This window comes from Lissotriton helveticus, chromosome 3_2 (assembly GCF_964261635.1).
Source record: "Lissotriton helveticus chromosome 3_2, aLisHel1.1, whole genome shotgun sequence".
NCBI lineage: Eukaryota > Metazoa > Chordata > Amphibia > Caudata > Salamandridae > Lissotriton > Lissotriton helveticus.
Window position 1 is genome coordinate 347721372 of NC_136062.1, and position 72089 is coordinate 347793460.

The window sequence follows — 72089 nt, forward strand, 5'->3', positions numbered from 1 at the left end:
GCTCCCCATCGAGAAGAGGGTCACCTTTAACTCCTCACCCACGCCTACAAATCCCTTAACAACATCGGACCCAAATACCTCAATGAGAGAGTATCCTTCCACATACCCAAGAGGAGCCTCCGCTCTGCCGACCCTGCCCTGGCAGAGGCCCCCCGCATCTGCAGAAAGAGAACAGGTGGGAGAGCCTTCTCCTACATCACAGCCAAGACCTGGAATAAGCTCCCTGTGAACATCAGATGCTCCCCAACCCTGCACACGTTCAGGAAGGAACTCAAGACCTGGCCCTTCCCCTGATTATTAGCTGCCCCCCGCCCCCGGCGCCTTGAGAACCTCATGGGTGAGTAGCGTGCTTTGTAAACCCCTGATTGATTTATTGATTGTATCATTGAAAAGCAGGGTGCACTACCCTTTCTTGTCTTTGCATCAGCCTTATATACCAAATAGAGCTCTGAGACCTGCAGACGCCAGTTTGGCAGCGGTATCTTGCTTTGATTTGACTAAAAACGGAGGTTGCTCCCTTCATGTGATAGCACTGGTATTATTGAACAATTTTCCTATATTTCTTTGGAAAACATCCAACCATCTGTGCTTTAGAAATCAGATGAAGACTTGGCTGTTTGCTGCAGAGTTATTCTATCTGTGTTTGGATGTTACAGTTGGTAGCAGATCAGTGCTTGGAAACCCTTTTTGGGGACAGCCATGCAATTTACAAGTTTTAATAACCTACAAAAGGCACAGTGGTTATCTCTCTGTACTACACCCAGTCAAAGTCAAAAGTTGAGGCTGGCCACGATGAAGCAACGGTCGAATTTAGGGACTTCATTCATCCAGGTGAAAAGTTTATCTTCGTACACTATTTGTCTAATCTAGCATGGTGTCCTTTTTGTGTGGTGTTTGAACTTTATTACTGTTTCAAGTGTTTACTTTACACACTGCCTCTTTGTTAAGCCTTACTGATCGGTGCCATGCAGCCAGAGAGTTAAGCACAGATTAATTTGGTAGACATCCATTTCAACGCGGTCTTTACACAGCGATACGTTTACAACGTGGTCATTACAACGCAAGTCTTTACAATGACTTGCGCTGGCAGGCGCTATACACTAATGAATAGTATGATTTACTATTCCAACACCTACCCTACTGTTACGTAGGCTGGAGTTGGAATAGTAAATCATACTATTCCTTAGTCCAGCGCCTCTAGTGCAAGTCGTTGTAACGACTTGCGTTGTAATGACCACGCTGTAAACGTATCGGAGTGTAAAGACCGCATGGTAACATCAATCATTCCTTAATATTGGGTTGGCTTGTGCCTCCCTTTGACAAGGATTGTGGTTGGTGCTTGACCGGGGCTCACACTCCAGTCAACCGACAACCCAATTTCTTACACCAGGAGTGCCATTACCAGTCACATTACACTGAAAACTGCCAGAAAAGTGCATTTGATTTAGGCAGAAAGGATAGGGTGCATCTATTCGTGGTCTTGGCATCCGTCTCTAGTTTGAAATTGAGGTCCTCATCGGTAGTGTGGGGTCGTCGTCGGTGGCAGTGCATTTGATGGTTTCCATGAAGATGATGGCTATGCCCCCTCGGTGTTTATCACTGCGTTTTCGGTAAATCAACTTGTAGCTATTAAGTATTGCTGTTGTGATGTGGAGTAGGGGTTGGCCACATTTCAGTGATGAAGGACATGTCGTGGCGACAGAGGTGATGGTGTCTCGGATTTCCATGGGGTGCTTTCCTCTGGGGAAAAATACCCAAAAATACAAAGGCAAAATGAAAAATACAAAGCCAGGCACATGTTTTGCATAGAAAAGAAAGGATTCAGATGACTCCTGGGGAGAACAGTTAAATGGTACAATTCACGAATTGTGGGTTAAAAGCGACTGACTGCATAACTCCTCTCATTCTTCTTTTAAGGCTTCCGTTAAAATGTAATTGTTATCCGTTTCACGAGCTCAGGACTATGCTGATTTTCTACTAAGAAAGCATACTAACCATATTAAATCATATAATTCACTGGCAAAGCAACATTATCTTGTTGAACCAATTATTTGCTTTAATAGACTGAGAATAATTGGCATGCATTTCTTGCTTTTTTCTATCTATGAATCCACCCACCCCTACAGTTCATGCACAAAACCTCAGCATCATTCTCGACTCCTCCCTCTACATGAACTGCCAGATCAATGCTGTCGCTTCCAGCAGTTTTAACTTAACTGCCAGCGCATCCTCCACAAGACCTTCAAATGGATTCCCCCGTCTGCAGAAGGAACATCACCCATGAGCTCATAACCAGCAGACTGGACTAGACTACAGCAACACCCTATACGCCGGAATAAACAGAACAATTCTACACTAACTCCAAACTATTCTGAATGCCGCAGCCAGACTCGTCCTCAGGAACATGTGACGCAACACCTTCGAGACCTCCACTGGCTCCTCATCGAGAAGAGGGTCACCTTTAACTCCTCACCCACGCCTACAAATCCCTTAACAACATCGGACCCAAATACCTCAATGAGAGAGTATCCTTCCACATACCCAAGAGGAGCCTCCGCTCTGCCGACCCTGCCCTGGCAGAGGCCCCCCGCATCTGCAGAAAGAGAACAGGTGGGAGAGCCTTCTCCTACATCACAGCCAAGACCTGGAATAAGCTCCCTGTGAACATCAGATGCTCCCCAACCCTGCACACGTTCAGGAAGGAACTCAAGACCTGGCTCTTCCCCTGATTATTAGCTGCCCCCCGCCCCCGGCGCCTTGAGAACCTCATGGGTGAGTAGCGTGCTTTGTAAACCCCTGATTGATTTATTGATTGTATCATTGAAAAGCAGGGTGCACTACCCTTTCTTGTCTTTGCATCAGCCTTATATACCAAATAGAGCTCTGAGACCTGCAGACGCCAGTTTGGCAGCGGTATCTTGCTTTGATTTGACTAAAAACGGAGGTTGCTCCCTTCATGTGATAGCACTGGTATTATTGAACAATTTTCCTATATTTCTTTGGAAAACATCCAACCATCTGTGCTTTAGAAATCAGATGAAGACTTGGCTGTTTGCTGCAGAGTTATTCTATCTGTGTTTGGATGTTACAGTTGGTAGCAGATCAGTGCTTGGAAACCCTTTTTGGGGACAGCCATGCAATTTACAAGTTTTAATAACCTACAAAAGGCACAGTGGTTATCTCTCCGTACTACACCCAGTCAAAGTCAAAAGTTGAGGCTGGCCACGATGAAGCAACGGTCGAATTTAGGGACTTCATTCATCCAGGTGAAAAGTTTATCTTCGTACACTATTTGTCTAATCTAGCATGGTGTCCTTTTTGTGTGGTGTTTGAACTTTATTACTGTTTCAAGTGTTTACTTTACACACTGCCTCTTTGTTAAGCCTTACTGATCGGTGCCATGCAGCCAGAGAGTTAAGCACAGATTAATTTGGTAGACATCCATTTCAACGCGGTCTTTACACAGCGATACGTTTACAACGTGGTCATTACAACGCAAGTCTTTACAATGACTTGCGCTGGCAGGCGCTATACACTAATGAATAGTATGATTTACTATTCCAACACCTACCCTACTGTTACGTAGGCTGGAGTTGGAATAGTAAATCATACTATTCCTTAGTCCAGCGCCTCTAGTGCAAGTCGTTGTAACGACTTGCGTTGTAATGACCACGCTGTAAACGTATCGGAGTGTAAAGACCGCATGGTAACATCAATCATTCCTTAATATTGGGTTGGCTTGTGCCTCCCTTTGACAAGGATTGTGGTTGGTGCTTGACCGGGGCTCACACTCCAGTCAACCGACAACCCAATTTCTTACACCAGGAGTGCCATTACCAGTCACATTACACTGAAAACTGCCAGAAAAGTGCATTTGATTTAGGCAGAAAGGATAGGGTGCATCTATTCGTGGTCTTGGCATCCGTCTCTAGTTTGAAATTGAGGTCCTCATCGGTAGTGTGGGGTCGTCGTCGGTGGCAGTGCATTTGATGGTTTCCATGAAGATGATGGCTATGCCCCCTCGGTGTTTTTCACTGCGTTTTCGGTAAATCAACTTGTAGCTATTAAGTATTGCTGTTGTGATGTGGAGTAGGGGTTGGCCACATTTCAGTGATGAAGGACATGTCGTGGCGACAGAGGTGATGGTGTCTCGGATTTCCATGGGGTGCTTTCCTCTGGGGAAAAATACCCAAAAATACAAAGGCAAAATGAAAAATACAAAGCCAGGCACATGTTTTGCATAGAAAAGAAAGGATTCAGATGACTCCTGGGGAGAACAGTTAAATGGTACAATTCACGAATTGTGGGTTAAAAGCGACTGACTGCATAACTCCTCTCATTCTTCTTTTAAGGCTTCCGTTAAAATGTAATTGTTATCCGTTTCACGAGCTCAGGACTATGCTGATTTTCTACTAAGAAAGCATACTAACCATATTAAATCATATAATTCACTGGCAAAGCAACATTATCTTGTTGAACCAATTATTTGCTTTAATAGACTGAGAATAATTGGCATGCATTTCTTGCTTTTTTCTATCTATGAATTCGGAATTCAAAGTAGTTGGAAAAAACTTTAAGATTATTCAAGCGAATCCAAGTTATGAAAATACAAAACCGAGCATGTTTGCTGCTGCAGCTTTAATAAGAAAAAGACGAACATTATGACAGCACTTTATGTATAATGAGATCAAAACCTGTAATGATTCTGTTAAAAATTGCTTGAATAACTGTAAGAAACATATGTTAAACTGCGGAGGAACATTTCTTAATTTAGCGTTTAAGAAACTGACAGCAAATACAGTTCAGTGATAATGGGTGATGTGTAACATGACTGCTTTTTAATCTTTTAATTTTAACCCGTAATGACACTTTTAAAGTTGTAAGATGAATGAGTTATATTAAGTTTCCAGATAAACTTCAAAATCAACTCTTTTCAGAGCTAACTGCTGGATTGGGTGTAGTTGGACTCCAAGGTTTAACTGCATTTTTTCCACTGGAGATTTAGTGAATTTGAATACAAAAATCAGAGTAAACCAGCCATAAGCCTGCTAATCCCACACAGGTGGGAAAATGCACTTTGAAATGAAGAGAGTAAAAAAAAACATTTCAAACTGCTTAACACCATAAATGCACCCGGACCGAGTGCAGAAGACAAGCCAAACCCCACAAGCCCCACGGAGGACCAGCAAGGAACCCGGGGGCATATTATCAAGGTGGTTGATAAGAGATTATCGCCGCTTTAGCGGCTGTTTTTGGCCGCTAAGCGGCAATAATTTTATCGCCCTATTAGCAAGCTGACGCTAACAACAGTTAGTGACAGCTTGTAGGTGACAGCGAGCGGTTTGGGGCCCGCTTTGCATGTCAGCGATATTTATCACTAATGACATGCAAAGTGGGCATACCCAACTTGTTAGAGACTGAAAGCAGTCGCTAACATCGCTATCGCCTATTATCAACGCAGGCGTAGCGATGGAAATATTCACGATAAGCGCAAATATCTCCAAAATCTAATGCCTGCTCAGACCAGTTCTTAGCCTGTATATCCAATGAGAAGTGAATATTCAGGCTAAGACACTGTAAGCGATAATGCCTGAATATCGCTGGATTACCAGCGATATTCACGCATTTCGCCTCTATCGCCGGAAATGTTATTGCTTTAGAGATAAACGTTGCTAATAGCACGTTATCTCTGCGATAAAATACGGCGATGCACGTCGATAATTTGTTTTTTTTGCTAAGCTTATTTAGCGATAAATATTGCTAGTTGTTGGTAATATGCCCGCCAGTGCTCAGGGTAGGTCAAGGACAAGAGGAAGAGGAAGACGGGGTTCAGTCCATGGGAAGACCGGACCATCATCACGGAGGTCACAGGACACTACCAACAACTGTTCTGCACCTCCACTGCGGCACTGAAAACTCAAACTGAAATATGGCAGGCCATCGTCAACAACGTCAATGCAGTCAGAGTGGCGAGGATGACACCGGAGGCGGTCAAGAGGCACTGGCATGAAGTGCACAGTCAAACCAAGGAGAAGCTCGCTGCAAACAGGAAGGCAGCACGGGAGACTGAAGGTGGGAGTCCTGCAACACAGGAGGTGACTGATGAGCAGGAGGAAATGGTGGTTAAAGTCAGCAGTGTGGAGACTTTGGCAGGAATTAGGGGTTCTGGACACAGCACAATACGAGCTGACCCAACAGCAACAGGGTGAGTAACAACCTGGGACAGGAGGTGCGGGGGAGATGGACACAATGGCACACATGCACAGTTATGTATAGCACACTGCACCCCCACAATGATCATGGAAGATATCACTGAGAGCCTTGACACACTGCAGCACACATAGGAACACCAAGTTGGCCCCTGTCCACTATGTGCACAGAGGGGCCCCCTCCAGATCCCCAACATCACAATGCAGCACACACATAGCAATCACAGAACAACACAAGCACCACAGTACGCAACACACAACAGGTCCCGTACGTGCATAGTAACGGTCCACTCATACCTGGAATTGCCTAACACTGTGTGATGACAAAGCAAGGGTACTACAAAACATCCGTCATGTAATCGGACAAATACACTGACTGCCATCCAATAACCAGCTACCCAAAAACAGCCACAATGTATATTGGCATGCAGTCAGAACGTATACTGGCAAATCTCCAACATACACGTACGACTCTGTAACCCTGCTTCTCCCCTTAAACATTGCAGAGGGAGAACCAACACCTCCTGCAGAGCAGACCAGACACATCTAAAGTGATGATGAAGAAGACCCCCTGCTCATCTGCACCAACACTCTCCAACGGATCGTAGATAGCCTTCGCACCCCATCCCCAGCAGCAGGGCATTCCAGCTGCCCCGAGGTGAGCCCACCACCTGCACACACCACACAGCAGGAAACACACACCACCACGGCTGTCTCCCAGCACCCCTGACCAATTCATGGAGTTCCAACAACGTATGTGGCGTTGCCAGGTGGATTTGGCTGACAAGCTACGGGTGGGGTTCAAACTCGTGGCAGCCAAACTCAATGCCATACGTGGGTGTCTGAGTCCCAACAGGGACCACGTACAGTCCCTATCGGACACTCTCTGTATGCATCAGGCACCAGCACAGACCTTGGCATCCCTTGCTGGGGCAATGAACATCATACAAGAGCGATGTGGTCAGACAGGCACTAGCGATCAGAGCACAGGGTTGGCACAGATGCAGAGGGCAATGGAGACCATGGAGAAGATGCAGGTTGGAAGTCTGTCTGCCATGGCTTGATACCAGCAAGTAGTAACTGGGAACCTCAATGCCCTACAGTACTTCATCTTGCCATTGCTGCCACTGAGTCGGTCCCAGATGACTGCACTGGGAACTTCGACACACACAGCTCCATGCCCTGATAAGTCTGTGGCACACAGTGATGCTGCCCCATCACCTTCGCAGTCTGTTGTGTCAGTGGCACACAGTGATGCAGTCATCACCCCGTACACAGACACACACCAGACACAGAACCTGTATCAGAGGAGTAAGAAGGGATGGGGATTTACTGTGTGGGGAGATGGCAGTAACATCCATCACTGCCATGTGCCCTGTCCCTGCCTGGTGATCAACTATGCAGTATGCCCTCGGAAACACCTCCTACTGACCCCCAGGAACACTCTGCGACATTCACTCGGACCCAGATACAGACAGCCATTTCACCACTGCTGAGCAATTACACAGCAATCCTGCTGCGGAATGCACTCTCCTACTTCCTAATCACTGCTCAATCCCTAAAGGACTGTGTTTGGCCAACCACTGGGCTTCCATGTGATGTGGGCTTGGATGGCCATGTACAGCACCAGCTCTGTCTATCACCTGAATGTGAATAAAACATTCTGAATCACACAGATGTGTCATTACTAAGTTCTCTCATGTATGGGAGTATGGCTGTATGTGGACACAATGATTGCACATGAAGGTACTCCATGGTTACTTACGTCTATGCACATGTATGTCCCTGAGACAAATGGCAAATTGGATGACTTTGAAGGTGAGTACTAGCAATGTCCCCATTGCACATCATCAATAATCTGACTACCCCCCCACTATAGCCCCACGTCCATTTGTTGAATGGGGCTGTGGGTAGGAGTGACCAGATCTGTAGTGGCCCAGGAGTGCTGCCCTACATCACATGTTCCAACAGCACTGCATGTCACAAACCCACTTACACACATCTGTGTGGCCACATTCCGTTATGATGTATGACAGTGCTCGACATGGTCAGGAGTTGCACACCATACTCACATTGTTATAGTCACATAAGTGCACATGTCGGCCAACACCTATCCCATGACTATGTCTGCCTCACAGAGGTTGAACTTGCAAAAGGGACACACCACCATTGCACATGCGTCAATCAGTTCCTCCCTGTGTAGGGATGATGCTCACAATCAAATGAACACATTACACACTTAGACACCAGTGGGGTGACATAGACTTTATTGGTTGTGCGTGTCAGTACAGACGAGGCAACAACCACAACAGGCAGGGACATGCTAACGACACTTGCACGCAGCATGGGTACATGTCGAGGTTCAGACATTGTTTTTTATTCTTTTTAAATGGACGAAGATCATCATGGATATCAACGCTCCCAGTCCACCTTGCCCTGCTGGATGAGTCATGTGTTTTTTGGCATCTGCCCATTGTCCCGTGTGAGGGGGCATGACTCATTGCCCATGGGATCTGCATGGTGCTCTGCCACTGTGGTGCGCTTTTTGTCTGCTCTGCTGACAGTGCTCAGGTGAAAGGGTCCGATGTGTTCACATGTCGTGCCACAGTGCTGTGTGTGTGCTGTCCCCAGCAGTGTGTCCGCATTGGCAACATTGCCAAACGACGCTGTGTTGCTATGACCATGGAACTACCTCACCTTGCACAGGTGTCTGTACACATGCGTTGTTACAAGCACATATATCTAGGGATCAGACAAAGGCAGACGTGTCCTCTGTTGTGGTGGCACATGTGAGCAATCCCCATTTAGCAACATGTCGTTGGGACCTGTGTTGTGTGTGACAGTCGGATGTGGCTGCAGGAACGTAGTTACTCGTCCATGAATGCCCGCACAGCTTCATATGCAATGTGTTCCAATAGTACGTCGTTGTCGTGTACAAGGAATACCAGGGTGAGCCAATCCATTAACTAGTCTGGGCAAGTGTGCTCAGCACATGCCGTTTCACAAATCCACAATACAGCCCAAAAAGATAGCGCCTCGATGTGGTCACAGCACACTAGAAATTGTGCCATCTCCCATGGACAACTACCAATGCATGCGCAGTATGTCAAGGCATCCCATGCTTGGCTGTCTCGGTTACACTCCTGTTCGTGTTCCAACAGGTGACGCACACTAAGGTCATACTCCAATTCATATACGGTTGTTTTGGATAGGCAGATTTCCATGGGACACTCAAATGTGCATGTTCAGCAGTGGAACCAGGGCTGAAGGCAGGTGATGTAGGCAATACAGAAGCAGGAGAACTGATCCACAGGACTGCCAGTGGCACTGTGCCCAGTAAATACAGCATGCGTGCACTGTAGTGTCCCACGTGATGGAGTTGTGTATGTGCCCGGTATGGCCTGATATTGCCTTGGTGCGTCTCGCAGAACCCGTACTCTTCTGTGCTGTGGCAGTTGTGTGGAGGATATGTCATAGCCCTGAGCAATGTTTTGACTGTGTGTGCAACGTTGGGCAGCATGGGGTGCTGTTTCCGTGTTAGTCAAGGCCAACCCATGCGGTGGTACCTCAGGAAGGGACTTCGGTGTGTTGGATGTGGATATGTCAGATAGTTCTTTTGCGCAATGCGTGGTGTGGGAGTCATATGATTCTGCCATGGCATCCCCCTCCGGGTGTTCCACCCGCGTTATGGACCAAGGTCAGAAGTGCAGGTGTTCTCCCGCCTTCTGTGGCTGCAATTGGGACACAGCCTTGGGCTCATGGTGTACGGATGGCCATGAACACACATGTTGGCATGTGGTGCCAGGTACCCTGCAAGGCCTAGCGCTGCTTGTGCAAATTCACTCCATCTCTCTCTCTCCCTCACTCTCTCCCTCTCTTTCCTTTATTGAGCGCATGGCACACCTTCTGTTGTATTTTATCTTGCAGGCTGTGTCCTATGGATTTTCCAGTGTGGACCCGCTAGGACTCATCTGAACGGCTGTTTGTTATTTTTGTTTATATGGTGTTTTGTGTTGGTGATTGCAATGCTGTATCACTGGTTCTCCATTTTATTGCCAGGCATGTATGTTGATATTCCTGCTTGGGCGACCTGAGGCAACATATTTGTTTTTTGATTCACGATGTTGGTGTGTAGTTTCTTGGTCCGGGTTTTGGGGTGGGTCCATGGGGGGGATGTTGCGGGCATAGGTGTGGTGTCAGTGGGTGTTGTGGCCCTATTGGGTGTCCGTGCTGCATGTACAGTTGCTCCATGGCATCTGTTTGTCTTCAGTTGTGGCTGTGGGCTGTGCTACCTTTTGTGGTGCAAACTGTGGTCTGACTTTGCCCCAGGTCAGAGTAAGTGTAAAATTCCTGCTGCTAATGCGCTTTATCGTGTGTTTTGTGTTCTTATCGCCGATCTGCCTGGTCATTGTGATTGTAGAGGTGTGGTGTTGTCAACGGTTTTGTCACGGGAACGCCTACTCTGCCTCTCATTAGCGATAGTTGCGGGGTCCTCTGCGGGTATGTTTTTTGCGGCTTCTATCGCAGGAAAAGTGGTGCTGTGAGCTGTTACCGCCAGCTTGTGAATGGTGGGCTAAATTTATCACAACTTTGGCTGCAATAAAGTGCAGTAAATTCTGAAATAGCTCCTTGTAAATATGCCCCTCTGTATTTCTTTTATTTCAACATTTGCTGGTTTTGGACGCTTTACATACCATGTGGTGGTCTCAATATACTGTAAATCTCACACCCAGGAGAAATGATTCTTCTCGATAAACTCAGATATTTGAAATCGGTTCACAACAGAAAAGATAATACATAAGCATTTTTCAGAATTTTAGTTTGTTCTATTTGATTGCAACTTAAAAAGAGATAAGTCTCAGGTGATTTATTACATTATGGTGCGGCATACATATTCTCGCTAACTGCACTTTGTGTATGTGAGGACATCAGGTGTAAATGGGAAAAAATAAACATATTCAAACAGAGGCATGAAAATGGGTACTTAAATAAGCCACATGACTGTTGATGCACACTGTGCGATTCTGATCTAAAATGCATAATACACACATCCCTGCAATATATTGAACTCAAATATCCATCACTTTTATTACATCAGCTTAACGTGTTCTTACTCTCACAAGTAAAGTCCCTCTTCCATTAAAATTGAGCTGCCTTTCATTTTTTTCGTTGATGCCAGCTAGTTTAGTAGGGTTTACTTTGCGAGGATTCAAAAAATACACAGTGGGGTCTGTACAAATTGACCTGAATTTGAGTTTGGTGAGTTCAATACCTTGTCCGCCAATCCCTTAGTCTATCCACATTATTTTTGAGTTTGGTAGACTGTAAGTTTTCCACAGGCAGTGCCCAACTCAGTCAGTGGCGCTGCTATATTTGAAAAGGCGTGAGGCACATACAAAATTACAAGAAACCTTTTAAAAATAAAACTTACCTTGATCTGCAATACACGTTTGACTGAAAACACTCCCAAAGTTCCTCCTGCCTCGTGCTGCTTTTAGGACAGAACCATCGATGCCAATCCAAGTACTGCTCTATTGCTGCTTACAATATTACACAGCATAAGAGCAGTGTTAGGATTGGCTGGAGAAGGGAAACACAGTGCTCCGTCAGACGCCTAATGGGCTGTGCATCTGCTTTTCAGCTGTCTTTCAGCTTTTGATTGCAGACGGCTGAACTGTGCATGTCAGGCTGGCCACAGCGAAAACGCAGGCCACTCTGACATGGCGGTTCATTAGACACACCCTAAGGCCTTCCACTGAACTGTGGTGATGCAGTAGGGAGGTCAGGGGGTCAACGCCCCTGTCTCTATGGACGAACCACCCCTGAACTTGCTCCTCTATTGGAAACGTATTCTGATGGCCCAACAGAGTGGGATGTTGGGGTAAGGACAAAGTACTGTCTGCCCTGTTTTGACTTGATAGTTTGTGTTTTTTTTCCTGTCCACCGCTGCCAGGCAAACCTTTGTGAGGAATTAACCCAGGGCAAACTCTGAATTAAGCAAATGTTGTATAGGTTTGTAAGCTTGGCAGGACACAATAGTCAGACATGTATGTAATTCAGTTTTTGTGATGCTTTATTAAGGTAGGTTCTCAGCAAAACTAAGGATTTCTTCTTTTTTCCGGGTTGTTGCCCCGAAGGACCACCCTTGAAATAAAGAGAAGTGGCACGGGTAAGTGCTTTGGTCACACTTGTACTGCAAAGGAGGGATGTGAGGGAGAGCAGCACTCCGGTTTAAGCCCATCACCATGTGCTCCTACATTCGTAGTTACTTCACTATTTAGGGAATTACCTGCAAGCGAACAGCAGCAAAGAATTAAAAAAACAGAACCCTTTGTCCTAAAAAGTAAGACAAAGACAACTTTCTTAGTCTGTCAATCTTCAGACTCTGTATGGTGTACTACAGTCTGGTCTAGTCTTTTACGGAGCCAACATACAGTCTACACCCCGTTCCTTAGATGAGGCCCCCTGTTTGACCACCACTCCACCCACCAACTCTTTGGAGGTGTGCTCTGACCCCTACAAGCCACTCTTCTCCAAGAGCATGGCAGGGCGGCTCATGGGGGCAGTGGCCCCCTGGCATACTCGGGGTCTTCTCAAGTCTCGCGGGGCCTCCACTCTGGTAAGATCGTGGTTCTACCTTCTGAGTACAGGAATGTTTCATGTCGGTCTTTTGAAACTGACGTTGTGTCTCCACTGCTTCCTACTGCGTCACCAGCTTCTCTATCCTTATGTTTGACCAGGCTGAGCCTGTCTCCCCCCTTAATACTCCCTAGGAGTGAATGCTGCTCGCACAGGAGGTTAAGTGATCGTGGAGTTCTGGCTATTTAAAGGGCCCGCAGTCTTGAAAGAGCAAACCCTCCTAGTCTGGATACAAGGGCAGTTCCAGTTAACTACTACTCCCTCCCGGGACAGGCTGGAACAGAGAAGACAGTCGGCAACTCTTTATCCATCCCTTCCCTGCTTGTTTCTGGGCCCCATCCTGCAAAACAAGGCTGTGAATATTTTCATCCAGTTCAGAAATGGTTGCATAATACAGCAGCATTGAATTTTATTGACATGATAGATTTTAACTTCTTAGAATAATCAAGAGGTTTGTAGCGTGAGATGTTTTAAGAGAATTTGGACTGTGCAGCAAAATGGCTTTGAGTCCTGTTTTCTAAATGCTGATTACTGGTTGCACTACATTCGCACTTTTAGGGCATAACAGATTGTTTCAGTGTGAATCCTTCTTAGTGGTGGAGACCGGAAAGTGTAATAAGCGACATGAAGGGCCCCCAACATCACACAGTGACCACTCTTGCAGATTTCTATGGCCTGACCAGCACACTTAAATAAAGTTGGTATTGCCCATGGCTTTAATTGAAGTGATCTACTGAGCTGCTACTGACAAAATGTATATACCAGTCTACTCTTGTTATATGGCTGTTAGGGTCATTCTCAACATTACTAAGTTAGCATGCGCTCTGCTACCACGATGCTTCTTTTGCACATGTTACTGCATGACTTTATTTTGCAAGACTCTGTTTGTGCCTTTAACATGAGAACTGTCTGCTTTCTGCATTCTCTGCTGTTCCTGGAGTTTAGTCTGAACACTATGTGCAAGGTTGATAAACATGCCCCTTGTTATCCTGTTCTGGTTAGTCCCTAGCACCTAGACAAAACATGCTAAACACAGCTGCACTGCTGGAAACTCGTGCTTTGATATTACGGGGATGCATGTTGTTCACACACACTTGGGTATGGGGTCTGCTGACAAAGCCCAGAGATCTTCCTTTACATAATCACCTTCAACATACCAAGAGGAGGGTGGTTAGGTCTTATAGTCCTTTTTCCAGTGTCTGTATTTAATGACAACCCCCTTTGTATTCTATGTAACAATGCCAACTGTTTTAGGTTTTTGCAATTTGCTGCTGGTAGTGGCTTGTATACTGCATTGTAGGGCAAAATAGTTAAAATAAACATTTTGAACTATACAGTGACTCTGACAATCCTTATTGTGGAAAAGTATGAGTGAGTGAGCTAAAGGGTATGTCTTTCCCCCGCGATTTCTGAGAGAGTCGGGAGTTATATATTCTGGGTTGTCTAATCATTTGTAGCTTCGAGATTATGTAGGAGAACAAATGAGACACTACAGCTAGTCGGTTTGGGGATTTTGGGTACTAAGGTGGTAGGAAGGTACAACTCCTATACACCGAGGTCCTGTTTTCCTGTGCATACTTCTGTGTATGTGCAGAATCTCTGCAACACTCTAAAGAGATGAAAAATAATCACTACTAAAGTCCATTGGATCATGGGGTTGGGTACTAAATTCCGCTCTGTGCTTAGATGGTGCCAGGGCCAACCAATTGTTGCCTATGTTGAAGAGGGCCTTTGTTTTTCGTCTGTGCTCTTGAAAGCTGAATGTAGCTAAGGGTCCATGGATCTGCTAGCCTCTTTCTCTCAAAAAGGGCTATGCAGAATCACCTAGTGAGCACTATTGCTTGCATGTGTCCTTGTTAGCAATAGCCATGAAGCTGCATTTTTTCGACCCTATGCTAGTGAGGCATGATAATACACCAATATTATGTATCTTTAAACTGTTGAAGCATGTAGTAACAAAAACCCAGCAAAAATGTTTCAAGATTTAGGCTATGAAAATCTATTGAACAAGTTATCATATTTACCATTTTTCTCTTGATATTGGTAGGAATACCCATTACATGGATGGGTAAGCTGTCATGCTCTGCACTGAGTATTTGTTTTTGAGCTTTCCATTAACATTAACATGCCAACAAACGTCACTACAAATATTTGAGCAAAAAAGGTTGATAATAGAGTTCTGCTCAGGAAATGCAAACCACTACAACATCAACCTATGCAGTAAATAACAATAACCATGCCTCCAAGCACAGATACACACACATGTGCACAATCACACATGTATGCACAGACACACACATGTGTCACACACTCTGGAATAAGTGTCAATCAGTCCAGCATGCAACACCACCTGATGTTCCAGTAGCAAGAAAGCAACACTTACTGCAGCACATAGTGCACACCCTTGGTAACAGGCAAAAATTGGACTTGAATGCCATCTTACAAAAGAAAATGTAATTGCACTTTTAGGATGCAAATTTAGATATCATTTGATTGATATTAACAGAAAATTCCTTGGTATCTTCCTAATATTCCTTTTGGGTATACATTCATATGCACCCTTCCTTAGCAGTCCCTTTAAAAAGTATCCTTTGCAAAATACTTGTAAACTCGCAATTCCACAGGGTTGATAATGTATCCACCTTCAGTGTTCCTATAGACTTTGGCAGATTGAGGTAAGAGTGTTTTAACCACAGACCCCAGCACTGTCTGAATGATCAGTAAAGCAATAACCTGATGAGCTATTTACAGCACGACATCTTGTTTTCATTGCTGAATGAATGTTCACAGACTGAAATTGTAATTCCTTTAAAGTTATAGAATAAGTGGAATGCTGTATAGCCATGTTCTTTATTAATTGATCTGTGATAGTAATTATTTGTTACTTTGTTCCTCTTGCAAGTGTTTAGAAGGCAGAACTGTGGCACTATAATGTTACTGCAAATATCAAAGTTAGTCTACATTTTTTGTGATTCTTGCTATATAATCACTTTCCAATGCCTTTCACCCCTTCTTGCACGCAAAACACCTCCACGTGCGTTGTTCCTAGATACCTTTATAATAATTCATACATATCACATATGAAGGGAGAATAATGCCTTAGTGAAAATTGAAATTGAATGCAAGGCACAGGGTTTTACTGACCCATGTCCTTTGAAAGTCTTCCAAAATCCCTCCATAGCCCAAGCGAATACATTTAAAAATTGGCTCCCACTGAATTATTCCCAAATAAAAAACACAGAACACTTGCTACAATCATTCCCATCTACTTATTTCCTATCTCAGCCTTCAAAATGACCTAGCTCCATGCAACATAATGGCCAACAGATTTAATGTATAATCAGCATGTAGCTAAATATTCACTCTTACTTCTGTAATGGTTTGTTAAGACAGCGTTATTTCTGCAGGAATATGTCTGTGCCGAGAAGAGGCTATTAGTGGCAGCAAAACAGAGTGGAAATATACCTATCCCTGAAATGTATATTCCATTGGATACTTAAAAGAGATTCTGAGCATAGCGATTCGAGCATATTTGACAACTTTCATTATTATCCAAGTGATGGGGAATATTACATTTCTTTTCAATTTTCATATCTCAATATTCCAGTTTAGTGACTGGCATAAACGCGGAGCGATTACATCTAGGCCCATTGTGCGGCATCCATCATAGTCCTATTCTGAATCAGGAATACGGTAAGCACAACTTCAATATGGAAAATGACTGAATTCAATAGGCTAATTGTTTATTACAGTACACCTTCCACCAGCCCTAGGACAATTTGGTACAACGAAATTGCTTATTTGATTTTATTATATAAAGCCATCGCCTTGCTTTGCTTCTCTTCAAATTACCATTTACTGGCTACACGGGTCATTAGCAGAATGTAAACAGAACATAACAGTTGCCTCAGGCACCGAGTACATCTGTACAAAACGGAGAAATACAAACACGGATTATAACTGAAAAGTAATGGAAATATATTCAGAAAGATAACTTTTTGGGCCAAAGTATCTCATTGTTTCCTTGATTTATGTAACTTTTAGAAGAAAACTTTCTGTTAACAAAAGGTGAACAAATTGCACATGTAGTTTAATGGAATTTATATCTGAAGTACTGGTCGCTTCTCAAATACTTTAACGGGGGGAGCTCTACTGGGAGCGGGGACACTCACAGTGTGCAGCCGAGAAAGCCCGAAGGCGCTCTGCTCATTCTGCCTCCGCCTGCCCTGATTGTTTGGCCGCCAGTGATTGTGCCACGCCACTGCCGGACTCCATCTCTCGGCAGCACTCGCGGCGCGCATGCCGCCACCGCGATCCTTAACGCCAGGAGGTGCTAAAAGGGAGGAGTAAGCTCCCGCGTCGCGGGACGTGCGCGAGAGGCGCCGGGCATAGCTCAGGCCAAGGGCGCGCCCGTCTGTGCCCATCAGGGCCAGGAAGTGGCAGAGCAGGGCCACCCCCCTAGGATGTAATTTTTCGGGACACATTTTATGCGGCACGCGTATGTTATGTTATATTAGTATGTATTTGTAGAGCGCATGTTCACCCTGGGGTTTCTTGGCGCTGTGTACCGCTGGGGAACCCGTCATGGCTTTCCCTGTGAGATGGTCCCTATTGGGCATCCCCAAGGTGAAGCCAGGCATCCCCGGCAGCGAGGGGGCCGTTGTGGAGATTAAGCAAGCTATTGCCCAGAGTTGCAGCGTGGGACCCATGGTTAGAGAGGCATCGAGCCCGCTGACATTGGTCCCGTACCCTGCCACGTCGAGAATTGAACCCTGGTCCCGGGCCGACCTCTGCTTCTGGGTCTGCCGCCTCTAACCGGTGAGCCACACTTCTCCACACTTCTCCGTAAGAACATTACTGACTCAAACACTGTGTTACCGTTCTAATGACACTGCAGATCCTGTGAATATCTGTAAATTGTGTTTTTAATTTGTAAGCTACCATATTGTCAAGGACCAAAGAAGGAATTAGACTGCCTTATATCGCAATATCCTTTCTGGGGGATGATTACTGGAAATTCCATAGTACAGCCCTCGAGTCACATATTTCCATTCTTTATTGTAACATGTCTATTTTCCATTATTCAGAGGAACTTAAAGAAGAACAGTAGCAAGTTCCCGTGACCATACTTAGATTCCAGAGCTCCCCTGTATTATCACCCCTGGTCGATTGGTTCTTTACCTATTCTATAGGATTTACCTTGGTACACTTATTAGTCTTTGGTACTGGTGGAATTACTGGCAGTATAACTAAGAACTATGGAGAAACGTAAGAGTACAGTAGGCACTTTAGATGCTTTTCTACCTAGAGCTGAGTCGCTTCTTACCCATGAGATCCAGCTAACAGAACAGTGCCTCTCACTCGACTCTACTCAGTTCCCATTGACCAGGGAAGAATCCAATATTCCCCTAACACCCATAATTACCATCCAATGTACTGATAGCAACTTCTCTGTGGCTAAACAACCCTTAAACCCATCGAATCAAGAAAGGGATGCTGACAACAGCTTATCTTTAGGGACCAGACCTAGAACCCGAACTAAACAAACTAAAACGACCAAAGGGAATTTAGTTAGGACTAGGCAGAAGGGTGCAAAGGGGGGCATGGACTGTAGGAATATAGGAAGCCCTGGTCCCAGTCCTCAAGTACTTGTCCAAGTAGATACACAAACAGATGTAACTTCAAAATCTTTTAGTACTCAGGTAGAACAGATATTTCCAATCCCATTGAGTCTGCCTTAGGAACTCGGGTAGCCTTTGAAAATGTTGTTAGAGGTATACTTGAATCAAAGATCAAGTTATGTTTTTTTTACTTCGGACTGTACTATTACTATTCCAACCTTCACAGTGAGATTTGGGACGCACATTACATTTTTTAGACAGTAACAGTAAACTTGATTGATCCAGACCTCAACTGAGATCAACAAATACAAAATTTAGAATAATTTTAAATACTCATAAAAATGCTTAGTTAAAACACTTTTGCTTTTTTAGGCTCACTACGAAATGGTCAGTGACGATATTCAACCACCAACTCAACCAACATTAGAATGAATTTGGTAAAATAAAATACTCGAATTGTACTTTTTACTTAAAACAGCTTCAAAAAGCTTTTTGAAAACTTAAACAGATTATGACAGACATTTTCATTAACCGGAAAGTTACACAATGTAATTAAATCTTGAGCAGAGAAAGCGTTATACTTTAATTGAATTGGGATTATATAACGTCGTCGGGCCTTAACGAAGCTCTCATTAGGACAGATTAATAAAACGTAGAAACAAGTCTTGTTGGCCACCTTTGCAGAGTTCACATAAACCTTTAGGGTTATTAGTACCATCCCAGCTAGCAAAAAAAGTGGCTAGAGGGAGTATACCCAAGCATAAAAGTAAAATACACCGCCTTACGCCGTGCTCTAGTTGAAAACACAAGTAAGGGACAGAAGTTTTGAATTCTTTTTGTTCAGCAAACCATTTATAATGCTTCAATTGACAGCAGTGATCTTAATCAGATTCAAAACTGATTCTAGGTGCCAAATGTTTTAAAAACAATTTCAGGTGTGCTGGGGACCACTCCTGTAAAAGTGCAACCGTGCATGGTGAGACCTCCAAGGCCTGTACCATATTCTTATTAAAAGTATATCCAGATGATTACTCTCTAAAAATCTCCAATTTTAACAAATATCGTAAGGTACCTGGGGCTGTATTTAGTAAATTGTAGGCCCACCTGATAATGTTAGATATTACTCTGGCAAAGATTCCCATTACTGATAGCTCGAGACGTAGGGCTTGAACTGGGACCGACTGTGCCACTTTTATCAGTTTACGGAGTATGATCCCTTCTTTTACTTTTAGAGATTGCCATGTTTTAATTTGTGTATATTCCATGGCATATGATAAAATCAGAGGGATTTTCATACTGTAGACTTCCAGCATTGAAGTAAAGTGTCTCCTTCCGGTGGAAAGGTACAATCTCTGTAAAGCCCCAACATGGGAATCTGCCTTCCGATTCAGATGGCGCAGGTGGGCTTTATCTGGGAGGTTAGAAGTGAATGTACGACCCAAATACACATACTCATTTACAGTCTCTATTGGTTTGTCTCCTAAAGACCAAGTATAGGTTGACGGCTTCCTTCTGCCACCAAAGGGGAGTGCTTTAGTTTTATTAATATTTGGCATCATGAAGTTTTCGGTTGCATAGAGATTTAGTTCATTCAAATATCTTTGTAAACATATCGGGGTCTGGTCAAGAATTACAATATCATCTGCATACATTAAACAATTTATATCTACTTGAGCTAATTTTGGGGGGAAATGTTTTCCTTGAGAGAGACACCCTGGGAGATCGCTGATATACATAGAAAGTAATAAGGGAGCTAGTAAGCATCCTTGTTTTAGCCCATTCCGCGAACGAATGGCCTCGGTTAGGCCTTTTTCGCCCCCCATTTGAACTCTGCACCATGTAGATGCATGAAGGGAGATTATTATTGTTAAGAGATCTTTGGTTATCCCTAATTTAGCCAATTTTCTCCATAGTGTCGGACGATCTACACTATCGAACGCCGTCGAGTAATCGATAAAAGCACAATATAAAATGTGGCCGTTTGACTTCACAAACTTATCAAGCTCAGTTTGGAACACAGCAATATTGTCCAATGTAAAATGTTTTCGGCGAAACCCAGCCTGATACATAGGAACAACTTTCCTGGAAAAAGCCCAGTCTTTTAAGTGTTCCAAAATACAGGCAGCGAAGATCATACCGGAGGCGTCTAGGAGAGCTATTTGTCTATAATTTGCAGGGTTTGTTCTGATGACTTTTTTAAAAGAGGGACAACCACACTCCCTCGCCAAGATTCAGAAATTTCACCACTTTCCAGGCAATATTTGAAAAGAGGGGCTAAAAATATTCCCTAGTCTTCAGCGTTTTTTTGTAAAACTTTGATAGGAATCTTATCTGGAATCAAAGATAAGTTCAATGATGACCCAGATAAGGACTCTTATCAAAGAACGATTTGGCCATATGGAGAAAAAAATTGAGCAGCTGAAAGAGGTCTATGGGACTATTAGTAATTCATTGGATAAAATAGAACACCGCTACGGTACAAAGGGTACTAGCCCCTCTCACATGGAGGAACCTCTGCCCTCAAACCCGTAGAAAACGAGCGGGAGACCAAGAGAATCTCACACACACATTTTACCCTCACGGGTAGTCGAGGATATTGACCCAAAGGAACCCACCAGGGAGCGAGACAAGAGTAGACCAGGGCAAGAAAGATGTAATGACCTCCATAAGATGATTGAGAACCCCAGTCTTGATACTCTAGGTTTACCACCTGCCTCTTGTCCATACGTAATAATTCTAACTTGGGCCCTGGTATTAAAACCGGGACAGAGTGAATCTTGGATTACTCTCCGTAACAAAGTGGTGTACTGGCTGACCAAATTCAAGAATTTTAGACCCCAGAGCATTAATGAAATTCTGATGGTCCGAAGAGTTGGGTGGGTCGGCGCCTCTGTAAAGTCCATCTCTGGTGATTGCATTGTTCTAAACTTTCGACGCCCCTAATTGGTTCTATCTCTTTTAAAGCACAAGGAGGAATTTTCTCCTCAAAGCTCAAGCATTACCGCCCTCCCCCTGGGTTTCTTCTATAAACCAACTCTTAGGCCTAGAGGAGTAGGGAATGACTCAATCTAAACAACAAACATGTTTGAGGCACTATCCCCTCTAGATGCGGTGGACTGACAATCAACCCACCCAACTAGAAGAACGTTCAGCTTGAAGAAAAGACTTAGTAAGATTTATTTAGATTAAAAAAAACAGTTTACCTCAAATGGTGGGGGAGAGGGTTTCAGCATTATCATTTCCCACTATGAATCCTACTATGGTCTCTGCAGAGTTGGAGCAAATATCTCACTTAGTTATTCCTGGTAACAGCTCTGTACCACAGAGTTTGAGCTCTAAAAACAATGCATGTTTAAGTTCCGGTATCAGAACAGATGATCTCCCTCTAGTTCGAGCAGGAGGACCTGCTATACAAAGTTCCTATGAAGAAAGTCACCAGAGAGGGTTGCCACTCAGTATCGTCTTTTGGAACATTGCTGGCCTATGATCTAAGGTCAATTACGATGAGTAGCTTACCTTTTTGCGGACCTATGGCATTCTCTGTTTCCAAGAAACGTGGGCTGTATTACCCATTCACTTAACTGGTTATAAAACCTGCTTTTCACCTGCGATTCCGTCTCTATCAGGGCGTGCAAAAGGTGGTCTATCCCCATGTGCCATATTGTCACCTGTGGCATACAAGACGAGAGAAATAACAACTTGACCCATTTTTCATACACTCAGAGTGGGGCCTGTTTAAATAAGACCATATTTATTTTACAACTTGCTTTGGCTAACGAATTAATGTCACCTACAGTTCCTCTTACCTCGACCTTTAATGGTAAAGGTGCTTCTACTTGCATAGATTTCATCTTTTTGTCAAGCATGGCAGCACCCCTTATCCTGAACTTCAAAACCCATGATTGTGCCTTAAGTGATCACTTTCCCAACTCTATTAATCTTTCTCTCCCGTTGGGGCGAGGAAAGACTAAACAAATGAGCTCACATGGTGAAGAAAATTTGCTCTTGAATAGATTAAATGGCTACTCGCTCAACAGGCTGATCCGGTCAAGATAACTGAGGAAGTCAGTAAGAATTCCATGAAAGCCATCAATAAATGTTTGGATGACTCCTCTACTCCGCAGGAGATCTTAGATAACTTTATGGTTATAACAAAATCAGTAAAGGAAGCCCTATGCATTTAATCTAAAAGGAACAAGAGAAAATCGGAGGGCTGGTTTAATATTGTCTCTACCAACGTTCATTCTAATTTAAAAACCGCCCTTCATAACCCAGTAAGAGACAAGCAAGAAATAACCCAACTTAGAAAAATCTTTCACTCTGCAATTCAATTAAGGAAAGCTGAACTGAAACAGGAGCTATGGGCTGAACTCCATAAGAGGTGCTAAATGAAAGATAGCATTGCTTTTTGGAAGGTAATTAAATCCCAATTTTTGTCCAGACCCAGGGAAACTAGCAAAATAGAAATAGCTATTGACGAATTGTCCTGGGTGGAACATTTTTCCCAGATTTTTGTACAAACTGCCAGTGCACCGACAGCCCAGAACCAACCATGGATGAATAGTTTTTGTACCAAACCCCTATTCACTCCTCTTGTTTTAGATTTTACTCAGGACGACATTGAACTTGCCCTAATGGCAAGTAAAAGGGGTACGGCGCCAGGCACTGACGGGGTTCCGGTCGACCTTTATAAATTTAAAATGGATCTCTGGATGCCAATCCTGCTCAGGATTTTGGAAGCAACTTGCAAAGTTGGACTGCTGGATTCATGGTCAGACTCCATCCTGGTCCCAGTATTTAAAAAGGGAGATCGTGTTATCGACCCATTTAGTTATTAGACTCTCTGGGAATAGTTGTCAGGTGCATTATACTAGAGCGCCTACAACTCTGGACTGACGACAAAAAGATATTATCGGATCTCCAGTATGGGTTTAGGGAAGGTTTGGGTACCACTGAGCAAGTTTTAAACCTGGCCTTACTAACGGGTAAATATGTGAACGCGAGAGGTGGGAGACTGCATATGGCTTCTGTAGACTTAACATCAGCCTTCGATTGTGTAAGCCATTCGAAACTGTGGGGCATTTTAAGAGAAACGGGTGTTGATCTCTCCTTAGTTAATTTCCTGCGTGAAATGTACTCTAATGCCATGGCCAGAGTGAGATTTGGAGTGGGAGGAGAGCTGACAGCGCCGTTTAGGGTTGATTGGGGTGTCAGGCAGGGCTGTGTCCTGGCTCCCTACCTCTTTACACTCTATACAAATGGCTTAGAAGAAGCCATGTTGGAGGGGTGCCAGGACCTTCCTCTACTCTAAAACCGCCCGACACCCGCTCTCCTCTACGCGGATGAAGCGGTGATCATTGCACGTACTCCCCTGGAACTCCAACGCTCTCTCAACAGATATAACACCTTCATGTCTAATCCTGACTTAAAAATCAACATCAAAAAAACTTTTATCATGAACGTAGTTCTTGTACGATTTGGGCCTAGAAAGATATTACTACAATACCCCATTAATTGCAGAGCTGTCGAGAAAAAAGTTGAAAAACCATTGCTAGTGTAACCTAGCGGACCTACGCTTGGCCTCTGAAGTCAACAAAACCTTGGTTCAACATTCATTGCTGATACAATCTTCTGTGGCCATTCGGCCTTATCTAAACTGTAATTTGAATGGTTATGATAGGTTCCTGTTGACCTGTTTTTGGTTTAACATTTTTCATCGATTGGTTACCTTTCCTAAAACTAATGACTAGTCAAAGCTATTATCTCCTTACCCCTGTGACGATGTCTCAACCCAATCCTTAATACATTTTTGTAAATTCTATGCAGAACCAAGAAAGCGTTGGCTAGTTCCAATCTTAAAAAGTATAGGTTTACCTCAATGTCGTGCTGCCTCTATGGTCCTTCAACTTATGGATTCTGACTGCTTGGCGTTAAACATTGCTAAATTCTTGAAATTTTGTATTCGCCACAGGAGTTATTTATAACAGAAGATCAATGCACTTTCAACTCTGCTCTGTTGTATATATTGTTTGGTTTTTAGTTTTAATTCTGTATTATAAGCAATTTTATTCGGATAGAGTCGTCCCTTTAAAATTTGCATCAATTGTCATGAATGTATTTGGCTTATATGTATCTACCTTTATGGTTTTTCTTAATTGAAACCGAATAAAGTAATTTTTTGACTTTTTGACTAATGCAGTGGTCTGCCGAAGCAATCTATAGAACATTTCATTTCTAAAAGTTGGTAACGTGCTTTTAATGATATGATTGGCATTTTCAAACAAAAGCTGGAAATGTCTGATGATGCTGGGATTCCCAGACTGATTTTCTTACCAATCCTTGGAATCCCTGGTCGATTGACTGCATAGAAGTGTAAAGGAAGTTCATTAATTTCATACCTTTAACAAATTGCAAATGAACAATGCATCTTAACCTAAAGGACCACTGACTACGGAATGAAGTTTAAAGATTTATTACAAAGCCAAAAATAACTGAACATACAAGCACCTCAGCAAGAGGTTCAGGAAATAAACTGGCACTAATACAAACATAATCCTATGCAGAAGTCTCAGTAAACTCAAAATAAAGAGCAAGGTTAATTCAAGAAGCATTAGGCACGCAATTAGAGTTCCCACTGGAAAACTCGACTGCATCTGCTCCAATGGAAAAGAAAGATTAGCCTGTCCCTACACTAATGCTACAGTGACATCCCTACTTAACATACCACCCAGGCAAGAGTAAAAAGGTGTCAGCTGTGAAGGCTCAATAAGAAGCACATTCACTCTTTCCAGGTAAGTAGCCTAAGCTACCGTGCTCATTCTAAGATGCTCCTTAAATTCTCCTGCCTAGTCCCATGTCTAACTGCATATCCAATTGAACTGCCATAGACAGGACTCAGTCTAACTCCAACTGACTCTAACCCTAGCTTCAATAGCAACTCAACTGACTCTCCACCCTCGGGGTACTTTCCCCAATACAAAATCCCCAAAACAGTAGATACGCCCATGGCACACCTCCTTCTGGCAGGTGCAGCCCCTCGTACTTTTCCAGCTCAGGTCCTTCTTCTTCCAGAAACCGTTGCTCTGTCCTTGGGTCCCAGGCACCTTCTCCGCCAAATGTGTCAACAGTGCATACCAGAGCACTCCCTTTGTCTCTACTCCTACCTGTCTAATTTCTAAACAATGGCTCATTCTACCTAACGAGCTACATGGTCTTGCACCTGCAAAAGAAATGCATGAGAAACAATCCTCTGCATGCTCTAAGTTACAATTCGAAATTCAACTGCGAACAGGAGCATCTTTCCCATACTATATTTTCAACACAACATTTCTAGTCATGCTAAGAAAACCACAGTTAGGCCTCTGCTGGCGTTTTCATGTCTCTGCCCTTACTCTTTTAAATGCATTTCTAATATAAAAACATAATAATTTAATTAATTAATCATAACATTACATTTCACATTAGCAATCGTTATTCTCATGTTAAAGCATCACATTTCTTATTAGGCAGCCTACACATGCAACTTTAATATGGCACGTTCAACCCCAATGCACATTTTAAACACAAAGCAATTAATTCTAAGTTAGTTAAGGCATGATTCTCTCAACTAAACACTACATTAATCTGCAAATGATATGAACATAATTCTACATATTGCACTGATCACCGGCCTAATACTACATTATAAAATCACACAATACCATGGCCCTCTAAATATGCGGGTGCTGACTACTTGGGATTATGGTGCACCCCTACAATTTTTAAACAACATGGCGCTCTATCATGTCAGAGACGACTCCAACTAAATCATACCTAGGCTCTTATAAGTATTCGTAGTCACTTACTACAGTGATATGATATATGCATTCTTTTGTCATGTAATTTCGCCTTAGATGTTCAGGTTCGATTCTAAAGTCTTACATTTTGGTCAGTGTAAGTTTTTTAAGTTTTGAGTCATTTCTCCAGTAAAAACTCAGAGCATATGTATGAAAACATCAAGATATCTGCTACTTTATAGTAGGAGCATCAAATACTTATAGTTTCGCAGTTATGTGAGCTTCAAAAAAATTTTAAACTCAGAAGAAATAGAACATTTTATGTAGATTAAGAAAAAAATAGTTTGAGGAAAGAATCTGTACTTAATGCTGACCTTTGATTTTATAAATGATCTGAGAATTGTATACTATTTTTTACCAAAACCTCTATTACTAGTCACAGCTTTTCCTGGTTTCTGTGCATAGCTGTCATTGTGAACTTCGGTACATGTGTGCTGTTGACCATATTGTCAAAATACTCTGTATAGTATTATTATTACTTTTATTATTATTATTATTCGTTAGTGTACTCATACATGTTGGAGTGCATGCTGACCTGTCTCTGATTTTGCAAAGCGACCTATGTATTAACAGGTTATGTTGCACAGTCACCAGTTGCAGGGTATGACATAATTACCTGCTTAATAAATATTAACTCTTCAGCTCCCTGCAATAGACTCAAACACAGGGATGGTGGCCTGCAGGGAACAGCAGTCCACCATCCCTTTATGTGCATTCCGTTATGGGAAACTGTTTTTCAAAGCAGCCCATGTTCTTTAAACGTTTCAGTGCTGCTAACACATTTTTCCCATGTATAAATACATTGGGAGGACCAGGCAGTAGTCCTCTGGCTAATACCTGCTATACCAGCTAACAGGATTCACAAAGAAGAAGGTGTCCTATTGTGAATTAATAACGTCTATTAAGATGTCAGTAACTGAGAAATGATATTTAAAAGTAATTGTGATCCGAAACCTTTGATAAATATAATTGAAACTCACCTCTAGGAGGGATGGCAGAACCCATTTTGTGATTAAGAAAGGTTTTTCCTGGAAGCAAAATTGGTTTTAAAAATTGAAAAAAAGACATTCTGTAGTTGCAGACCCTGTTATTTTTTTAATCCTAGGGTTGGTGATCACAAAATGGCTTCGCACATCAGGCCCAATCTATCTAAAATGCCAAAGCCTATCTCACTGGGTGACTGAAACTCACTGAGGAAACATCAAAAATAAGACTTCAATCATAAGACTAAAAAAACTGGCTTACATCTTTCACTAAGGTAGTCTGTCAGAATTGATTACAGAAAGGTACAATTCCCTGAAATGCTTCAGAACCTTCCAATAGCCTGAGTATTTTTACCAGTATCAATCTTTGCAGAACTCTCCACCACTAGCTGACAACAGCAGTATCTAAGGCTTAGTTTCTGCCTCTTAGCTCTGTCCACTGGGACAGAGGAGTAGAAGCAGTGCCCAGAAGCAATTAAGAAGGGAGCTTTGGGAGAATTGTGCATGGGGAATTAGCCAGTAGAGAACTGCTGTGATGTACTTACTCTGGATGACTTCACCTAGAATTCAAAGTGGGAGGTGTGTTTATAATTACAAAATAAGCAAAATAAAATGCAGGTACTTGACATAGATCACATTTGAATATCACACTTTCACTAAAAACTCAGAAATCTACATACTAATCAACTTCAGCTAGTCTGAATTGATAACATTTTACATGCATATTTCTATTCTTAAAAAGAGCATAAAAGTTACTTTGAAGCTGTAATTACAAAGAAAGTCACTGCATCAAAGTAAAGCTACATGCGTTTATGAGAAGCATATGGTGGATACAAATGTTTATGGTAAAGTTTGATAGAGTAAAATTGGTTTATGCTGCTTAATGTTGGAGTGTGGAGTGTGTCACACAGTAAACACAAATGACAATGCATGTGTGGTGAATACAGGCATGTCATCACTGCACAAATCAATACAGAAGTTGGCATGCTCAAGTCCAGTCTCAGGAACCCAGTGCAGCATGTGTAGAGTTATTATTGCTTAGACCCTGGGGCACAACACTGCCAACATAGACCCTTAAACGTCATGTAGCCCAACACCGATCAATGGATAGCTGCTGTGAAATTTGCTGACATCCGCCCTGCATGACCAGCATCAGATTGTGCATTTAGCTCAATGAGATGGCCAGCTCCTCCCAAGCATCGTCCTGCACTTTGTAAATATGCGACCTGGAGCAATCTGACTCAGCCTCCATCACCACCTGTGTTCTCACTGACTGGTGCGTGCCACACTGGGATGCCATCAGCGAAACAGAACAACTCAGCACTCTGCTCTTGCTGAAAACTATGGCGCCTTGGAAGTACTTTTCAATCCAAAGCAAAAACTTGACAACAATTTGTGCAATGATTAGTAAAGCAGAAAGACAATATCTCCATAAATTCATCTATGTACTCCTTGGATAACTTGGCTGCATGTGTACTAATGACAATGCAGCCAAGGAAGTGCATACTCATCCAATACAGAGATGTTGATCTCTGTTGAAGTGACTCATCCTATAAAAACTGAGAAAGTCCTAAAACACATTCTAACTCTTGAATGATCCATGAACTAATTAATACTTTTCCTACCAGGGTGAAATAAAGTACAAGAAGTCAATAAAGGATCCAAAAGCAAACACATACCCCTAAATGTGGAATGTTATTTCAAGTACTAAAAATATCTGTTGTAGGAAAATGACTTTTTTGTATGATCACCCTAATTTGTTTTTAGATGATACTGTTGGTGTTTTAACTCTGTGCACTGGAACTATGCAAACCAGGCACCAGTGCCTGTACTCTGACCTCTAAAACGTGTTGAAATTGGCTATACTCATAATTGGCAGCTTAGGCATGTGGACACCTTGGGGACCACCCTAGGGACCACCATCTCACCGGGACCAAAGTAACATGAAAAGTGGGAGGGGACTAAGCAGGCCATTCTCTGCTCTGGGGAGCACCACCTTCCCGGGGCAAGCCATCCTGAGTGCAAGCTACCTCCTGGAGCCATAGATGGGGACCAACCCTCCCCCCAGGGCCCATTCCTGGTATGCCCATGGGTTCCCACCCTCAGGAAATAGCTGTTTGCGGTGGCTTAGCGGGAGCTGTAACCGCTCCCACCAAAGTTCAGCAAACTCTCTGCTCCCACCAAGAGAGAGCAGTGAAAATGCTCTTCCATGTTGGAAGTGGATCATTCTTCTGCTTGTCTACCAGCTGTCAGGTGTGCGGGAAAACAGACAAATTGCTTTCAGACACAGGCAGCTGCATGTTTAGAAGCACCATGTGTCTGAAAGCAATGCCGACTCACCCCCTTTGGTCCCAAAACAGATTGGGCGCCTTGGGGGCCCCCAGGACAAATGTCCAGGCTCTGGGGAAAGGGTTTCGGGCACCAAATTTGGACTGGGGACAGCAGCCACGCCACCTGCCGCCCCTTTTCTGAAAGGCCCGGCTCGGGAAATAGAGCACCCTCTCCTATTACAAAGATGATTTCAAGAAATGCCGGGCTCTGGAGTTCCCAAGGCTGAAATACGGCTAGAGAGGGGGACCGTGCTGCTCCCCTCAATAAAAAAATATTTTTCAAAAAAGGCCTGCCCGGGGGAAAGTTGTTGGAGACCCGCCCCCTTTCTCAACCACTCTGCGAGGGTCCTCATGGCTCCCAACTTGTTGGGGAAGAAGTCCCCTTGGCTGCTGATGGCCCTTTGGGACAAACAATCCCTCCTGTTACTTCCAGTAAGTCCCACACAGTGGAATTGCTGAAAACTCTTCTGAGTTCCTGCCCCCTTTCTCCACCACTCTGCATTCACTCCTGCTGGTGCACTACTTCTTGGGAGATGAAGTCCCCTTGGATGCTGATGGTACTTGGGGCCAAGAACCTCTCCTGCTACCTCCAATAAGCCCCACAAAGCGTGATTGCTGAGAGATCATTGGAGGCCCCCCTTTCTCCACCACTCTGCAAACACGTATCCTGGCTCACTTACTCACCCATACATTCACAGACACACCCACTCGCCCAACCATACAGCCACCCAAACCGCCACTCAGTTACCTGCCTACACAGACCCTGACACACCCACTCACTCACCAATAAAACCACTTACACAGCCACTTAGTCACCGACACAGATACTCTGTTGCCAACTGATCCACCCACACAGCCACTCACACACCCACTCGCACAGCGGTACAGTCGCTCAGACACCCATTCACACACAGATACGCACAGTCACACAGCGACTCCCATAAACTATTCACACTGCGACTCTCATAAATGATTTAAAAAATTGAATCACTCATATACAAAGTATACTAATTTAACTTTTGTGATACCTTAGTGTATACATTTAACACAAAAAACCTTTAGAATACACAGTCACTGGGAAATATCATCATGATGCCATTTGAGATATACAAGGTCATAAACAGTGCACTGCAGTGTTGGACGTTATAGTCAGCTCAGGCTACTATAACTGCTGGATTTCTCTGGTTTATTGTGATTGAATGTGAGCTTAAATATAACAACCATGTAAACTTTGTTTTTGTTCTGTGAATATGTATATATATATATATATATAGGACTGAATTTCAATTATACAGAGTCTGCGTTGTGTAGGATACTACAACACTGATAATCAATATCACCACAACCTTTCTCATGCATGCACTCAAATTCCATTTAAGAATACATGTATTGAGAGACCACACAAGTAGAAGCGCCAAACAATCCCAAAGATATTTACAACACATTTATTGGTAAACTCAATGATTATAGGTTGCGCGCGAAAAAGGAAAAGGGTGGGGAGTGGTGGTGGAAGGTTTCGAGAGTATAAGTCAAAGGAATAAGAAAAAATACAATTTGATACTTTTCAAATGACTGGTAGTCAAAACCAGTTACAGGAGACCTGTCCTATTCATAAAATTCATTTACATGTAATTCTGTAAATTCACAATGTGCACTCAATGCAACTTCAAAGGTATATCAGATAGGACGCAGGTACAGGTCTTGAATAATGGATGGTGTCAACATTTCAACGAGAACACGGAGCAACATGGACTATCCGGCGTCTGCCCTTGAAGGACAGTGATGCATATCACACTATTCGTTTTTGGATGTTAATTGTGTAAGGTGTGGCACCAGGATTAGGTTGCTATACCCCGTCTGATAAAGACTTGCAGCTGAGGCTCAAAAATCCCTCCTTACAACAGCCAAGTCGAAACGTTGACGCCCTCCATTATTCAAGACCTGTATCTGCGTCCTATCTGATATACCTTTGGGGACACATTGTCACTGACCTGGGCGTTGCGGAGGGTGCCAAGGAACACCGCACCCTTCCCGCGCTGTTCCCGCTGTCTTCGCCAGCCTTCCTGCCTTCCTGCCGCCTGGCGCCTCAGCCTCTTTGACCAGCGAGAGCCCCGCATCGCAGGATGCGCACGGGTGGTGCCGGGCTAAGCCCGGGCAAAGGGCGGGCCATCTGTGGCCGTCTGGGGACGAACGAGGACGGGCTGAGCCACCCCACTAACATTTTCAACTGTTCACTATATCGTACGGTCGTTATAGAGGCTCAACCCTTCTAAAAAGGTATAGAGCGCACTCCTATTGACATTTATTTGGGTGTGTGGGTTTTACAAGTTCATTTCCATCCTATAAACTCGGACAAGGGATGGGCAAACGTAAATCAATGGAAGGAGGGGGAGAGCTATCGAGGCGGCCAAGCGCCCAAAGCAGAGCAGAAAGAGGAAAGCAAAGGGAGTGCCCAAACATGCTGCTATGAACTGTATTATGGACAGAATTGACTCTATTGTTGATGATTGCCAGGAAATTTTGTCGGAAGATTCGGGGTCCTCTGAGGTGACAGGTCCCTTTGTGGGGACAGAGGGCCTGAACTTTGTTAGTCAAGAGATAGAAGGCCCAGCTATTATAATCCCCTAAATGTTTCGTTCTCAGACTAAACCACTCTCGATCTATACAAAAAGGGCAAAAAGGTCACCCGGGGGAGGAAAGGCCAACTTGCCTTCTGGCTAACGAGAGTAACAAAAATGTTGGAAACCCCTCGGCCTCAACTGTAACTGATAACGGCTCTATCCCATGCTCCAACAGATTTACGGTGCTAGCTGAGATACAGCACGAGGAGAACAATACTAGCCCTAGTGATGATACCAATACCCCCCTAAGTATAGGCATAGGAGAGGGCCATGATTCTATAAGCTCCCAAGATAACCCAGGAACCCTCAACGATTTAGTCAATCTAGTCTCTTTACTGAGGGATGAGATTGAGGCCATGAAAAAATTAATCATTAATCTGACTGTAGCTACAAAACCAACTCTGGGTGACAACCGATACCAATCAGGGGTTCCCCAAAAGATAGCTACAGCTTACCCTACTAAATCCACCCAAGGCATCCCCTTACTAGTAGGTAATAGTAATTCTATGACCAGGAAAAAAACCCTGACACGTTCCACAGAGGGAAATGCGAAAAGCTCTGCAAATATTCCAAATACCATCAGCAACAGGGCACATCACTCCACGAGGGTATACAAGCCAACGAACCAGCCTAGTGCTGGTGAGCAGAGGATAAAGAGGGGTCTTTGTGGGGGCAGGGCATTGCTAGGTACTCCTCAAGTAAAGGATACAAGAATGACGGTAGGGGTACAGTGTCGAGGCATCCTTAATAACCACAATCAAGGGCCTGTAAATTCAAATTCTAGTTCAGAGCCAAACAAAGGCCAGGCACACATAAAGGGTAATTTTGCTACAAACAAAATATTCATGACAAATGTCCCCATGCTAGAAAGGAGGGCTGACTGCACCAGGGAAGAGGTAGATTCCCTGACGAACAAGGCCATTCACTGGCTACGGTACGTCAGAGGGTGTAGGTCGGTCATAAGGGACGATATAGTTAGAGACAGAAGAATGAGTTACCCTGGGGCCACGCATGATGCCATTGAACTAACTATGACCTCTGAAGATCTGGCTGAGAATTTATTCCAACTAGAATTTAGATCTATCCCACCCTCCCACTCAGGTATCCAGTTGAGGAAGATACCCTTTCCTCTTCTCCCGACTATTCCCATCATGTCTACTGATGAAAATAGGCCTAGGAACACCAGCTCTAGGCTTTACTCCATAGATTGACTACCAAGTAATGGGTCTGGCAAAATGCTTAGTGAGCACCAGGGGTCCATATATAGGGACCACCAACTAAACTGTAGCATGGTCGAGGGGACAGAGGGTATGGGCCTGACAAGAGCTTACCCTGTAATTGATGTTGTGCCCAGCAATACCGGGGGAGTGTCACCTGGTGACCCTGACTCAGTCGCTCGTGGGAGACCCGAATTCTCCAAGAATAAATGGTTTGAGCAATTATGATCTAGCTACCCCTGCTTTGTTCTGTGAAGCTAGGAGGGCTGAGGGAAGGATGGTATCCTGGAACATAGCTGGATTGGGCTCCAGATTACAATCACCTGAATTGGCTTCTTTTATAAACGGCTTCGATGTATGCATCTTTCAAGAGACCTGGGCCTGCGAGCCCTTGTTCCTCCTGGGATACCTGAATTTTTCCGTCCCGGCACTTAAGGGCCCTAAGGGCCGGCCGAAAGGGGGGCTAACAATCTGGGCACGACAAACACTATTTGTTAGAGTGATAGAGCTCCCAACTGGCAACAGTGATATCCAGCTGATCAGGTTAACCGTGGGATCAGGGGAAACCTTAGATATATATAATTTGTATGTCAGAGGGGCTGGAGGTGGGAAATCTCAGGTCCTGGTAGCCCTAGATCATCTGTTAGGCTCACAACCGTGTGATAACAATATAATAATAGCTGAAGATTTGAACATGACTTTCGAGCCTCTTATAGTGAGTGATTGGTGTGCAGGGGAAGAAGAGGATTCCCAGTGGGGGATCCCCAAACTGGACCTGAAACCGATTAACAGATGGACAGCTAGCATAATCCAGATTAGTGGAATATGTAGCGAAAGAGGGCTAAGAGCACTGAACGGAAGAACCATGAGTGACGAGCAAGGTGAAAACACTTTTGACAACGGTCGCTCCAAAAGTAGGATAGATTATATCTTCTGTAATTTGGCAGTCTGGCACTTGATGAAGGATAGGAAGGTAGTCAGCAGGCAAGAGAGCGACCATAACCCCCTGTGTATCACCCACTTTCTATGGGGCGGGGACTCAGAGGGGCTAAGCATTGAAGAGGAGGCCTTAGCAGAGATCGTCCCAACAAACGATATGAGGTGGGTGAGGTGGGACCAAATCGTGATGAAGAGCGAGGTTCTAGAGAGCATTAGTGATGATCTAGATAACACCATCTCGGCTATAGACACCATAATGAGCTCACGAAACATGAATGTAAAAGATCTGGAAGAAATCACGAACTTGCATGGCAACTTATTTGGAACCCTAAAGGGGCATTTTTATAGGGTAGCATCTAACCCCCTAGCTATTAACAAATGCCCAAAAAGAGCGGGGTGGTATAACAAGGCTTGCAGACTTGCCAGAACATCCCTAGGATCGGCAATTAGAAGAAGAGACCCTATTGCTGTTAGGGAAGCAAGACATGAATACAAGAACAGTATAGGCAAGGCTAAGAAACAATGGGACGAACAGCACTGGCAAGACTTAAAAGCTGCCAGTTCTGCAAAGGAATCTAGACTATTCTGGAGTATTGTTAAATGGGGGAAAGGAGGTCGCCCTGAACCACCATCAAATTATGTAACACAGAGTAGTTGGCTAGAATACTTTGGTCCCCAATACACATGCCGCCCTGAGGACAAGATTAGAGAACTTGTAGATCCTACCATATATTTAATCCCTCCTTTTAATAACATTGATGTAGCAGTGACACTTGACTCAGTGTCGAGGGGAAAGGCACCCGGACCTGATGGGGTCCCTGCAGATGTTTTCCTCTATGATAAAACGCGATGGGGCCGATACATCATGAAGTTGGCCAATGTAGTGGCGCTAGGAGCCCCAGTACCAAAGTCTTGGCAAGGGGCTGTAATAATCCCAGTACACAAGAAAGGTGATAAGACTCTGCCTGGGAATTATAGGCCTATTAGCTTAATAGACACGGTACAAAAGGTGATAGGAAAAATGACCCTAGAAAAAATAATGGTCTGGGTAGATGAGGAAAATATTCTGTCCCCTTTCCAAGCAGGCTTCCGCAAGATCAGATATTCCGCTTCACTTTACTCCATTGGAAGACGGTGCAGTTAGGGAAATGTAGTCTTTACGCTGCATTTATAGACTTACGAGCAGCCTTTGACCTAGTCCCTCGGTCCCAGGTGTGGAAAATGTTTAGCGAGATGGGCATGCCGCTGGAAATTCTAACGCTAGTGATGAGATTATACGAGTCAAACTAAGCGAAAATCCAGTGGGGTAGGCATGGGCAAGTTACCACTGAATTTCCAGTAGAGCGGGGAGTGTGCCAAGGGTGTGCCATGGCCCCCACGCTTTTCTCATTATATGTCAATGGAGTAGTAGAGCGTATACTGTTGGGAAGCGTGGATGCCCCCGTTTTGGCTGGAGTTAAAACTCCGATTTTATTATTTGCAGATGATACGCTCATTATCTCTAAAACCCTTAGCGGCCTGCAGCGAGCTCTCAAGATCTTTGAGGGCTTTTGTACTGATCGTGGGCTAGGAGTTAATGTAACAAAGACAAAGATCATTGTATTCAACCCCCACTCCAGCTTTAAAGGGAACTTTTACATGGATGGACAAAAGGTGGAAAGGGTATCGGACTTTGTCTATCTAGGCCTTCATGTAGCAAAGGGTGTAAAATGGGGGAAGCATATTGAGATGGCACCTCTTAAACTTCGTCAAAATGCAGGTACCATAATTGTTGAGCATAAAAAATCTTTGACCAAGCCGATACAGCCAGCACTTCAAGTATATGAAGCAAAAGCCCTTAGTTCGGCCCTGTACGGTGCTGAAACTTGGGGCTTTGACAACCTAGCCTCGCTAACACTTGCTGAAAATAACTTCTTGCGAAATCTCATTGCCCTTCCTAAAAGTACATCCATGAAACCACTGCACTATGAATTAGGCAGGAAAACCCTAACAGACATGGCTAGATTACGACCCATTTTATTTTATTATTTTTTTTTGTCCTCATTTGCCTTCCCTTTTCCCGAAAAGGGTCAAACCAACCTCCTTGCATGTCTCAACATCGTGATTTGAAATACCCAATGGTATGTATGTCCCAGAGCTGAGAAGGAGTTGTTTAGCTCTATCTAGGTATTTTTCAACCTGTAGGACCCAATCGATTTGGAGCTGGCCCTAGGTCCAAGAGCATTGATTGCATAATCATTGGCCCGGAGAAAAAACCCAAAAAAACCCCAAAAAAAAACAAAAAACCCCGGGTTCACTTCCAGCTAACCATAAGATCCCAAAAGGCCCAATTACGTTCACTGGCATTTCTTTGGAGGTCCATTTTAGAAGTTTCTTATAAAGATGACAACCACCGGGAATGTAAAGGGGGAGTTTTTTCTGTCCACTGAATACAGATCTGCCTTCTTGCCAGTAAAATCACATAAAAAAGGAAAGATTTCTCCATACCCCTGATATTATCTTCTATTCCAAAAATGACAAGTGAAAGAGTGATTGACAAAGAAGTATGTAGAATCGAATTCAGAGTGTTCCTCACCTGTTCCCAAAAATTCAATAGATCTGGACATTCTAGGAACATATGTATGTCATTGGCTTCAGCCATATTACTCTTATTACATTTTTTGTCTGGAAGAAATTTAGACAATTTTAGTGGTGTGATGTAAGCTCGGTGAATTGTAAACAGGTGATTGCGTCTTAGCCATGCAGGTTTGACCATTTTGTATAATAAAACACAAGACTTTTGCCATTTCTCGTCACATAGAATGTCAGTCACTGCCCCCCATAACTCATTTGGTAATTTAAACTCCCCATCATTTTCTTCTAGCATCTGCCAGTACCAGGTGGCTACTTCTTTACCTCCACTGGGTCGCTCTACCAGCATTTGTTCAAGCGTATTAGTTTTCCCAATGTTAGGATCTGTATTGCTTTGAGATCTGAACCAGCTATCTAATTGGATATATTTAAATCTAGAAATTTCTATTCCTGCCAGTTCTTGTAGTACATTCCAGGTTATTAATTCTCCGTCTATAATCAATTGGCCCCATCTAGCAATCCCTACTTGTTTTATGATGGTTGATAACCTATCCTTCAAAAATTCTGGTAAGCCAGGTGAGTCTCAAATTGGAGAATAACTGGAATAGTATGACAGGCCTATTTTTTTTCTTATATGATACCAATTTTTAGCCCTTGATTGTGCCATCTTTAGTTAAATTTTTTTGAAAAATTTGTAATTGCCAAATTTAAACATAAATCCCTTAGGTGTTAAATTTGCCGCCAATATTATTGCTTTATACAAGGAATTAGAGTTTAAGTTAGTTGGTGATTTCAATAACATTCTCGTGTGTGACATTTGAAAAGCCCATGAATAGTAGACCAAGTCTGGAAGTGCAAGCCCCCCTTTTTCCCTTCTTCTTCTTAGTTTCTTCCATGATATTCTTGTTGTTTTATAATTCCAAATAAAAAAATTGATTTCTCTTTGTGACTTTTCCAATTGTTTCAACTCAAATGCCAATGGAATTGTGTTAAAGATAGAAGTAAACTTGGAGAGGATGCACATTTTAACTAGATTCACTCTACCAGATATAGAGAGTGGAAGATGAGACCAGGATTTTAACAGTTTCTTACTTTCCAAATGTATTCTTTCTAAATTATTTGATGCTATTTTATCCACATCTTGTGTTATTCTAACTCCTAAATATCTCATAGCTGTCGAAATTTTTGCCTCCAACAAAATGTTTTGAAGGTTCCAAACCATTACCTCTGTCTTACTAGAGTTTATGTCATATCCCGATATTTGTCCAAATTCTGTTGCACATGTTATTATAGCTGGGAATGCCATGACTGGGTCCGACGTGCATAAAAGTATATCGTCCGCATATAAAGCTACCCGCTTTTCCCATTCTCCGTAGCAGAAAGATGGAATGTTAGTCTCTGTCCTAAGCCTTTGAGCAAACGGTTCTACATATAGATTAAAAAGGAGTGGGGAAAGCGGGCAGCCTTGCCTTGTACCCCTGGTTATATTTAAAGCGTCCGTCAGACCCCCATTAACCATTATCCTTGCAGAAGGATTATTATAGAGTAATTTAATTGTTCTACAGAAGATTTCCCCACAATTTAATTTTTTTAATACATCATTAAGATATAGCCAATTAACTCTGTCAAATGCTTTGGTCGCATCTAGAGTCAGAGTAGCTAGGGGTAGCAAAGTGGTATTTGCTATGTCTATAGCCCCCACGAGTTCATGAATTAACTCTGCCAACTGTCTGCCTTTCATGAATCCCTTTTGATCAGGGTGTATGATACTTCCGATGATGCTAGCCAATCTCGTGGAGATGATGTTTGTAAAAATTTTATAATCACTGTTAAGAAGTGATATTGGTCTGTATGAACCACATTCTGATAGGGGTTTCCCTGGTTTAGGGATAAGTACTATAATGGCTTCTCCCCAAGATTTAGGAGGTATATCACCCTTTAGTAAGATTCCATTAAAAAGAGTGTTGAGTTCTGGAACTACGATCATTTCTAAGGATCTGTATATTTCTCCTGGCAAGCCATCCGGTCCTGCTGCTTTCCCCTTTTTTGAGTGACGAATTGCTTTGAGGACTTCTTCCTCCGAAATCTCTTTTTCTAACGATAATCTTTGATTTATTGTTAGAGTTGGTAGTATGATGGAATCTAACCAGCTATCTCTTGTGTGTTGATCATTCTGTAGATCTTCTTTATAGATCTCCTCAAAAAATTCATAACATGCCCTTCCTATGTCTTGATTAGTGGATCTAGTCTCTAACTCCCCTACCACCTTAATTTCTCTTATATAATTGTGGGCTTTCTCACGTTTGATCTTCCACGCCAAAATTTTTCCTGAGGCTTCACCAAACTCAAAATTAGAAGATTTACTCACTTCCCACCTTTTATTTACTCTTTCTTGCAGGATATTTTCTAACTGATTTTTCAAGTCAGCCAGCTTCTCGGGATCTGGAGATAGTATTGTCAGATCCAGTCTTAATTCTAAAAGTTTCATATCCTCTTCTATTTTGCTTATTTTTTTGTTATATAAACTTCGCCTATAAGAGGCTCTGTTAGTAATCTGCCCCTTAAAAAGGCCTTGAATGTTTCCCAGACTATTGTGTGGGTAGCAGAGAGTTTGTTAATATTGAAAAAAGATGTAGTTGCCTCTGAGAGAAACTTGACCTCTTCCTGCTCTAACAGGATAGTACGATCAAAAGACCAGGAGTGATGTTTAATAATGTTATCTCTTTTTAAAGTAAATACTATCGCTGAATGGTCTGATATGTGTGCTGGAAGATAATTAATAGAAATTGAGGTGTCTTTCAGATAATAGCTGAAAAAAACATAGTCAATTCTTGATTTATGTTTAAACCGACTATTTCTAAAGGATACTCCTGGCGTATTGCCCACCTTTTCTCTCCAGAGATCTGCTAACCCTAGATGTTTCATAATGGATTTAAGAGTCTCTCTTGATTTTACCATACTAGGAACTCTAGATTTAGTTGACTTATCCAAATTAAGATCAAGCACGATATTAAAGTCTCCCATCCAAATCATTGGATCCTGAGTAGATATCAATTGGTTGGCCTCAGATTTAAGAAGGTACGTTTCCTGCAATACAATAATCTGTGCTAGAGAATCTCTAAGATATTGTAGAATCCTGTCTCTTCTAGCTTGCACTCGCAGACCATTGACATTCCAGGACATGAAAATTAAGTTTGCCATAATTTATGAAAATGAAGTTTGCCTAATTTTAGATTATTTTTGTTTAGCTGCAATAAACGGTTGGATTTTATAGACTCAAATTGGGCTAACAAGTGAGGATTTTTTATTTTCTTACCCCCTCCCTCCCTCCCTCCCCCATGGGAAACCCCCCCTTACTTATTCTGGCTCGGTGTTGAGCCTACTACCACCCGCCAAAAACCTGTCCTTCTTCCCTCTACCACTATACGTGAGAAACAAACCATAGCCGTGTCAGAAAGTGAGTGTGAGTGTCTATGTGATTATATATAGTCTGTATTTAGTCTTAGTCTAATTTATCGCTTTAACCTTTGTGTTTACAAAGTTTGAGTGTGAGTGTGAGTATAAATGTGATTATAAAGTCCTAATTTAATTTATCGCTTTAACTTTGTATTTATAAAGCTTTTTTTTTTTATTTATTTATAAAGCTTTTTTTTTTCCCTTTTTTCATTTTATAACCCTTTCTTTCCTTTTTTTTGTCACCTCATCCCTTTAATTTTCCCTCTTTTTTTTTTTCATCATCACCCATAGTTATTTTATTGTGGGTCTTCCTATACATACTCATATTCTTCCTTAATTTGTTTTATGCATTTGGGCTTGAGCTTGGGCATGATCTCTGATTGATTCATATAATTCATCAGCATCATGAATAGACCGAACATTGTGCATCTTGTTGTTGTACATGATCTTAAGAAAGGCCGGAAATCTCATCTGGACCGTAGCCCCAAGTGACCTAAATTTACCCATACGCTGCCCCAACTCCCACTGCCTCTCCAAAGTAGTCTTTGAAAGATCTGATCTGATTTCGTATGCGAAATCTGGACCCTTTATAGTGCCCGCTTTTAAGGCAAGATTTAGGATTTTCTCTTTGAGGGCATACGTTAGGAAATTAACCAGGACCTTCCGTGGCTTAACCCTAGCAGGATTCAAGCGAAAAGGGTCTCTGTGTATTCGCTGGATGTCTTTTTCCAAATCCTCAATCGATTCTTCCAGATTCAATGCATCTTTTATAAGATGTACAATGAATTTCTTAAGGTCCTCGCCTTCTTTGCCCTCCGGTATCTTGAGAAATCGGATGTTGCTACGTCTCGAATAGTTTTCTAACATTTCGATTCTTTCTCTCATCTCGTCCCCATCCTTTTGCAAAGTATTAATTTTGGACCTCGCTGTCTCTAAGTTTGTAGTCAGTTTGCCCACTGAGCTTTCCAGTGCCTCCGTTCTCTCGCAGAGACCTTCAAGTTTATGCCGAGCTCTTCACAAGTATCTCTGATCTCTGCTTGATTTGTCTTAGATATTGTGAAGTCCTGTCTTATTTCCTCTCTCATTTCTGAGATTGATGAGACAATTGCTTCAAGTGCATTTCCAATTTCTGGGTCTAAGTTATGAGGGGTAGACTTCTTACTCTTGCCCACCTTAGTTTTAGTTAAACCATCCTGTTCTGTTGTGCCCCTTGGTTTAACACTTCCCTGGTTCTCTACTCCGACTGCGGTATGCGGTGCTACAGGGATGTTTTGATCATCCTCAGAAGGGACTTCAAATACTCCTCCCTCTCCCAACAGAGTAGAATCAGTTATGCCTGTGCACAAGGACATCCCCCCTTGATCAGATTGTTCAATTTGTTCAACTGGCCCAAACATTTTAACCTGTTGAATTTCCAGAGCGTCTGCCATGTCTTGTGTAAGTTGTAACACCTGTGGAAGCGCCTTAAAGTATGAGCGCAGAGATGGAGCTATTTCCCCAGGGGCTTTGAGATTCTTACTCTTATTCTTATTCTTATTTTTTGGCTGTTTAGATGTATTGGTCCTATCTTTACCGCCCTCTAGTGCTCTCTTTTTTGTTGCCGGGCTTGTTTTTTAGTTTTTTTTGTCACCCAGTACAGTGCGCTCTGGGAGATATAGTTCCCTCTCCAACCCACACTCCTTACCTCCACCTCTGCCTCTTGTTTTACTTCTGGTGATCCTTGTTTGGATCTCTGACACCTTTTTAATATGGGCTTCACCAGGCGCCTCACCAAATAGATCGAAAAGCTTACTTGGATTCTGATAGGAAATCCCCCCCTGGTTAGGTAAGCAAAGCTTCTCTGTGTTCTCGATCTGTGCTCCGTCCACCGCCGCCGCCGCCCTTTCAAACTTCTCCGTCTCTGTCTTCGCCGCCGACTCCAGTGTGAACGGACACGCAGCTCCTGGTGCCCCTGACGCTGCCCTCTCCGCTCCCCCACTTCTCCAGCTGATCAAACCACCGGTCGCCATTGCCGTGTGAGTCCTCCTCGCTGCAGCCGCCCGGCCGCGCCTAACCTCCACGGCAGCCCGCCTCCAGTAGAAGGGAGAGTCGGGGCGGAGATACTCCGTATAAACGGTCGTCGCATCCGAAACAGTCCCGTGGAATCAAAAATGCAAACCCAAAAGATGATGTTAATGCCTCACACGACGAATCCGCAAAAGTGGCGTCTCCTATCACGGCATATCAGTCATCGAGGGTTCGAAGGTCCCAGGTCCTGACGAGCGACCCATTTTATATTGGCGCCGTATCTGGGTTACCCCTGAACTTGCGCACTACGCTCAGGGTTTCATGGATGTGATTAAATTCGATAAATTCCATAAGATAGGCTGGCTAAAGGAATTGTGCCAAATCTTGGGGAAGATGGGCATGATGGGGCTGTGGGAGAACCCAGAGCTAGCCCAGGTTCCATCTAAAGCCTCTCTTAAAGAAAAATATTGGGAAATAGTAGCCTATCGGAATTGGAACTATGCCGACCGTTCTTCCATGGAAGGTTGTTATTTGGAAGCAAAAGTCTTGCCCAGTTTAGAGCCCTACTGGGATGTTATCACTAAGCCTGGGGACAGGAAACTCTACTTCCAGCTTAGAGCAGGCTCGCTCCCAATTAGATCATAAACAGGTAGATGGGCTGAAGCTCATTCTGATGTCTGTCCGGCTTGTAAAAACGGAATTGAGAATATTTCCCACTTTCTTTTTGTCTGTAGCGCCTATTCAATCCCCCGACGTGTTTGGCTAAGAACAATATGTAAATCGCTAGGCACGAGGGATAGTAAGGTGGCTCTAAGATTAATTTGCACTAGCACTTTGCCAGTTATATCTGTGGCGGTTGTTGAATTTCTGGGGTAGTCTTGGTCCATTAGAAAGAAATTTCTACTGTGAAAAACTTCTGGATCGATTTAATTTTGCTCCCTAGCACCAATTTGTACAGATAACCGGAATGCCTAGATTACGTTACTTGGGTACCTGTTTGAATCATCTAGCGATCATGTGTATTTTGATTGAATTATTGATGCATTTTATAAGTATTGCAGTAAAAATGCTTTTTTCTGAATATTTTTACTAAAAAACAGTTCTTTTTAAATTATAGTAACAAAATGAAATGATAAATACTGGAGTTTGTAAATATATTTTAATACTGAACATATCTGTTCTTTTTTAACCATGTACTATGCTTTTATGAGTTTTATCTCGAATAAAGCAAATTTGACTGAGAAATTTGACTGATATACCTTTGAATTTGCATTGAGTACACATTGTGAATTTACCGAATTATATGTAAATGAATTTTATGAATAGGACAGGTCTCCTGTAACCGATTTTGACTACCAGTCATTTGAAAAGCATCAAATTGTATTTTTTCTTATTCCTTTGATTTATACTCTCACAACCTTCCACCACCACTCCCCACCCTTTTCCTTTTTTGCGCGCAACCCATAATTATTGAGTTTACCAATAAATGTGTTGTGAAAATCTTTGGAATTGTTTGGCGCTTCTACTTGTGTGGTCTTTCAATACATGTATTATTAAATGGAATTTGAGTGCATGCATGAGAAAGATCCCTGTGATGCTGTTTATCAGTGTTGTAGTATTCTACACAACACAGACTATGTGTACTTGAAATTCAATTCAAGTTTAATTGGTCACTGACCACCTTAGTATTCCCGTACTGAACCCAGGTCCGGTTGATTTATTGGGTTACCCCATCATCTATAAGGATTATATATATATACAGTCACTGGAAAAAACGAAGGTTACACCAGTTATTGTTACCTGAGCTAACTATAACTTACACCCATGCGATGCACTGTATATGACCTCACATATTAATTATATACAAAAACTAGCATTGAGGGTGGCATTCAAAGTGCGCACAGGCGTACCTTCTGAGATACTTGTTTTCAAAGTTCCGATCACAATCACAATCTACTTTATGTGGTCCCACCACCACTGGGCCACAAACAAAAACTACAATGAATGCAAAAGGAGCGTGGGATTCATCAATCCTTCTGTAATAATAATGTTCCAAGCAGTATGCTCATATATTGTCTATTCTTTAACTATTACACCAAGAAAATACCGCACAAGTCTTATTTGTTGGAAATCCAATTCCGAATTTATTGTTGAATCCAATGTCTCAACACAAAGGTACATAATCCAATCAATCCAGCCAACGCACTGAAGAATTTCTAAGGTTTTTAAATTGTATTTCCTAACTGTAACCTTTAACCTTTTAGAGTGAGCGTGTGATTGTCTCAGTGGGTGTGTGAGTAAGTTTGAGTGTCTCAGTGGGCCTGGGATTGGTTGCATATGGGTGTGGGAGTCGGTGCATGAGTGTCTTAGGGGGTCTGTGAGTCAATGTGAGAGCGGTATGGCCTGTGCCTCCATGTGCATGTGAGTCTCTAAGTGAGTTTGTGAGTTGGGGTGTGAGTCTCTGACTAGATCTGTGAGTGAATGAGAGAGTATAAGTGATTCTGTAAGTGGGTGCACGGGTGGTTGACTGGGTTCTGCTCATTCTCTGCTGGTTTTCTGCACTTTTCTGCTCATGTCTGACTTTTATTTTGCCTCTTTCTTTTTGTTTCTGACATTTATTTTACCTCTTCTGCTTGTTTCAGACCTTTATTTTGCATCTTTCTGCTTATTTCTGACATGTATTTTACCTCTTTCTGCTCATTTCTGACATTTATCTTGCCTCTTTTGGCACATTGCTGGCCTTTAATTTCTATCTTTCTGATCATTTCTGAGCTTTATTTTGGCTCTTTCTGCTTGTTGCGATCTCTATTTTGCAGCTTTCTGCTCATTGCTGGCCTCTAGTTTGCCTCTTTTTGTTAGTTGCTGACCTTTATTTTCCCATTTTCTACTCATTGCTGACCTTTATTTTCCCTCTCACTGCTAGTTTCTGACCTTTCCACTGACTTATTATTGCTATTTTCTGGCATTTTCCTTGCCTCTTTCTGGTCGTTGCTGGCCTTAATTTTGCCTCTTTCTGCGCATTGCTCGCCTCTATTTTCCCTCTTCTTGCACATTTCAGACCTTTAGTCTGCCTCTTTCTACTCGTTTCTGACCTTTATCTTGCCTCTTTCTGCTCATTGCTGACTTTACTTCTGCTTCGTGATCATCTCTGACCTTTTTTTTGCCTTTTTCTCCTCTTGCCCCAGGACTGAAGGTGGAGCCTCAAGGCCCCTGCCGTCCCAACTGGGTTCCAACTGCTGCGGGAGCCGACATTGGTCTCACACAGTAAACATGCAACCTCCTCTGTGTGAAAGCAATTTGTCTGTTTCCCAGCTCGCTTGACAGCGGGCACGTTAATAGATGAAAGTTCCGCTTTCAGCATGCAAGAGCATTTCACGGCTCTCACCTGCTGAACGCGGAGTATTTGCTGTGACTTGGCATGAGCTGCCCAAGCACCTGCCAGGTCACGGCAACCAGCTATGTTCCGGGGAAGGGGCAACCCGGGAAATAGCACGAGCTAGCCATGGGTGATGGTGGTTACCATGGCCATCTTTGGCCCGTCCATTGCACTACTTATCCCTTTGAAGTAGTGGTGCCAGGGCTGCTGGTGGTGTCATGTGGGTACCCCTTCCTTCATAAAAATCAATGCTCCCGGGAGGTGGTGATCACCAGAGTTTTCATAACCCCTCGGAGGGTTGCCCCTTGTGCCCCCTCTTATTTGTCTGGTATGCCCACGGAACCTGGCCCAACCAGGAGGTTATTTAAAAGCAAGCAAGGGAGCCCCCGCTTGTTTTTTAACTTTACCCACAAATTCATGTATAATGCGAATTCACTGTATATTTCTTGTAATGCAATAACGCCATAGCAGGGTCCCAGGTTAACCTAAAGGCCAAAATGTTGGGTTACGGTACTCCTACTTTGCCTCCTTTTCTTTTTTTAATATTTTGTATTGGAGCTCACTTGAAGCCGAGTACTAAGATAGCTGTCAATACCTCCTTGTTAAAATGTTAACAGCCAATTAGCATTTCCCTGTACAATCTAATTGTATTTTTCTCGAAGTCGTTGCGGCTACAAATAGCACTAACTCTGTTCTCCCAAATTTCTCAACAACTATTTTAAACAGATTTACACCAAATATACAAAAACATACTCTGTACAACCAAATCTAACTTTTTTGCCAAATTTGGTGTAATTCCATCCAACTGCTTAGGCTGTAGACGTGTTCAAAGGTCCTATGGTAATTAACCAGAGAAAATTCACTTTTTTTACAGCACTTTTTATCAGACCCCGCTTCATGGATCATCCCGAAACGTCCCATGCACAACAAAATTGAACTTGAAACTTTTTTAGGAAAATGTTGTCAACCGGTGCTAATTATAGGAAAGTCAAATAATGCTTTTCCTATGGAAACATGGTCCTAAATATATATATATATTCTCTCTGAAAAACCAAAGGTTAAATTGAAGGAATAAGGTGAAAATGTAATCTAAAACGTACATTTAAAAACCCGTAGTTAAGGTTAACTGAACAAACTATAACTTGCACCCCCTTATAGCGTAATTATTTTTTAGCCCAGGAGTCCTGAAGTGGCAGCCACAACATTCCTGTTTGTGCTGCGGGCATCCAGTCACTGTGAGTTCAGAAGCGGGACTCGTTGGAGCCTCCTACTCCTATGACAGCACTGTGGCCATGGGGTAAATTGGCCCTTGTGAACAATCAGATCACTCCATCCTTTGAGGTTGTGTGCCCACAGGAACCTAGCAAAACTCTTGCATACCAAACCAACCAAAAATCTACACTTTATGTAATGTAATTTCTCAAAAGCTGCGTTTTACCCCACCCCTCTTTTCTTCACCCCTGCTTGATGGATCACCCCAAAACTTGAATGGAAGAGATGAGGTGGATGAACTTTTTATTTTAAAGTTCAGTAAAGATTTGCCATATGGTGCCAAAGATATTAGCAAAACAATTTGATGCCTGAATGAATGAATGAATGAATGGGTGTCTTATAATGCGCAAAACTTAACGCAGAAGGACATCAAGGCGCAGGCAACAGACAGACATAGAACAACATAAGGGGATACCATAGAGCTTAATAAGCCAGGGAGAAGAGCCAGGTCTTCAAACGTTTACGGAAAACCCTTACTGAGGGTTGGCTGGAAAGTTCAGATGGAAGCGAGTTCCATAATTTGGGAGCCAAGATCGAAAATGCTCTTCCTCCCCATCTCACCTTGTTAAATCTAGGAACAATGAGCAGATTTCTGGAGGCCGAGCGAAGGGATCTTCTGGGGATATAAGGGCTAACAAGGGATCTTATCCCTTCGGTTCCTGATCCAAAGACCACCCTATGGGCCAGGCAGAGAATTTTAAAAGAGATCCTGGCCTGAATTGGTAGCCAATGGAGATCTTTCCTAGCCCTGGGAGCAGATGTATGCCTAGGGAGATTAAGAACCATCCTGGCAGCGGCATTTTGGACTACCTGAAGGCGCTGAAGAGATTTCTTGTTAATGCCTCCATATAGCGCATTACAGTAATCGAGCCTGGAGGAGACCAGGGCGACCGTTGCCTTTTTGCGCGCATCAGGTGACTGATATGGGGCAATCTTTTTTAATGTCCGAATGATAGTGCAGCAGGTGGCCATTGTTCTGTTGACCTCGCAGTATCTATAAGTATGCCTAGATTCCTGGCCGAATGAGTAGCCTGGGGACAGTCCCCTAGCAAGACCGGCCACCAGTCCCCCGTCCACAGTTCTTGACTCCCTCCAAAGACCAAGACTTCCGTCTTTTCACCATTCAGCTCAAGATGGTTACGTATCATCCAGTGCGATACTGCCTCCATACAAGCTCGAAATTTGAGGGCAGAGTCATTTATCGGCAGGTTGGTGGAGACAATAATTTGAGTATCGTCAGCATACGACAGCACCTGGTACCCAAAGGATCTTACAATCTTAGCTAGTGGGATCACGTAGATGTTGAATGGTACAGGGCTCAAAGCAGAGCCCTGTGGGAACCCACATTGCACCGCCTGGGAGGGGGACATACATTTGCCCAATTTTACTCTCTGCCGTCTCTGATGAAGGAAAGAGGAGAGGAGATTCAAGGCACTGCCCTCCACCCCAATCCCCTTTAGCCTGTCGACCAGGATTGAAGGGAACAGGGTGTCAAACGCTGCCGTCAGGTCCAACAGAACCAACAATGTGGTCTGTCCTCTGTCAACCTCTGATCTGATATTATTAACCACAACTGTGAGGGCGGACTCTGTGCTATGGGCAGCACGAAACCCATGTTGGGAGACATCCAACAGGTTCTCACTCTCCAGGTAAGAAGCCAAGTGGCGATTGAGATGGGCCTCTAGAATTTCGCAGGGGCAGGAAGTAAGAAGATGGGTCGAATTTTTTTAAAGATTTTAAGACTTCCGGGTTCAGGGAGGCCTTTTTTAGAAGAGGTTTCACAACTGCGGTTTTCCAAACTACGGGAAAACTCCCTTCGGAGAAGGCCATATTCATGACCTCCAACAGAGGGGGAAGGACAACCTCTCTGCATGCCTTAAGGGCAGGGGTCCAGGGGAGAACAGGACTTAGTAGCGTCTAAGAGACAGTTTATCTCTTCCAGTGACAAGCTAGGAAAGTTTGTCAAACGGTGGCAGGGTCCTGCTTCGGAGACCACAGCCATGGCGGAAGAGTGAGGCATGGATGGCATGGATGCCTGAATGGTATCCAAATCAAGCTTTAGAGTTTCGAGGGCATTGTGTATGTCAGCGATTTTCGTGTGAAAGAAGTTCGCAATGTTGTCAAATTACTTGGCCACGTCCAAATATCCACGTCCACGTCCAAATATCTATACATTTTTAAGATTAATTTCTCAAAAACTACTAAACGGATGTACACACATCAGAAAAAGCATGCTTTCTGAGTATAGCTCTAGCTTTCTGGCAAATCTGGTGTAATTGCATTCAGCCCTTTTTTACTGCATCGCTGTAGAATTTTACAATGGAAAATTGTATGGAGAAAATGGGTTTTGAGAACCCCTTTTTCTCAGCCCCCGCTTGGCGGATCAGTCTGAAAGTTTCTAGCAAGGGGTTGAAGTGACTGGGACTTTTTGTTTGTAATGTTGTGTGAAGATTCTTCAAATAGTGCTAAAGTTATTAGCAAAACAAAAAAATCCATCTCCTCAAAAATTGCGGTCCTAACTACCCAGTGTTGAGTGCCACTGGGTAATATATATAGATATATATTAGGATTTTTTTTACTATGAAAGACTCTATATACCTCTGATCTAAATGCATCCACGCAGTGCTCGGCCTACAGATAATGTCTGATTGATCTCTTCTTTCAATGGAGATTCTAAGTCAGACTCAGGATTAGTTCAGACCTAAAAAAAGATCCCTGATGTCAGAGACAACTGGACCTAAAAAAAGATCCCTGATGTCAGAGACAACTGGACTAAATTTGCATATATTACATCCCAAAACAACATGCAAGTCCTAGATAGAAGGGTCAGAAGGGTACCAAATTGAAACTATTGTTGGCAGGATTCGTTGAATGTGTCCATCGTCACAGGGTACACTCAGGCACCCTCTGGGGAGAACTAGTTTTTTTTTTAGTGGAGTCCATGGTAGATAATACTAAAATAGTTTTAACCTTCTAAAACTTTTCAGTCAGATCTGACTTTTGCTCACTTTCTCTTGAATGCACAGTCAATATGTAATGTATGGTCCAGAATCTTTTTTTTATGTGTTCGCTGTCGAAATAAAAACTTATCTTAACAAATTCCGCTGATGAAGGGCCAGATGTATTAAGCATTTTTACTGTTTCAAATGCTCCGATTCAGTGTTTGTAAACATTAAAATGCCTTTTTAGATTTACTAATCCCAAGACCCTCAAGACCTGGCTATTCGGCTAACAGATCTGTGGACCTCCCCTCAGCGCCTTGAGACCCCCACGGGTGAGTAGCAAGCTTACAATTCACTGATTGATTAATTGATTTTAGGAGCTGGGAAGGTTTTTCCGACTTCTTAAAATGGAATTCTGATAAGAAATCTGCAAAGGGCCTTTCATAGGCATCCCTTCCAAATACTGAATCAGTATCTATTATATCAATGTTTTGCGAACAAAATCCATTTACAAAACATTGATCTTTCACCTGCATCTCAAATGAGACAGTAACTGATTCGCAAAATAGAATCGGTCCATTTCTGACTGTAAAAAACCTGTGTTAAGGAGGAGGCTGTGGTCTATTGGACCACCTCTCAAACAAACAAAAACGAAATTAACTTTTCTATTTAAATACAGTCCTGTTTCCTTTTAGGAGTTAAGGAAACATTCTGCGTTTAAAGATAAATGTGCTTTATTAAAAAGCAATCACAGCCATTGGTGCACTGCTGACTCCAGCACCTCATTAATATGCATGAACGTTGGTCAGATTCTGACCCGTTACAAGTCTGAGTTTTAAGCACCAACATATTAGTACATAGATCAGGTCTTAAAAATCTCCACTGGTTGCAAAAATTATGACCATTATTTTGCAGCCAGATATTAGTGTATACAAGCAAATTAGCTGAAAGCAGGGAATTTCCTTCTTTGGAAAATAAAGTTTTTTTTCATTTTAAAATAGTACATTTAACCTAAAGTCTTCTTTATTGAGTACCATTCTCATGTAACTTGATGATTGACGTATTCCTAAATTATGTTTGCAATTATGAGTCTGTAATAACAAGATAGACTTAAAAACATATATAATGCACATAATTGGAGTAACAACCTATTAACCCTAGTTAACTCTTCTGAAATTGAAATATACAAACCTAATTACTATTCAGTGAGTTAAAGAGCTACAGCAGTGCAGAATCTATCTTTGATTTTTCAGCATACTGTGAAAAGACAAAGGCCTATGATAATAATTTGAATAATGCATTTAACACTGTTTATGTACCTACTTTCGCTGTGTTTTAGCTCATCACATGCATATCATTTTGACTACAGGATAATTATGCAAATCTGAATTAACCTAATAAACATACTAATTAAGTTGGATTCATAATGAATGTTTTTATTAATTCCCTGGTAATAAGCTTTATAAAATCCAAGCCTCAAATACAGCTAATACAGAGGCAGGTCTCGCATGCAGAATAACACCCAGCCCACCCCACACACACACACATACTCCCAGCCAACCAGGCATTTTTGTAATGAGTCGAATTTTCAAAGGGATTCTAAACTCTAGATTTGTTTTTTATTTTTTCTCTTCATAAAGAGCTATGTGGATGTTTGACTGCTTGATATATCCCGAGTGTTAGAAATATATATAATTACTTTAAACTGACCAGAAGACAAGATAACCAGATTTTTGACCCACACTTTTGAAAATTAAGTAACACAAGTTTCCCATCCTTGGAATAGCAACTGTGATCTGTGTGGCAAGATCCTTTTCTGTAGCAATAGGGAAAGCACTAAAATATGCAGTTTGTCTCTTTCCTGCAGTTTTCTAGTTCAGAGAGGAACTGATACGCTTGACTATATCTTCAGATTGTATAACTTAGTCTCCTAGGGTCTAATGCTCCTCTGAAAGGGATCACTACACATGGGAATCAAAAGTGGCACATGTTCCATTCATCTCCCAGATAGCCGTGCCTATAGATAGGGCGGCAGAAATAGCATGTGTTTTTGTAGCTAAAATAAATTAATTTATAATTTAGTGTGTATATTAATATATGCTAATATACAGCATTAGAACATTCAGTTTCTAGATAAAGAAAGAGAATAATATTTTCAGCTAGAAAAATATATTTTAGTGTCCAGAAAGGGGGTAAATGCATTGGGAAAAATGAATGTCATAGACCGGATGTTTTTATTTTATGTATGGAAATATATATGCATAGTATACTTTTTTTATATAAATAATTGTTTTGCTATAGCGCGAAATCAAATTGAAAAAGACTTGCACAAACCTGCCCTCATACACTAACGGCCACATGCATCATTGTATCATTTTGCGATTTCTTAATTGCGAAAATTAAGGAATCGCAATTCAGAAATCGCAAAATGCTATGCATTAAGAAATCACAATTTTTTTTGCGATTTCTTAATTTTCCTTAATTGCGATTCCCAATTTGCGAATCGCAATTAAGGAATCCCTTTCCATTGATTCCTAGAGGCCCATAGGAATGAATGGGATCGCAATTAAGGAATCGCAAAATGAGAATGCTATTTCAAGGGTGCAGGGGGGGTCCAAAGGAACCCCCCCCGCACCCCTGAAATTTAACTTTAAGAACATTTTTCACACACACATGCCCGGGCATGTGTGTGTAAAATGAAACTTTCAAAAATGCACTTTTGTGCATTTTTGAAAGTTTTCGCAAATTACCATGAAGTGCAACCTCATGGTAATTTACCTCTTCCTATTTGCGAATTCGCAAAATTTTTTTTTCATACATTGCATTTAAGAAATCACAAATTGCGATTTCTTAAATGCAATCGCAATTTAGGAAATCGCAACATAATTGTGGTTCCTTAAATTGCGAAAAAATGAAAAAACATGATGCATCCCAAAAAAGGAAATTGCATTCGCAAACGGCTCGAATTTTGCGATTCGCACCGTTTGCGAATGCAATTTACCTTGATGCATGTGGGCATTGATGATTAAACTTGGGAAAAAAACTCTGAATGGGAACAATGGAAGGAACTGTAAAAGCATTAGCTGCAAATGGGGAAATATGGTTATGTCTGACATCAAACTAATATTCATGCATTTCAAAGGCGAACAATTATCCACATTTCTTTTGTTTACTAACCTTTCGAAAGTGATCATTTAGAACAGTGGTACTAGTTACTACTACTGTAATCCTAATATATTCCCACCAACACAAGAAAATGCAGGTGCATTTGTAGGGAACGTTTACCTCGAAGGCGTTCCTTAACTTTAAAAGGAAAATACAGGATTGATAAAGAATTGGATTTATTTATTTAGTTTGCTTTTTACAGTGCCCAAGTGCTGCCTTAAAACATTTTCAGTGAGATATTGGAAACAATCACTAGAGCAAACCATTATTTAAATAAATAGGAACTTCTTAATTATATTATGATCTTGAGATTCGGTAGTTTGAGTTTGAGACGTCAATTGTTTAAATGGTTTATCTGTCACGCCTCATAAGTGTGTTTTATTTTGTAAAGGAGACGATATGGACTTCTTTTTGGGGTGCACGATGGAATTGATATTTCCAAATATTAAGTATAATTGCCTAAGAACCTCAGTGTTATCCCCTCATCAAATGATTACCTGCTGTGGGGTTTGTAATCACAGCTTGACGTGGTCTTGTCTGTAAATGCTATCACACATATTTTTCTGCTCTTTGCCATTGTGTAAGTGTGCTTATGGTTGCATTTGAGGAGCACTGGTACTAATTTTTGGACCAGGAATGTATTTGTTTGACCCTCAGACTTTAACCCAGAGCAAGAGAGAAAATTGCAGAAAAAAGAGAAATAAGGATCAAGGGAAATCTATGGAAATGGTGAGAAGCAGGGCAAAGCTGAGATAAAAGAGAACCAGCAAGAGTGAGGCAATCAGAAAGGAATACCAGGGTGCAGGGCCGGATTTAGAGCTCGTGCAATAGTGTTTGTTTGGCCCTCGCCCGATGCCCACCTCTGCCACGGATTCCCTTTCTACCACCCTTGAACTGTGCCCCTCAAGTCTCCATACCCACCCTCTCTCAGATGCATTTTGTTAGTTTTCTAACACCACTCATGCCAGTGTAGTCACACACATATTACACAGAGACAATCAATCATACGTGTGTAAATCACTATATTGGAAACATTACATAAGACAGAGGACCAGAAGGTGTTGGAGTCACATGTCATCCATGCTTGTAGACATTATAGTTTAAGAGTTTTTGGTCTGGAGAAGTACAAACTTAAAATTTTGAACGTAACACCATGGTCGGGGGGTTATCTTTAATAATAAGAAATTATTTCTACCCAAACTAACCCACTTTGCAACATTAGGATAATGAAAGATGGGGAAAAATCATAATGCTCTAACCTATACCTTGCAGTTTTCATGCAGCTCTTTATTACAGTTAATCACTCACTGTTCTACATTAAGATTTTAATTTAATAAACTACAAGTAACAATACAATTTCTCTGACAAAAGCAGTAACCTACTGGCCTATTTACATGATATGTTCCTTTGATCTGCATGGTACATGTTCTTTACAGCAGGAATATTAATCCTCTATGCTACCTTATAATGAGTCAAAACTTCCAGTAGACAAAACTCTGATCTCTCTCGCTAGAAATCATGGGTGTTACATGATATTTTTATTGTTGTCTAAAAATTGCTTGAGGCAAGGAGCGCAGCAGCAGGTACCTTTAAAACCATAATATATGGCACCAGTCGCACCACCCTAGAACCGGCCCTGATAGAGTGGTGGAATAAAGAGGCATGAGATGGAATCAAGGCAAGGCAGCCTTGATATTCTGCAACACCAGCACTCAGTAGTACCAACAAAAAGCTCCTAAATCAGTTCCGGCCTTGGTCAAAAAAGCATTACATGTGCAGTTTACCCGCTGATTTACTTCAACAGTCGTGTGAAGTTTTACTACTAGTTGGCATTCATAAACACTTTCCACATGGAGAAAGCTCCTTTCCTACACCCACAAAAAATGTAGGAATGCGCAATCCCCTTCTTAGAAGTTTGAGAAGACGCACAAATTTAAATGTTTGTTGTGGTTCCGAAATTCTAAACTATGCCTATAAAATCCTATATTCCACACATTTCAATGGATGTTCTATTGTAGATGCCTCCTCTCCCTGGTGAAGAAATGTATTCTCAGAAATGGAAATGCCTTGTTTACGTTGCATTAGGCAAGATTCAAAAAGGCTAGAGCTTATCAGTTATGTTGCATCAAGTTCAATTAGATGTGACTGTTGTGGTTGACTGATGGTTCCATGATATTTGGCTTTGATCCTGTAGGTGAAAGTTGACTTTTCAAAGATAGTGTTACTGGCACTCTCTAACTCATTTGCCTATGCAGAAAGATGCCATGATTCATTGAAGCATACTTCTAAAAACAGCAAAATACATTAGGCAGCCATTCCTCTAACCGTAAGCTCATTTACACTAATTCCATAACAGCTGCAGGTCACATATCTTGATTCTTCAATAAAATATAGAATCTCTTTATGAGCATTTTGAACAATCTTGTAGATTTTTCCTTTTGGATGTATTCTCTAGTGCTCAGTTCTTATGTTGGACATTGTTAATGAGCAACCTCAGCACCAAGATCAAAAAACCAAGAAGACAAAATCACCCCCTTTGCACACTGTGTTATATACAATCAGTCCTAGATGTCTATTCAACATTTGAATCTAATCCCACTAAAAATAATCTACTGCTTCACTATTCATCATCATCAGACAATATCATCCAGAGATAGAATGCTGTTCTCTCTGCTGGAGGAGCATCCCCCACTATGCTGAATACTATTCACAAAGGTAAAGTTACACATGAGTAAATCTACATGTGTAAGTTTACTTTACACTTTTGAGTAATGTAGAAAAGTCTCTCTTTTGAGTGGGTGCACCCAATGTTTGTGCCTGTTTTTTTTTTTTACTCTGTGCACAGGAACTCTGCTAACCAGGGCCCCAGTGCATGTGTTCTGACTACTAAAACATGACAAAATTGGTTATACTGATATTGTCATTTAACTTACCTACAAGTCCCTAGTATAAAGGTGTTGGACTTCGAACTCTCTATAGGGTCACCCCCAAACCTTTTGTCTATTTCCCTTCTGTTTTTGCTGAATTCCTTTTTGTTGGTCTTAGGATTATGTGAACTTTACCACTGCTAACCAGTGTAAAAGTGCTTGTGTGCTTTAAAAATGGTTTAATTGGCTTATACCCAACTGACATCTTTAATTTACTTGTACGTCCTTTTTAGAGTTGTGTATTCTATCCCCAGGGTCTGAATATCAAATGCTACTGGTGGGCCTGCAGCACGTATTGCACCACCCAATTAAGTAGTCCTTCAAAACATGTTCAGGGCCAGCCACTGCAGCCTGTATGCATTTTAAACTGCCATATTTACTTGGCAATAAAACTGCCTTGCAAAGCCATAAACTCTACTTTATTATATCTGTCACCCCTGACGTAGGTCCTAGGTGACCATAGGGCAGGGTGCTGTGAAATTAAAAGGTTGGATATGTACTTTTAAGTTTTACATGTCTTGATAGTAAAAACTCCTAAATTCGATTTTCAGGATTGTGAGGTCTATCTTTCCCATACAATAACATTTAATTTCCTCATTACATTTAATAAGCTATTTCAAATTGAGAAGAGCAAGTAGCAATGTCATGTTTGGTGTCTATGAAATTGAAATGATAACCCCTATTTAATAGTAAAGTTGGGTTTTGGATTACAATTTAAATTTGCCATTTTTAGAAACGTTGGCAGTTTTCTGCTGAATGTCCTTTTGTGCTGCTAGCCTGGCCTGCTTCATATGGCTGGGGGTAACTGACAGACATTTTAAATTCCTCCCAGACAGGCACACAATAGAGGAAATAAGTGTGCCTGAATAGGCCATATACTAGCAGGATGGGTGAGCCCTGTAACTGAATAGCCTGAGCTCTACTTTCACATAAAAGGGGCCTAACAAAACCACACTGTCATTGCAGTCAGCTGGTAGCAAGCACAGGCGAGTCAGGTTATTCTATGCACTTTAATGCACTGTCTAGAAGCTTCTTCCACCTTTCAGAACCACGGCACCAGGGTACAAAAGTAGGACCTTATACACCTACCTTTTAGTACATTTCTGGGCCTGTTAATACTCTGCAGAAAGAAGGACTGCTTTGCTGCTGGAAAGAATGCCCATCTGCAGGACTGCTACTTTGTAGTACTGTTTCCATGTTGGATTCTTGCCGTGTTGCCCAGCTGCTGGAGCAATATTCTGCCTGGATACAGAGACTGGATCTTTAACTGTCCCAGGACCTCCAGAATGACTCACAAAGGCTAGTTTGCTGGCATCCTGTTCAGAGCCACAGGAACACAAAGGCTTCCTCCATCTTGGAACACACCTGGACCCAGCCTGAATTAGTCCCAACATTCCAAATGGTGCCTCTCCTGTCGTGGACCCTGGGACCAAACTGATCACCTATTCACTCTTGGTCCATCGCGAATCGGATTGACTTTTCGGCTTCACCCGCTACATTCTTCTCCACAGCATCAAATTATTTTCAATGGTCCTTTGCCAAAGGATATCTGGCCTCATGGAGCAATCTTCTGCTACAGCAAGCAGAAGATTTTCCAAACTCAAGCACTGACTGGGTCCAATCCTCTTCTGGCATTTGAATTGCACTCAATCGCGTCGACCATATTTTTCGACTTTGACATGGTCTTGCGCAGCTAGATGTCCACAGTTGCCGCTTTGATCTTTTAGGCACTAGTCTTCATTTGAAACTTTAAAAGTTCCTTTTTTACTGATTGTATATTTGGTGTCAAATACTTTATTATAATTTAATATATTTTTCTAAATTGATTTGGGATTTTTCTTGTGTTTTCATTTTAATTACTGATTGTGTGCTGCATGAATAGTTTACACACTGCCTCTAAGGTAAGCCTGACTGCTTTGTGCCAAACAAACCATGTTAAGCATAGGTTAAATTAGTGATTTTTGTGGTTCACCTTGCAAGGGATTGTGGCTGTTGCCTGGCCAAGGCTCACATCCCAGACACGTCAGAATTCCATTAAGGGTGATTCTGAAAAAACAAAGTACCAAAAACAATTATAGTACCTTTACATATAGCAAAACTAAATACATATATTGAGGTGAGAAATGTCTTTAAATGTCAAAACAAATTTCAAAATTATGTTGGCCTTTTTAAATTAGACATAGACCCACATGCATCAAAGCAAAAACCAGTCGCAAATGGGCAGATTCTCAGAATCTACCCCTTTGCAACCGATATTTTTGCATTTGAGGTGCATCATTCCAAATGCAAAATTCGCAATTTAAGTAATCTCTAAATTGTGATTACTTAATTGCCATTGCATTAAAGGAATCGCAAATTGAGATTCCTTAAATGTAATGCATTAAAGTAAAAAAACTATCGGTTTCACTAATGGGGGCGCAAATTACCATGAAGTTGCACTTCCTGATAATTTACAAAAACTTTGAAAAATGCACTAAAGTGCATTTTTCAAAGTTCCATTTTACACAAACACATGCCCTTGGGGCATGTGTGTATGCAAGAAGTACTCATATGCAGATTTCAGGGGTGCAACAGGGTGTCCTTCTGACACCCTGGCACCCTTGAAATTGCATTGTCAATTTGTGATACTCTAATTGAGAATCGCAAATTGAGAATTATCTTCCCATTCAATACCGTGGGCCTCTAGGCTCATAGGAATGAATGGGGAGGTATTCCTTAATTGCGACTTGCAATTTGCGAGTCGCAATTAAGGAATGTTTAGAAATCGCTATTTTTTAAGCAATTTCTACATGCATAGCATTTTGCTATTCCTTATTAGCGAATCCTTATTTTTCGCTAATAAGAAATCGCAAATTGCTTTGTTGATGCATGTGCCAGATAGTTGTTAAAACATTTTATGGACCAAAGAAAGGCCATATATCTATGTTAGAGCAGAATATGAAGGACGCTGCTTGCCTTACTCCCAGAATATCTGGGGGAGGTATGGCTGTATTTATCAAAAGTTAATCTGGCTAAAAAGGTAACTTGCTTGCATTGAGATTCAGAAACAGCAAAGCATGCTTGAAACTTTAGATGAGTTTAATCATTCATCTGTTACTGGCGTCCACATTGCATCTGCATTCCCTCTGTACCCAATAAAAGAAGAAATTGCAGCATCTGTTATACGGTTAACTTGTTTATATGGTTTGAGTTCCAAATCACATGTGTACCCCGTATTAAGAAATGAGGCAATGCTCATATGTTAAACTTAGCCTAATTTTTTCTGTTGAAGCAAAAATGGTCAACCCCGCCAAACCTTTGTTTAGCCACAGACTTCTCCTCACACACGAGGTGTGTGCCCTATGTACAATTTATCCAACGAAGATTGTGTTTAACCAAATTCACATAAAATTGCAACTTATTTTGTTCCAAGCCAGCTGCAAATAGCATATGATGTGCACAGACATGGATAGCAAATAATGTTTACTTTAGGAAAATAATAAGCTAAGGTTATGTTGGTAACTGGTGCTTTTGACACTGGACAATATTTGATATGATCTATTTTGGGACTGTCCATCAAACTGAGTGTTGATAAAACACCTACAACGTGGAAGAGCAGAGCAACAGATTCTATGGTTGGAAATCTATGATTTAAATATTATGATGGATCATCCCATGAGACATCGATACAAAAATGTATATACAAGCATTTCCTACAATTAAGTGTGTTGTACCAGAGGATTGGGATGGGATAAACCCAAAACAATAGCTCTAGTTGAAGAACGTGTTTAGACTGTCTGATGCTCCCAATACACATAATTTCACTACAATTGCTGTATTTACTTGAGACCATTTGGCCTTTTGCTAAAACAGATATAAAAGCCTATGGTAGCTCCAGAGGACTATGAGAAACAAATATATCAAATAACTAAAAACAATAACCAATTCCTTAGGATTTAACCCATACTCCGAGATGAGATTTATTCTTCCTACCTATCATAGTTCGCAAAAACGGGAAGTCGCATTTTGAGCACAGTGATGACATCACAACCAGGAAGCAGGCAGTTCCCACCCTCATTTTGCATACTGAGACTGAAGTGGACACAGCACTGTCCAGAGCTCCACTCCAGACCACCACCAGCTCAAAATCAGGAGACACCCCACTGCAGAAAATGTCCCAGGAAGCAGCAGGGGGCAGTTAGTCAGGAAGGAAACGCAAAATAAAGTTTTCTGAAGAAGAATTGGAATACCTCATTGAGGGAGTGAGCAAAGACCACGACCGGCTCTTTGGGAAGGACTCAAGGAGGGTGCCTGAGGCGGACAAAAGAAGGATTTGGATGCGCATCCGCACAAAAGTAAATTCCGTAGGAGTGACCCAGCGCTCCATAGATGAATTAAAGAAGAGGTGGTACGACCTCAGAGGGCATGCCAAGAAGAGGATTGCAGAGAGGCTGGGGGTGCGTGTCGCAACAGGTGGAGGAGAGCCCACTGTCCCACCCAACACCCCACTTGAGAACCTTGTGGAGGACACCCTGAATCCCCAGGCATGCGTGGGGTAACCCAGCTGGACCTCCCCCGACTCACCCAAGATTCCCAAGGTAAGTCAAGTCAAGTCAAGTCAAGTCAAAATTTGTATAGCGCACTACTCACCCAGAGGATCTCAAGGCACTTTGGGGAGGGGGGTTTAGTTATTTATCAAACAGCCAGGTTTTGAGTTGTTTTTTGAAGGAGAGGTGGTTCTGTGTAAGGCGGAGGTGGGTGGGGAGAGAATTCCAGGTTTTGGCCGCTAAGTAGGAGAATGATCTTCCTCCCATGGTGGCTCTTCGGATTCGTGGAATCGCAGCGAGGGCTTGATTGGATGATTGTAGTTGGCGTGTGGGGGTGTAAAAGGTCAGGTGCGTGTTGAGGTAACTGGGTCCTAGGTCGTAGAGGGCCTTGTGTGCGTGGGTGAGGAGGCGGAAATTGATTCTCTTGTTGACGGGGAGCCAGTGAGGTCTCTCAGGTGGCCGGAGATGTGATTGTGGCGTGGTATGTCTAGGATGAGTCGGGCGGAGGCGTTCTGAATGCGTTGGAGTTTTTTCTGTAATTTGGCTGTGGTTCCGGCGTATAGGGTGTTTCCGTAGTCCAGCCGGCTTGTGACAAGTGCTTGGGTGACCGTCTTTCTAGTTTCGGTGGGGTTCCATCGGAAGATCTTTTGGAGCATGCGTAAGATGTTAAAGCATGATGACGAGACGGCGTTGACTTGTTTGATCATTGAGAGGGAGGAGTCTAGAATGAATCCCAGGTTGCGAGCATGGTCAGTTGGTTTGGGCGCACTGCCTAGGGCCGGTGGCCACCATGAGTCGTCCCATGCAGAGGGGGATGATCCTAGGATGAGGACTTCCGTCTTGTCTGAATTCAGTTTTAGGCGGCTGTTCTTCATCCATTCGGCTACGTCTTTCATTCCTTCGTGTAGGTTGGTTTTGGCGGTGTTTGGGTCTTTGGTGAGGGAGAGGATCAGCTGAGTGTCGTCAGCGTAGGAGATGATGTTGAGGTTGTGCTGGCGTGCGATGGCTGCGAGGGGGCTCATGTAGACGTTGTAGAGGGTGGGGCTGAGGGATGATCCTTGTGGTACTCCACAGATGACTTCGGTGGCCTCCGATCTGAAGGGGGGGAGGCGGACTCTCTGGGTTCTTCCGGCGAGGAACGAGATGATCCAGTCCAATGCTTTTTCTTGTATCCCAACGTTGCTGAGGCGTTGTATAAGGGTGCTATGGCAGACCGTGTCAAACACTGCAGAGAGGTCCAGGAGGATGAGGGCAGCTGTTTCCCCGTTGTCGAGTAGTGTTCGGATGTCGTCTGTGGCTGCGATGAGGGCGGTCTTGGTGCTGTGTTTGGCTCAGAAGCCGGATTGTGAGGGGTCGAGGGAGCCGTTAGACTCGAGGAAGGCGGCGAGCTGGTTGTTGACAGTCTTCTCTATGACTTTGGTAGGAAATGGGAGGAGCGAGATGGGGCAGTAGTGCTTAAGTTCGGTGGGGTCTGCTGTAGGTTTCTTCAGGAGGGCGCTGAGTTCGGCATGTTTCCAGCTTTCCGGGAAGGTAGCGGTGTAGAGGGAACAGTTGATGATATCCCGGAGTTGGGGTGCGATGATGGAGTCGGCCTTGTTGAAGATGTGGTGGGGGCATGGATCGGTTGGTGATCCGGAGTGGATGGAGTTCATCAAACGGATGGTGTCTTCGGTGCTGATCGGGGTCCAGGCGCAAAGGGTGGTGGTGGGGGGCTTCCGTTCGGTGGTGAGGGGAGTGAATTGTTCGCCTAAACTGTTATGCATGTCAGCGATCTTGCTGTGGAAGAACGAGGCTAGAGAGTTGCAGAGGTCTTGAGAGGGAGTGATGTCGTTGGTGCCGGCGCTGGGATTGGTAAGCTCTTTGACGATGCTGAAGAGTTCCTTGCTGTTGTGGGCGTTGTTGTCGAGTCGATCCTTGAATGCTGATTTCTTGGTGGATCGGATCAGCTGGAGGTGGTTGCGGGTGGCGTCCTTGAGGGCGGTCATGTTGTCTGTGGTTGGGTTTTTTCGCCAGGCTTTCTCGAGGGTGCAGCAGTTTTTTTGGGAGTTTTTGAGGTCGTCATTGAACCAGGTGGCTTCTTTTGCTTCTTGGGTTGTTGTGGTGGTTTTTCAAGGGTGCTAATTCGTCAGCGCAGCGGGTGATCCATTGTGCGAGATTGATGGCTGCATGGTTTGGGTCCGATGCTCTGGCGGGAGGGTTTTGGTTTAGCGATGTGGTGATCTGGTCGGTGGTAATTTTGTTCCAGTTTCTGCGGGGGACTTGTTGTGGGTGGTGGTGTGTCGTGGTTTTTCTGAAGTTGAAGTGGACGCAGCTGTGGTCCGTCCAGTGGAGTCCTGTGGCGTGATTGAAGGAGATGTGCTTGCTGGAGGAGAAGATTGCGTCGAGCGTGTGTCCGGCGTAGTGGGTGAAGGTGTTTACCAGTTGTTTGAGTCCGAGATTGGCGAGGTTGTCGAGAAGGGTGGTGGTGTTGCTATCGATGTTCTTTTCTAGGTGGAAGTTGAAGTCTCCTAGGAGAATGTAGTCCTTGGAGGGGAGGGCGTGTGGGCTGATAAAGTCAGTGATGTCTTCGCTGAATTTTGTGCGGGGTCCTGGGGGTCTGTAGACGAGGGTGCCTCTAAGTGTGGTCTTGGGGTCGGTGTGAATCTGGAAGTGAAGATGTTCGACGGCTGTGAGGGTGTTGTCGACGCTGGTCGTGATGCGGATGGAGTTCTTGTGGACGATGGCGATGGCGATGCCTCCTCCTGTTTGGTTAATGCTGTACCTAGTGCGGTCCCTAGTGCCATGCGACTGCGACCCTGTCCCTTAACAATGGGCATGACCCCAGAGCAACCCATTAGAAACCCCAGTCATGCAGCCCATGCACACCAGAAAAGCCCTATTGCATTGTGGGACATGTAGTCTGACCACAATTTCCATCTAGCCCCATACAGCCAGACCTGTCCAGTGAGAGTCAATCCTACAGCCAGTCAGGGAATGGTAGCCTACATGCATGTAGCAACCTTCCATGTGCAAGATACATGTCATTAATCAACGTCCACTTTACATCACAGGTGGCGCTGAAGAACCCAGCACTGATAGCGAGGCCCTGCAAATAGATGACAATCCTGAGAAAACCGAGTGAGACGTCCAGCCATCCCCTCAACCAGGACCATCAGGGCAAGCTGCAGAACCAGCAGTAGTACCACCACCTGGCCCTGTGGCAAGTACCACCCCAGCAACAACAGGCGCGCCACAACCGCAGCATGTGACACCAATGCCAGTGGCACTGCCAACAACAGCTGCAGCACGGAAACAAACCCGGCGCACTGCCACTGTGAGAACACAGTCCAGCGGACTGGTGAGGGAGCCGCGCGACACAACACCACGCGCTGGCAGGGGGGTGAATGTGCGGGTACCTGGCCTCTCAATTGAGCGCCGTAGGCTCCACATACACCAGAAGCAGGCCCGTCATCTTGCAGCCATTCACCTACAGCTGCACAAGACAACTAGGAATGTGGGACAGCTCTCAGACAGAATGGAAAGGATGACCGCTGCAGTGGAGGAAAACACCCAGGCCATGTTGACCCAGCGGGATGTGAACCGGCGCAGCCACCGCCAGCTGCTGACCCGACTGTCTGCGTACACGCGGTCAAACCACATCATAGGGAATGCCACCTCCCAACTCTCACGACGCTCATTGGCCATGCAAGTACAAATGGTCCAATGCTGCCAGGATGTCGCTAGGGCACTGGAGCAAGTTACCACTGCAGTGCAGGGTCTGCAGCCAACTGGCCATGGCCAGGCAGGTGGGGGGGATGACGCAAGTGAGGGAAATTCAAGCCACAGCAGCCAATCGGTGCCACTGGTGATAGTACCCCGCCGCAGCACCAGGCCCACTGCTGCCTCACGGGCAAATGCTGAGGAAGATGTGGAAAGGCGACTGGGAGCATCCGCCCGGAGGCGCCATTGACTATTTATTTTGTGCCATGAAGGGCCATGCTGCTGAGATAAGCATGCCCTCCTCACATATATGGGGACGTATGACTTAATATAGGACTCATGTAACTGTGAGAAAAAAATGCCACTTTATTGTGAAAAAAACAATAATATATATTCAGTACCAGTTAATCTGACTCATGTCATTATTTCATTTGTCATGCATGAGTGGGGTGTTGGGGGAGGGGAGTGGGTGCACTAGAAACAGTTAATAGTGATTTGGTTGCGGCGCCTGTGTCCTTCAGCAGGATTCTCCCCGCGTGCATGACGCACATGTGCAGGTGGGCGGTTGCCCCCTTCTGACTCACTGCCAGAGATCTCTACAGGTATCCTGCGCTTGGTAGCAATGTTGTAGAGTATTGCACAGACGGCCACGATGCGGCAGCAGACCTCAGGCTCGTATTTGAGGGCCCCACCAGTCTTGTGAAGTATGCAGAATCAGCTCTTCAAAAGCCCAAATGTCCTCTCAATGCAATTTCTTGTGCGTATGTGTGCAGCATTGTAACGCCGTTGCTGTGGTATTGCAGGGTTGCGGTATGGAGTGAGGAGGTACTCACGGAGACCGTAGGCGCTGTCACCTAAATGAGGAGCAGAGGGTGAGTGCCTGTTATGCGCAGCTACATGGTCACAGTGTACTATTTGGTGGCATGTGTACTTACCTAGTAGGTGTCCTTCGGCAAAATCTCACCTGGCCAGTCGTGTGCATGCCGCTGTGCTCCCCGGGTATTGTGCCACTATGTCCGTGATTATTGCCTTAGCGTTGCACAACATCTGGATATTCAGGGAGTGGTAGGACTTGCAGTTCCCGTACATGTATTCTGTTTGTGCAGGTGGGCAGATGTGGATGTGGGTACAGTCAATGCATCCTATTACGTGTGGGAATTGAGCAATGTTGTAGAAATGAAGCTTGGTTTGAATCAAGTCCTGTTGGGTGGTCGGGAATGTTATGTAATGGTGTAGCCAGGTCAGCATTGCCTCCAGGAAACTCCTTAGGCAGCGGGACATGGTGCTCCCGGAGATCCCCCTGGTAACAGCGACTATCCCCTGGAAGCTTCCGGAGGCCAGGAGGTGCAGGCTGCACAAGACCTGCACATGGGTGGGCACGGCATTGGTCCTCCTTGTTGGGTGCTGAATCAGGGGGTCTAGGTCCCGGATCAGCGTAGTGATCATTGCCCGATTCAGGCGGTACTTGGAGTAGATTTACTCCTCAGTTTGGCCCAGTAGGGTGATCCGCAGGTGGAATATTCGCTCATGGATCCTGCGTCTGTTCCTTGCTGCAGCCTGGAGCCTTCGCCACCTGACCTACATGTAGAGACCTGGCATTGTGGGAGTCCTCATGCTCCTACTGTGTCTCCTTAAGTATGTCTGATCAGGCCTGCACCTGTGGCTAGTTCAATGTATTATTATTTGTTTTTTCTTCATGGTTACCACCTGGTTTGGGTTCTCCTTAAATTGCGCTTTGCAAATAGCGATTTTCTGATTCTTCGCTATTTGCGAGTTTTCATGAATTGCGTTAGCGATTATTTAGCGAGTTGGCAATATATTTAGCAGAATCCATGGATTCTCGCTAAATCCGAATCGCTATAGGGGTTCCTCCTAGATTCTGCGAATTATTTTGCGATTTCGCCATTTTATTTTAGCGATTTCGCAATTTTTAACTTTTTCTAATCATTTTTTTTTTTTTTCAAATATATTTTTATTGCAGAGTTAGAAACCACAGGATACAAGCAATCAGCCAGTGCACTCGTGACATCCCCTCGTCCACTAAGAAGTCCAAACTGTACACAGCCATTCAGCCCGCATCCCGGGGGCCGGGCGGCATGTTATTACATTCAATAGGACAATAGGAAAAGCACGGTGCACGTCCCACAGGGACCATGGTCGAAAAGTCGTTGTACGTATCTGCTTTAATCCCCCCCACCCACAACAACATCTCCGTCAGCCATCCCAGAGGTAAAGCAGTGACACCGCTCATATCGGGGCCTGCCCTAGGTGCTATCGGTCTATCTCGCCTGGCTGCTCCCACCAGCCCTTCCACACTCCACACTGTGCCTACCATCCTAGTAGAGTCAAGGCACCCAGGCGGGCTACCATCCAGTGGCTTCCGTCCCACCCCGAACCCCCATAAACCAGTCCCCCCCAACGCCCCCCCCCCGGCAACCGCTGGGCGTACGCCCCGTCCTGTCGAGTTAGATGGAACCACCACAGTGCGGAATATAGCACTTCTGAGTTCGCCCCGTGGTGTCCACCGGCTTAGTTCTCCCCATCCTCGTCGTCCACAAAAGAATCACGCAAGGCCTGCACCACTAGCTCCCATGCACGTGCCGCTTCCAAAACCTTCTCATTCCCCATCTTAACAGCCTGCTGCATCCGGAGCACACTCTCGCAGGCAGACCACCGCAGCAATTCATTCTTCCATCTACGCAGCGAGGGCCCCCCCCTGGACTTCCAATGCCACGATATCTCCCTCTGCGCCAATATCAGACCCAGATCAATGAACTTGCTCGTCACCTTGGTGCGCTTGGTGTGCGGGAACCAGAGCAACAGGCACGCCGCCATGTCAAATTCCACCTCCCTATCTGTCACTGCATTCAGGAGTCCCCCCACCTCCGCCCAATAGGTCCCCAATTGCGGGCACTTCCAAAACAAATGATCCATGTCCGCTCCCAGAGACGAACACCGTGGGCATCGGGCATCCGGCACCTGGAAGTACCGCTGTAATTTCTCTGGAGTTAAATAGGCCCTATGAAGTACATAGAAATGCACTTGCTGAAAGCGCGCATTTCTCGTGCCCTTCCACGTGCGCCGCAGGATGTGTCCCCAAGCCGTATCCGGTATGTGCCGGCCCACACTCTCTTCCCATTTAGCCTTAAGCCCCAGGAGTGGCTCCAGTCCCTCATTCAGCATCCTATTATGGAGGCACGTCACAGCTTTGACCGTGCCTGCTGCCATCACCACATATTGGCACGCCATTGTCGTCGTGGGTTCTACGAGCCCCCCCTTCCAGTGCTTCTGTATGGCAGCCACCACTGCCGCGTGCAGGAGGAACCCCCCGTCGGGCAGCCCGAACTGGTCCCGGAGCGCCTCGAACGGTGCCAAAGCCCCATCTATGTACAAGTCGCCTACCACCTGTAGTCCCGCCTCCTCCCAATCCAGCAACGGGGACCAATCCCCCCCGTGCGGCAAGGCCGTCAGCATGCCGATCGGGATCTCCGGCGCATAAGGCCGCGAAGCCCTCGCTCTCCGAAGGCTCCTCTGCCAACACATCCGGAGCGTCCTTTCCTCCATAGTGAGGGCCCGCAACTCAAGCCTCTGCTGCATGACAATATAGGACAGCACGTGGCGTCGTATCCCTCGGTCCCGGTCCTCCTCTGGACCCCGGAACACCCTAGCTACGTTCTGTGTAAGAACCTGCAGCTGCGCCGCCAGATAATACAGCTCGAAGTCAGGCACAGCCATGCCCCCTGCTATCTTAGGGCGGAGGAGCGTGCTCAGGGCCACTCTACGGCGGCCGTGCCCCCATAGGAAGCCAATAATCATCGATCTCAGGTCTCTGAAGACCCCTTGGGGAATCCAGACAGGCAGCGTTCGGAAATAATAGAGGAAGCGGGGGAGCGCCACCATCTTCAAAAGCGCAATCCTACCCAGAACCGTCAGCGGGAGGGTCGACCAGAAAGACAAGCTGCCCCTCAGTGCCCGGACACAGCGACCAATGTTGCCCTCCAAGAGGTCCGCAGTCGCGTGGTAGATGCGAACACCCAGATAGGTGAAACAAGATGGCTCCCACACCACGCCCAAGTTGCCACCAGGAACGGGCGAGCCCGCTCGCAGCGGGAACACACAAGTCTTCGCCCAATTGACCTTAAGGCCCGACAGCCGGCCGAACTCCGACAACAGCTCCATCGCACCGGCCAATGCCCGCGAGGTGTCAGCCAGGTACAGGAGCAAGTCATCCGCATATAGCGATATATAATGCCACTGCCCGCCTCTCGCTATCCCCGCGTACCTGACACCCGACCTCGCATGGACCGCCAAAGGTTCCATCGCCAGAGCAAACAACAGGGGGGACAGAGAACATCCTTGCCGCGTGCCCCTGCCCACCGGGTACGCCGCAGACACCAGGCCGCCCAAACGCACCCTCGCCGCCGCCGAAGCATACAAGACCCTTGTCCACCTGCGGAACCCCTCGCCCATGCCAAACCTCTCCAAAACTCCGTCCAGGAACGGCCATTCCAAGCTATCAAAGGCTTTCTCGATGTCCACGGATAGGACCGCCGGGGCTCCCTCCTCGTCCAAGATGGCGTCCATTATCCCCACCAAGCGGCGAATATTCAGCGCCGTGCTCCTCGTGGGTATGAACCCGGCCTGGTCCCTATGTACCAGGCCCGTCATATATAGGGCCAGCCTGGTGGCCAGTATTCGGCTCAGAATCTTATAATCCACCGTCAGCATGGATAGCGGGCGGTAAGACCTCACATCCGCAGCATCCCGGCCAGGCTTTAGGAGCGGCACAATCAAGGCCTCCCGCATGGACCCAGGCAATACCCCAGCCTCGAAGGCTTCAGCGTACACCGCCAGCAGCCTGGGCGCCAAACTGTCCGCATACCGCTGATAAAATTCAATCGGTAATCCGTCCACCCCGGGCGTTTTGTTACGGGCCATATGCTTAATGGCCGCCCGCATTTCTGAGAGCGTGATCGGGCCGCCCAGTTCCTTCACGTCCTCCTCATCTAGGACCGGAAGCTGCCTCGCCCCCAGGTATTCCGCAATGTCCTGGACCCCCACTCCCAGCTGGCCCTGATACAGTTCCTCATAGTACCCCCTAAAACATTCCAATACCGCTGCTTGGGTGTACACCATCTCTCCCTGCGCAGTACGAATGCCGAGGATCGGGGAGCCCCTAAGTTCCGGATTAGCCAGTCTGGCCAAGAGGGTACCCACCTTGTCTCTTTCCGCATGCGCCCTGATGATATATTGCCTGTAGTCATAGCATCGTAAACGTTCCGTCTCGGTGGCGACCACTTCTTTCGCTTCTAAGAGCTGGGCCTGTAAGTCCGGCTTAGCTGGCCTGCGGCGCTCCAAGTCCCTCAACCTTTCTTCCGCTTTCATGAGGTCAGTCAACACAGCCGTGCGAGCATTCGAAAACCTACCCAAACACACTCCTCTCACCACCACTTTCATTGCATCCCATTCAGTGGACCTACACGTGGCCGTGCCCTCATTCACTCCGAAATAGCTATCAATGCCTTGTCGAACCGCATCAGTGAACACAGGATCTTCAAGCGTTTTCGGCCGAAGCCGCCACGTTGGAATTACTGAGCGCTCTCTCTGCCACTGAATGTGCACCAATAGGGGGTTATGATCTGAGATAGTCCTAGCCAAGTACTCCGCATGGGAGATCAACGGGGCTAGGGATCCACTGCAGAGCACCGAATCAATCCTGACATGCAGGTCATGAAGAGCAGAGTAAAAGGAGTAATCCTTTGTTTCCCTGTGCCGCTCCCTCCAGACATCCAGCAACCCCCATCTATCCTGCCAGTCCTTCCTGTGCGCGGCTAACCTGCGCACCGGGGAGTCCACCAGGGGGGGATGGGACCTATCCAGAGCCACATCCGTGATCGAGTTAAAGTCCCCCCTAGCACTATTGGGGCCGCCAGGAAAGAGGCCAAAGACCCCGAGAGGCTATCAAAATATCGAGCCTGATCAGTGTTCGGCGCATACACACAGCATAAAACCACATCCCGTCCATATAACCTCCCCTCCACCGCCACAAATCTGCCATCCGGATCCACAACTTGATTCAGTAATTGAAAGGGTATCCCCGCCCTCACCCAGATCAGCACCCCCCTGGCATATGCTGAGTAAGTGGTGCCAAACACCTGGCCCCTCCATCTTTTCTGCAAGGCAGTACACTCTTTCTTAGTGAGATGAGTCTCCTGGAGCATGGCAATCTGAACCCCCCTGCGGACTAGATATGCATGGACCTTATGACGTTTCACCATAGTTCGCAGCCCCCGGACATTCCACGTCAGGCATTTCAGATTAGGTAACGTCCCCATTCCAACTTCGTACAGTCCAAAGCAAATAACGAATGTTCACAGCCCCCCCAATGCAGTTGCCCCCCCCCGAACACACCCAAAACAGAAAAACTCCCCAAACCCCACTCCCCAGGACAGAGCACACGAACCCAATGTCCGCCCCCATCCAAACCTTGAACCAACTTCTCACACTCTTACCCTGTGGTCTCCACCACAGTCGTCCTTAAGGGCCCAAGGGGGGTGAGTCGCCGCCGACCCCAGCAAGCGGAGCCCGCGCCCCGCGCCTCCATCCCTCCCGAAGCACACAGCCTCCCCTCCCGGCATCCCGTCCTCCAACAGCAGGATACCACCCTACCATGAAGTCTCGAACTAGCCCAGTCCAATCTCAGCCGCAAAAGATACCATCTGAAGTCTGTGGGGTCACCGTCGGCCCCTACAAGCTTTCCGCCTCCGAGAGTTCCTCGCCCGTCTTGCTGCCTTCCCCTCCCGAGTCCGTCTCCGCCCGTTCACTGTTCTGTTGCGACCCTGTAATGGCCGCCGTCGCTGCGAGTGCATCCCTCTTCTCCGCCGCCATTTGAGCCTCCCGTTTCTCCCGCTGGCGCCTGTTGCGGGATCTGATGCGTTGCGATTGCCTCACCCGGGGCCGCTTGGGTTCATTTCGTCTGCTTTTATGTGATCTGTCCGTCCCCGCTCTATACGACTCCAGCCAATGCCAAACCTCGTCCGGAGTCTGAAAAAAGTGCGTAGCCCCATCCATGATGATCCGCAACTTAGCCGGGTAGAGCAAGGAATACTGAACGCCTTCCTCCCTGAGTTCTTTCTTCACCGCCAAGAACGATGCCCGGTTTTTCTGGACCGCTTGGGTATAGTCCGGGAAGATCGTAACCCTACTGTTCTCCACCTCATAAGGGCCCGACATCCTGGCTCGCTGAATGAGGAGATCTCGGTCCTTGTAGTGTAGGAGCCTCACCACCATCGGTCGGGGGGGGCGGCCAATCCCCGGCGGGCGAGCAGGTACCCGGTGGGCCCGCTCCAGCGTGAAAAAAGGAGTGAGCCCCTCCGGCGCCACCACAGTGCGGAACCAGGTCTCCATATAGGCCACCGCATCCTCCCCCTCAATTCGTTCCGGAAGGCCGACGACCCGCACGTTGTTCCGCCTATTGCGACCTTCGGCATCCTCCGCCCTCCGCTCCAGCGAGTCCAGCCGGGCCAACATGTCCGCGATCCTATGCTCCGCGGCCACCACCGATGGTTTCAGGTCCAGCAACAGTTGGTCATGGTCCTTAACTCTGTCCGCTAGCTTCGCATGATCCGCGCGGAGCAGCCCTAGGCCCGAGGCCACTTGGGCGATGTCTTGGTGCAACGCGTCCTTAGTCGAGGCGATCGCATCCAGTATGGCATCTAATCGCCGGTTCAGCCGCTGTTCTCGGTCAAGCTCCG